Raw genomic sequence first — 60,948 nt, forward strand, 5'->3', positions numbered from 1 at the left:
AGATTAGGGTTTAAGAGGGGATTGGGGTTTGGGCGTTTGAGTGTGGAGAGGTGAAGATCGAGCACAGTCGCATGTGTGCAATGTGCTACCCTTTCCAATCATATTAAGCCACGTAAGCAATAACAGTTCGAGAATCCAATCTCTGATGGAGCATACGTACGGTCAGTGATAAATCGCGAATGCAACCCATCTCCCCTATGCATTTGGATTCCGAGTAATGATATACATCCCATTTTCCTCCCAAATTGATGTGGCTCTTAAAATTATCATTGAATCAAAATTTAATAGTGATATATTAAAAATTCAATGGTGATTTTAAGAACCACTTCAATTTTGGGGGACAAAAAAAGGACAAGAGGATAATGTGTAGCATTACTCTTTAGATCCCCTCCTGTCCAAGTGAACCGGAAAGGAGCCACTTAGGCTAAATAAAAGAGTAAAATTGTTAAAAAATATATATATAAAATGACAATTTTATCCATTTGTTTCTATGAATCGGCTCCTCTCCGATTCATTTGAACCGGAGAGAATCATTGTCCCTCCTCTCGTTCAGCATCGTTTTTAATTATTTGTTAGAAAATTCAAACAGATAATTATGAGAAACCACTTATAAGACTTACTTAACCAAATAAGTGGTTAGACAATTCAATTTTTATTTGATCAGGTAGGTCTTATAAGTTGTAACACTTCGATCTCATATTGGAAAGAAATAAATAGCTCACATAGAGTGAGTGGTTTATAAAGATACTCATAGGTTTTAAGTACTTAACTCTCACATTGCCTATGTACTAGATAAAATTAGGCTTTATAAGAGATTGTAGGAAAACTTTAAATTGATTATTTCTTTTGGAGTGAAAGCGCAGATATAGCGCTCAGGGGGGAGCCAGCTTTTAGGTTTTGGGGGGGGCAAATTGAAAAAAAATAATTTGGGGGGCCAAAACTATAAATTTTTTTAAAAAATAGGGGTAAAAATTAAATTTATTTTTTATTTTTTTAGGTTTTTTTTAATTTTTTTGGGGGGGGAGACCTTTGGCCCTCCCAAGCCAAAGTGTGGCTCCACCCCTGTAGCTAGCGTTTTTCTTTGAGTCGTTACATAGTGATCATTCACAATTACCAGTTAAAATTCTTTCAAATTCGGATAAATAATTGTAGACGATCATAATCATTTAGTCTATTAGGTAAAGAGTAATGCTATATAATATATACCATATTTTTATCCTATTTTTATCATCTCAAAGTTTAAAGTTAAAGTGGCTTTTAAAATTACTATTGGGTCAAAATCCAATAGTGATCCATCCCAAATTCAATGATGATTTTAAAATTCACATCAACTTTGAGAGAATAAAAAGATCATATGTAGCATTACTCGTAGGTAAAAACCACGGGCAACAATTTGGATTGATGTGTCAAGTTGATGTTATGTTTAGTTATAGGTATATAAATTATAGTGGTTAATCTAAAGTCAATTCATTTAATTAAACGAGTCAAATTCTCAATTTTGACATGACCTGTTTATTACAACACAACATGGACACACAGAATCCGTTTAATAAACATATTGTGTCACATTGAACAGAACACGACCCATTCCAACTCATTTGGCCCTGTTTTATATAAATGGTTTAAATTGACCTGAATAGTTGGTAGACCCGCTTAACGCAATTTCATACCTTATAAGCATAAATTATATAAATTATGCACATTCACAACTAGATTCATGACAGTCGATTTAATAATCGATATCCAATTATTCAATAATTATGACCTAACTTCTAAACACAATATCCAATCAAAATTATATAACATTACAATAAAGTTCATCTACACGAACAAACAGATAGTAATGAATAAAATAAGATTACATTTCAATAAATAACACGAGAAAAGCATCATCATTAAGCATAAGCATTAATTATTATCAAAATGAGATGTATTTAGAAAAATTATATTGATTATGCTGGTTAATTGGGTTGACCTGTCTATTAATTGTGTCTAATCGGGCCAAGCCGGTTTCATTATAATCTTATTACATTAAATCTTAACCCACCAATTTTGTGTTATGTTCGTATTGAATTTGTAAATCAGCCTACTAAAAGTAGTTTGAGATCCGTATACAAGTCCTTTTTTTAAAAATTTAAATATATTGCTTTGAAATGATATAATTACTAATCAAATGATAAAAAGAGTAAGATCGTTTAAGAAACTATATATATATATATATATATATATATATTATGAAACCTCCTTGTGCAAATCCAATCAATCATAAACTATTAACATTCATTCTTCCATGGGATCTCCTACAATATTCGTAAGGGATAATTGCATCATTGGTCTCTGGAGTTAGCTTAAATTACAAATCACTCCCTATGGTACAAAAAGTTTATGGAGGATTCATGTTGTAAACTACAATTACGAATCACTCTCTGAACCAGTTTTTCGTCCACCAAATTAATAGATTCCGTTAGTTTGTCACGTCATACCCAATAAGAAATCGACACATGTCCATTACAATAAAAATATATGAATAAATAAAACTTAAAAAAATATATTTATTTTTTTTAAAAAAAAAAAAAAGAAAATAGCAAAGGGGTGGCTACTAGGGGTGGCTTGACCACGTCTGGGGGTGACGCACAACCTCCTCTAGGCCTGGGGTAGCCACGTATCGATTTCCTATTAGGTATGACGTGGCAAACTAATGGAATATGTTAATTTGGTGAACAGAAAACGGGTTCAGAGAGTGATCCGTAATTATAGTTTACTACAAGGACCCTCCATGAACTTTTTGTACCACATGGAGTAATTTGTAATTTAAGCTAACCCCAAAGACCATTAGTGAAATTATCCTTATTTGTAATGGAAGAAGACCCTGCAAAAGTAATCACCAATGAGTGAAGATGAATTGTTGTAGGGGTCATCAGGGTCAGCTCTTCCACTAGGCGGCTTAGGCAGCCGCCTAAGGCCCCCAAGTGGAAGAAGGCCTCTAAAAAATAGGTTTGTAAGAAAAAATAAATAAATAAATAAAGCCTCTGTAACTTTCTTCACAAAAAAATTATATTTATATTTATATAAAAAATGCCCCGATTAAAATTATCGCCTAATATCATTAGTGTGATGTATTCAGATGGCTAAACTAGGACTATGCTTCCATTAATTAATGTTGTCTGCTCACAACATGGTTTCTTCATTGTTAAAATAGCCATATCCATTAAGAGCAACTAGTGGAATATATATGCTTTGTACCGATCGAGATGTTTCTGCAATTTCATTAGAGCAAAGATGGGTTATGTATTGAGAATCAATTGGAGCCTAGCTTGGAGGTCACAAAATATAGTGCGCAAGTCCAAGGCAGGGAAAGTGCTCTATTTGCAACATTAGGATATATATATATAATGGATCGAGCATCCAAATTTAGCTGCTTGTGATCCAAAAGGTAGTCTCGTAGATTTGAATGGATGTTAATCATCTCTCTTTTCTATAAGATCCCACATGGAAGAATGGATGTTAATAGTTTATGATTGATTGGATTTGCTCTTGGTGTACTTTTTGAGTTCTGAAGTAAAATGCAAACAGAAGGAAGTACTCTTGGACAATGATCATTATATAATTATCACCAAACCATAACCATTATTATTATATAGATTGCCACTAAACAAGCAAAGACAAAAACTATCTAAAACTCATAACAAAATTGTACGAATCAGATGACAGCTACATAACGGAGCTCTCTTTGTTGTACTGAGACAAAACCAGTTAACACCTTCCTAAAACGAGCACCGAAGAAAAGAAAAACGCAATGTGAGAACTCGATCCTACGATCAGCTCTCTTTATCGAATGAAAAAACTAGTAACATGACTCAAGGTAATTAAGCTGGATCGAGATGGGTCCATGGAGCTTAATTCATTTGTTCATTCCAACTGCATTCTTGACAGATTCAGCAGCTCCTTGTGTCTTGTCCTTCATCTGCTGACCAGCCTACACACAACACAACATGAAACATTTGAGAAACCATGATGTTGTCATAAAAATTAATTAAAATCCTTTATTATGACAAAACCCACGACTCAATTCAATGTTTTCACCTGTTGGGATGATTCCTTGGCAGATTGAGCAGCATTGCCAGCCTTGTCCATCATGCCGCTGGCCTTCTCCTGAGACAAACATACATATATAAACAAATAACACATCAATATCCATGCCATTTGCATAATGTGAAGTGGAAATTGAACACACCCAGAGAAAGTTTAGCTGACCTGAGTTTGGCCCTTGGCCTCCCCAGCCTGGTAGCTCATGTTCTGAGAGTTGTCTGCCATATCCTCTTGCTTTCTTGGAAATTGGAACACACAAAGATGAACTGATATATATATGCTCACAAACTGAACTGAACTGTGGTGGTGGTGCATCTGTCCTAGCACTTGTTAGGATTTATATAGTTTTTCAAACCAATCCATTTCATCACACGTGTCTGCCTCGTGGAAGCCAGTTAGAACGTGTCACACTGCTGTGTGTTCGATCGCGACACGTTCTGCATGCACTCTTTGGACCCGGGGGGCTGTTGAGAAAATAATTCATTGTTCCGTTCAAAGGATCTGTTGCTATTTTCAAGGCCTTATATTTTAGAGGGGTTCTGCGCCATTGATTCCTCATACTAGCTAGGATCATCAAATTGAACCCATTTTCTCTTTCTTTTATGAAATTTGAATTTTGTAAAGGCATTTAATTAGTTAATTAATGATTTTTCTATTTATTGTGATTAGGAATTATAAGAAGGTCAACAGTAATTACATAAACTCATCATGTTCACTTTTCAATAGGACCCCGGAGACAAACGCAGACCAAACAGATTATTTTCTTCTTCAGCTAGCCAAAGCATTGATGTGATCCACTGTAACATTCAACTCGATTCTAGGGAGGTCTGTCACTATAGCTCCCAACAACAACAAAAGTGTGGGGATGCTTGCCATTGCTAGACACTGTTGCATGCCTACATAGCTTCATAACAATTCAAGATTATATGCAAGGCCGTCTGAATTGGAGTAAATAAAAAATTCAAAATTAACCACACAATTGTAAGAGCATTTTTAGTAGACTCACCAAAATAACCTAAAATTTATGCTATTTTAGTAAGCCAATTTGTTAAAATGGTCCAAATTGAGTTCCCAACAGCCTCACCAATTTGATAAAAAAATTTGATGAGTGAACAATAGTTACCAACAATAGCGAGCACTATTCGCTCACCAAAACAATAAAAAACTATTAAAATTTTATTTGTTTCTTTATTTTTTTTTTTAATTTCTCTCTTATGCATCACATACAATCTCCATTTTAAAAAAAAAAAAAAATTATTTAAATGAAATAGAGATATTAGATAGCTAAAATGGTGATGTTGTTGAGGGTGCTTTTAAAAAAAATGGATGGCTAAAATAAAAAAATAAAAAAATAAAAAAAGTGATTTTTGGCTATTTTGGCAAATAAAATTTGACGAGACTACTAAAAATTTTCTAAGAGTGTTAGATTATCACAATTCAAATAATGTCTCAAAAGTTCATGTTATATATGTGAACGCTTTGGAATCTGTTGACAGCCTTTTTAGGGTTTCTCCTTCTTCTTGAATCCTTCTATAGGCTATCCTCTCCCTACACAAGTTCCATGAAACAAGGCTTATAAGAGGCCTGTCATGGTTGTTCCGACGAGGACTTCGATTCCTAAGTCAATAAGACTATATAGAGAAGAGGGCTTATGTTAACTACAGAGCCCTTAGTGATCGTGTTCAAGGGCGAAGCTAACATCTGCAACTTGGGGAGCCAAATTGAAGAAAAAAAAATTGGGGAGGTAAAACTAAAAAAATAAAAAAGGTTGCTTGTGGTTATTCAAAGGTTGCTTACTTGCTCGAGTCGAGGGGGTGTCCTTGCTCTTGACTTCTATGCTGAGTATTAGCCAGCATTCAATGATTGGCAGTCTTTTCCGATTAGGGAAGTGAGGGAGGCAGTTAATGCCTCACTTGTCCCGTCGATGATGGGAGTGAGGGGCACATTAAATGCAATGACTCCCAAATCCCGCTGATGTGACAATTGTTCGCCCCTTTTATGACGAAGGAAAGTGATCTGGTGGTACGTAGTAGGCTATCCATAGTAGGTTCAGCAGCAAGAATGGGTCAGAAAACCTAATTGGGCCTAGGTAAGTGATCCTTATAAGAGGGATTTCTTACCCACCCCAATGAATTTGGCCCGGACCCTTCAGTATGTACTTTCTTTGCTCACATCTGCATGCCTAAGGGTCCGTTTAGGTTTGCGATTTCAAAAAGTGCGATTTTAAAATAGCGATTTTAAAATGTGTCATTTAAAAAAGTGATTTTTAAAAACGCAGTTAAACGTTTAGCAAAATCGCAGTTTGGCTTTTAAAATCGCAGATTAGCCTTTTAAAATACAGCGTTTTCAAAAAAACACATCATTACCTGTGATTTGAATAAGCACTTTTTTGCGTTTTTAAATCGCAATTTTTTAAAAACGCAGTTTCCAAACGGTTCAGTTTCTGCGATTTGGTTTAAAATCGTACATTTTCTCTACGAAATCGCAATCTCAAACGCACCCTAAGCATTGTAGGGAAAAACCAATCAGACTTGTGGAGCAAAAGTACAGCATGTGTTTAAGACATGGCACACCCAATCTACAGCTTTTCTACAGGATACAGGCAATCATCCATATTAATATAACCCTTCATAGTCAATTAGAATTGGATTCTACTCAAATTTGCTCGCTAATCTCCATGAACTTTTTGAATAGAAGTGTTGTTCAACAGATAGGTACCTAAATTTGAAAGAAGAAAGAGTGGTCAGGCCCTGCCAACAAATTGAATTGAAGTGACCTTAGCCATTCATCATTCAGCAGCTAGCCCCCTTGTGAGGGCTGCCTCTCATATGGTGAGGGGAGGTGAGATTATCATAGGGCGGCAATTAACCTCCCGTCATTTGGTGAACCGCCGATAGCCGACTGGTGAGGGTGTTTGTGAGGGGCGACCCATTTTTTTCCTAAATTTTCTTATTTTATTTTTTGTTTAATTTGGGGATAAAATTGTAGTTTTACAATGACAACAAGTGACGCCAGTCTTCAACTATGCTATATGTCAATCACTCCAGCGATTGATAGTGACGTGGATTCACATGTGTATCTAATAGTTTCCATCAAACAACTAGACAACACAGACCATATCGAACAAATAGCTTACTTCATAAATCTTCAATATATTATTTTGGGAAAAATATATATTAGCCCCTCAAACTACCACCCTTTCTTCGGATGGCCTCCCGAACTACCAACACTTGCACTCCAACCCCCCAAACTACCACTTTCTGATTTTTTGGCCCCATCCGTCTATTTATACCGTTAATTCTAACAGAAATTGGCCAAAAACCTGAAAATACCCCTCCCTTAACCGTGAGAATTTCAAAGTGTAGAAGGGGTATTTTCGGAATTCTGTTTAGAATTGACGGCATAAATGGACGGATGGGGCCAAAAAATCAGAAAGTGGTAGTTTGGGGGGCCAGAATCTAAGCATTGGTAGTTTGGGGGGCCATCCGGACAAAGGGTGGTAGTTTGGGGGGCTAATATATATTTTTCCCTATTATTTTATAACCCAGGGATCAATTTGGTACTACTACAAATGCTTTAGGATCAAATAAGTATTTTTTTTCATTTTAAGAAACCTCTCTGTGAAGCATATGGCTAAATTTTGATATTTAAAAATTTATGAAAAATTACAGTTCAGCCTCCTAAACTAACAGTCATTCTATAGATAGCCCCCCAAACTATCAACGCTTGGACTCTGGCCCCCAAACTACCAAAAAGTTTCAAAAATGCCCAATTTGACGAAAAATGCGTATAATATCTCTGCCATGTGTCATTTTCCAATTAAAAAAAAAAAAATACCTTTAGGGTGGCTCGTGACCACACCCAAACACCAATTTTTTTTTTATTTTTTATTTTTTAATTTTTTGGACAGATCTTGGCCGTCCGCCTTCACAGTTCTTTGTTGTAGGTCGTTGGATTGATCATAAGGTTATAAATCATTATGAATTTATCTGTTAGTAAATCCAAAAAAAGTAATGCCCCATGTTTATGATATAATTTTTTCATAATCTGGTGTACTATATACCAAATATAATATGTAGTTTTTTTTCCCTACCATTTTAGATATATAAAAGCATAACTCTTTTAGTCTATTTTATAAAAACCTTGATTAAATCAAATGAAAAAGTAATTTGGCCGGATTGCAAATTTTGGACAAAGATTTTATTAAAATTAGTCTATAGATTTAGTATGAAATATTTATTAAATAAAATTTGTTTTAGAGGGTGATTTGTTGGCTAACTGATATGACAAAAATTCTATTAATATATATATATATATATATATATATATATATATAAATAACTTACAAAAATATTGATTTTTTAAAATGATTAAATCTAATTTTTTTTTTTTTTAAAAAAAAAAATGAGTTCATATTTTTATTTCAAGAAAAGATAAAAAGTAAAGTAAAATTTTTATCAACTGAGATTATTCTCAATTTAAAAAATAAAATTTTTCGTTTTTTTATTTTAAGTTTCTTAGTTTTAGTTTTTTTTATTTATTATTTTTTTAATTGAAAAATGACACGTGGTATGAGTATTATAGGCATTTTTCGTGAAATTTAATCTTTTTGAAACTTTTTGATAGTTTGAGGGATCAGAGTCCAAGCATTGGTAGCGGTAGCTTATATATGATTGATCTATATACTCTATGAGATCAACTACATGTATAGTAATATGTTTTGGTAATTCATTTTCCATGAAGATTGAGAAACTGTGTGCCTCCTCTATCTCAGATGCATGGCATCCAATTTGTTAGAATAATTTCTCTGTTTAGTCTGATTTAATTTCTTTGCAGGTTTGTTTGTCATCAAAATTCTACCTGGTCTACCTTGCCTTAATTTGTTTATCCACACACTCTAATTTCTCCACAAATAGTAGCCATAGTAATACAATTATATACAGTTCAATATGGTCATGATCTCGCCGGCACACCCAGCAAGGTCTTGGGGGCAGCATGCATGCCTTTTTGTCAGTCGCTGCATGCAATAGTACTGCACTGGTGATGGCCTTTATTTTGCAACATTTCCATAATAACTCTTGGACAATGATCGTTACTTATCAGTTTATCACCAAACCATAACCAATTATTAGATTGCCACTAAACAAGCAAAGACAAAATCTATCTAAAACTCATAACAAAATTTTATAAATCAGATGACAGCTACATAACAGATCGAGCTCTCTTCCTTTTACAGAGATAAACCAGTTAACACCTCCTAAAAGAAAAACAAACAATATTGTTTGTTTGTGAGAACTCGATCCCACGATCGAGCTCTCTTTATCGAATGAAAAACTAGTAACATGACTCAAGGTAATTAATTAAGCTGGATCGAGATGGGTCCATGGAGCTTCATTTGTTCATTCCAACTGCATTCTTGACAGATTCGGCAGCTCCTTGTGTCTTGTCCTTCATCTGCTGACCAGCCTACACACAACACAACTTGAAACATTTGAGAAACCATGATGTTGTCATAAAATCCTTTATTATGACAAAACCCACGACTTAATTCAATGTTTTCACCTGTTGGGATGATTCCTTGGCAGATTGAGCAGCATTGCCAGCCTTGTCCATCATGCCGCTGGCCTTCTCCTGAGACAAATTAACATATATATAAACAAATAACACATCAATATATATCCATGCCATTTGCATAATGTGAAATGGAAATTGAACACACCCAGAGAAAGTTTAGCTGACCTGAGTTTGGCCCTTGGCCTCCCCAGCCTGGTAGCTCATGTTCTGAGAGTTGTCTGCCATATCTTCTTGCTTTCTTGGAAATTGGAACACACAAAGATGAACTGATATATGCTCACAAACTGAACTGTACTGTGGTGGTGTACCTGTCTTACTTGTTAGGATTTATATAGTTTTTCAAACCCATCCATTTCATCACACGTGTTCTGCCACGTGGAAGCCAGTTAGAACGTGTCACACTGCAGTTTGTTCGGGCGCGACACGTGCTGCATGCACTCTTTTGAACCGGGGGCTGTTGAGAATGAGAAATGATTCCTACACTCATTTCTTACAACAGTCCCACAACAAGCTGACGTGGCTGGTAATATTTTATTACTTTTTTTGTTTTGTTTTCTTTTCTTTTTGTAAAAAAATAATAAAATACTACCAACCACGTCAGCTTGTTGTGGGGCTGTTGTGAGAAATGAGTGTAAGGATCATTTCTCGTTGAGAATATAATTCATTGTTCCTTTAAAACCTCAAAGGATGTTGCTATTTTCAAGGCTTTTGGTCATATTATTTTGGTTTGTTTTATGTTGTGGCCAACGTTATCCTTTTGATCAAACGAAATTGCTCGGGGGGGCTTTGAAGTAACTACACTAAGTATAAAGAAAAGGATAGCCGAGAAGGATTGGATCTTCAATGATTTACTCTTCAAATTGCTAATAATTTAGGTAGTAAATTATGAGATAGTCTGTATGTGATTTATTTATCCAAATAAATTTTGGACTATACAGCCACTTATATGAGCATGAGTTCCATGTGATCAGCTCTCTCACAATACACCGGCGAAATTACAAGCAATTTAGATAGTAAATTGTTGAAGATCCTTATTCAAGCCTAGACTATAGTGTGGATTGCAGTTGATATTATCCAATTAAAAAAGAGTAATGCTAGATATTATATTTTTATCTTATAATTGTCCAACAATATTGAGGTGGCACTTTAAATCAATCATTGTAATTTTTTTTTCTTTTTATTATTTAATGAAGATTAATTCAAAAATCAGTTAGGAGCGTCACGTCAACATTGTAGTACAATTATAAAATAAGAATATGTTATCTAGCCTTACTGATTAAAGAAATATTAAGGTTCTCGAGTGTCAATTAATGATTAAAATCAAGAAACGATGTTGTATTTTGTGCTCTTTTTTTTTTTTTTTTTTTTTTTTTTTTTTTTTTTTTTTTAAGCTCAAATGGATCCCTTTTATTTCTAACCTTAAAACCTTGCCTTGTCTGCATAATGTAACTCTCACATTAATATATATAGATAATAGCTTGGCCACATAACGTCTGTTGCTAAATGATTTTTCATATATAGGCATGATACCTCATACAAGGAACATCAAATTGAACCCATTTTCTTTTTCTTTTGAATTTTTCAAGTGGAAAAACTCTGCGTAGCCTTATATTTCTAGATATAAGTCTTGCATATTTGTTTGTTTGTTTGTTTTTTTTTTTTTTTTTTTTTTTCCAGTTATGAAATTTGGAGAGGCATTTAATTAATTAATAATTTTGGCAATAAATAATTTTCTATTTATCGTGATTAGAAATTATAAGAAGGTCAACAGTGATTACATAAATCCAACATGTGATATGGCCAATATGGGAAAGAAGCAGAGAAATTATGCACCTTATATGCATTCGCCAAATAAATCATCAAGAATTATACACGTGAGTATATGTGACCACAGTCTTATCATTTTTTTTCTTCTGGGAGCGTTAAAAAACAAAAAGAGAGAGAGAGAAAAGAAAAGAAAAGAAAAGAAAGGAAAAGAAAGAAAGAAAGAAGAAAGAAACAGACCAAAGATTAAGTGATATCAACATCTTAAATTAAACTTTCATCAGATCCATGGCCTGAACTATACAAGCCAAAGCCATCATTTTCATATTAGAACCAACTCCAATTAGAACTGATTCCTCAAAGTTTTAGCAACTTTCAGAGTATCAACAACTCATCGTGTTCACTTTTCTCATATCAATGCCATTCATCAGAATCATGCTTTAATAGAAAACCCTGGAGACAAAAACAGACCAAACAGATTATTTTTTCCTTCAGCCAAAGCCTTGATGTGATCCACTGTAACATTCAACTCAATTCCGGGGAGGTCTGTCACTATAGCTCCCAACAACAGCACGTCCAAACTTTCAGCAAAGGTGCAGTCAAAGTAAAAAATTAAACATTCCCATCCCTGGTGCTTGCCATTGCCAGACAGTGCTGCATCTGCCATAGCTTCATAATAATTCAAGATTATATGCAAGGCCGTTCGACTTGCATTCAAGGTATTCCTTTTCGTACCATTGGACTAATTCCAAAATTCAAAATCAACCACACAATCTGTAAGAATCTGTAAGAGTGTTAGATTATCACAATTCAGGTAATGTCTCAGAAGTCCATGCTATGTACTTTCTTTGCTCACATCCGTATGCCTGAGCATTCTAGAGAAAACCAATCAGACTTGTGAAGCAAAAATGCAAAATTATTGTGTTTAAGACATGGAAATAAGCTCCACTAGTCAGCCATTCTTTTAAGTTGTTCCATATCAACTTAGAGAATACTCAAATCAAGTCTTGCCTGGCCTTACCTGCATTGTTAACAGATAAGGCACTGCTTCCTTGCCCAATGAGCTCAAAATGACGGCAAAGAGAGGGGGCTGAAGATGGTTCTGTGATCATTAAGAAAACTACTGTCTGAGTTTGGAAATAAGCTCCACTAGTCAGCCATCCACGGTTGAGGATGCATAGACACGCTTGATAGCAAGAGTATTTGCACTCCTCAAAATGATAGCCTTCCGTCATACCAGATTCTCTACAATCAGATGTTTGGCTGACAAACACAATGTGGGACCAATTACCAGGGTGTCTAGCTAATAGATGTTATTATGGGCTGGAACCATGAGGCGTTTTTGTTGCCACATCCTTCTTGCACGAAAACAATTTGAGTCTCCAACTTCAGACCCATCTCCAAGGCTACTTTACGAAGGCATATTCATGTGCTGCATTTCCTTAATAATATTTTTGGACATTAAGCCTCTCTCAACCACATGATCCCAAAAGAGAGGTAAGATGCTGTTGTCACTAGCATAAGAAGCATTGAAAGATTTATAGATTTTTAGTGTTATCATCAACCTCCTCTTGTCCATTTCGTCTAACATCTTAGAAGCAACAGTTTCCTTCCCGGCTTTCAAGTAAGCATATGCTAGACTAGTGTATATAACACTGTCTCCTAATATACCCTTCCCTTGCATAAGAAAGAATATTTTTTCAGCACAATCAATTCTTTCTCTCTTACATAACCTTCTTATCAGTGCCCTGTACACTGAGACATCAACACAAAGACCTCTTTTCACCAGGTCCTCCAGGAGTCTTATAACTGCATCTTCATTGTCTTGGTTGCAATAACTGTCTATAATCCATGAGTAGGTGCAGTAACTTGGAGAAAACCCTGCATCAAGCATGTCAAACAACAGCCCTTTAGCACTGTCCATCTCCTGCGCTTTGCAGAATCCATGAATCAAAGCTTTGTAAGTAAATTGGTCCAGCTTCAATCCAGTCTCTAACATCTTGTTCTTAACTTTCAATGCAGACCTCATATCTCCTATTTTGCAGTAAGCATTAATCAGTGTGTTACATGTGACATTGTCAGGTTCAACTTTCCTCTCACTCATCTCATTCAAGAGCTTATTTGAATCCCTAATCCTGCCGTCTTCACACAACTTGCGGAGAATTGAATTATAAGTAACAACTCCAGGGTACAACCCCTTAGCCTCCATCACCTTGTGCAATCTTAGAGCTTCTTCAAGGTCATTTACTCTGAGATGCCCATCAATCAAAGTAGTGTATGTTACATGATTGGGAATAGCACCTTTAATTTCCTGGAAAAGCCTTAGAGCCTCTCTCATTCTACCTTCCCTAGAGAACCCATAAATAAGGGAATTAAAAGTTACAATATCAGGACTCACTCCTCCTCTTTCCATTCTATCTTGTACAGCCAAAGCCTCATAGTGCATACTCCTCTTGCAATATAATGAAATCAACGTATTATATGTAAAAAGATCAGGAAAAACACACTTCAATTCCATCTCACTCAACAACTCTTCAGCCTTCTCCACATCCCCAGACTTGCAACAAGCATGCACCAACACATTATAAACGTGTATGTTAGGAACAACCCCTAGCCGAACCATCTTCTTAAAAACTTTCCATACCATATCAGTCATCCTACCCTTAACCAAACAATTCAAAAGCACAGTACAAGCATGCAAATGAGGCTTTAACCTGTGCACCCTCATGTACTCAAACACCTGCATTGCATCCTGGGTCAACTTCGACTTCCCGTAAAATATCACAAGCCAGCTCAAAACATGCGAATTCACATCTGGGTCATCGTAATTCCTCACCAGCGCATTCAAAACAGAGGTTGACGAGAGAAAATCCTTGTGCGCAATTTTCTCAAGCAAGTCTTGTGCAGTTTTGAAGTGCTTGTGCTTAGCTAGGATGTGAACCATGGTCCATGAACATTGCAAAGAGTGCTTATAGTTAGCAACTGATTCAACCCACTTGAAAAATTCCCAAGAAAGAAGCCAAGGACCACGACTATAAAGCGAGAGCTGTAGGAGTACCTGGTGGATGGTGGTCGATGTGAGACTGGAACCAATCTTGGGTTTCAAGAGGTTGTTCCAATGACCCTTTACTACAATTGCACAAACACTTTGAATCAACTGGGTCTCACTAGTTAAACAAACAAAGGCAGCCATAAGTTTTGTCGTAAAATGTTGTCACATTCTTTTTGGTTCTAAAAGTATGTTCAGGTGTGGTTCATAGGTTTGACTGTTTGAGGATGTTGATTCTTTGGACTAAGGACGCTCAATAGAAGTTGCTATATCCCAATCCCCTATTCTACATATAAGATATGGTACACATACAATTTTATTTTTTAAAAAAATTAATTATTTGATCCGTAAATTTTACAGATTTAATGGTCAATTTTAAAAAAAATATATACAGAAGACGTATAAAAATGTAAAAATATCATTTCTTTTTATGTATATGCTAATGAGATATGATTCTGATACACCCCATACACCCAGTCCTACTAGGCGCCCTTTCTATTTTTTTTTTTTTTTTTTTTAAAAAAAAAAAAATCCCAAAACACGTTGGGTGTATGAGGGGTGTATCAGAATCATTTATCTATGCTAATTGAGTAATGCTAGCCATCTTTTTATCCTCTTAAAATTGATGTGACTTTTAAAATTATTATTAGATTTGAGTTAAATCACTATTGAATTTTGATTAAATTGTTATTTTAAAAGTCACACAAACTTTAAGAGGATAAAAATAAAATAAAAAGATGGTCTCTAACATTATTCTTAGTCTCCTATTAATTATCCTCTCGGCGTCACAATGGGCCTCCCCGCTGAGCTGAAATGTATAAGAAAAGACTATTTCTTTAATTACTTGACATTATAATTATTCCTACCATAATTCTAAAATTAATTGAAGAGATGTGACTATTTTAATTGAAATCATAGGTTTATGTGAGTTTCAGCTTCGATTGTTTAAAAAAAATTAAAAATTAAAAATTAAAAAAAAATTGTTTTTAATTTTTTATCCTCAAAACAAAAACATCGACAATCAACACAAAATACAAAGTATTTCAAACTATTTTTTTTTGTTATATCACATCAGAATATTTTTTAAAATAAAAAACAACTCATAAAATACATTAACAAACGTACCCGTGTTTTTTAAACTCAATTTAAATTCATAATTTAAAAAATGTAATTTTAGTTTTTTCATCAAACATGACATTATGTTAGAAAACATGTTTTAAAGAATGTTTTATTTTTTAAAAAGATTTTGAATATCATCTTTGAATTTGATATAAGCGTTAATTTAATGTTTTAGAATAATTTATTCTGAATATAAAATATGTGGCAAATCACTTTTTTATTGAAATTTATAAAGTCATATATATATATGCACATAATTTTAATCTTCACTATTTTTTTAATAGTCTTGAAAATTGCCATGTTTATTAGTATTTAGCAAATAAGTTATTAATTTTAATTTATTGGACAAAAACCCCAACCTATTGCCTATTGGTGGAACTTGCACCAAAAACAAGTCCTAAAACCTGCTCTGTGTTTCGCTCCTCTCTTTCTCAATAAACCTCCATAGTATACACTCTGAGAGAGCAAGAGAGAGAGAGGGAGATGGACTCGCAGAAGAAGCTGAAGAAGAAGCAAAAGACTAAGAAGCTACGGCAGAGCAGTCGCGAGCTGCCCGGAAAGGGTTCGTCGCTTTAATGCTCTTTTATTTCTTCTTAATTTACGTTTTGGGTTTGATTATAAATTGGCACTTCGCTTTGTGTTTCCATTCATTGAGATGGCATCTGGGGTCTGTATGTTTAGTCTCTTGATTGCAAAAGATGTGTTTTTTTTTTTTTTTTTAATATGGGTTGCAGCCTTTCATTGATTTTAATGTGTTTTCTCCTCATGGGTTTTATCTGTTTTGCTATACCAATGTACGGTTCTTTCGGCAGGATTTGATTTAGAAAACTTAACACAATGAAGATGTTTTGTGTTTTGCAATAAGTGTTTTGGTAGGAGCAATTTGTTATCTAAATCCTTCTGAATGGTAGGAGCAATAAGATTATTCGGTGAGTTATTATCCTTCTGAATGGGATGAGGTTGCTATATGGAGTATTACAACAATGAAGGGTAGTACCCTGGAGAGCAGTGTTCGGAAGCTATGTTTTGGGGCTGCTGTGTATCATTTATGGCTTCAAAGAAATGCTCTCATTCATGGAATAACTCCTAGAACTGAAGAGCAAATTATTTCCAGAATTCGTTGGGAAGTGAGGTCTAGAGTGATGGCCAAGTTCCCAGCTAGAATGGACGTTCATCGCTTTTAATCTGTTGGCAGTGGCTGTTACTCTGTTTTGTTTTTTCTTGTGTTGTGGAGCTGTGTGCTTCTTGTTTCTTTGGTTGTATTGTGTTGTGTGTTGTGGTGTTGCTCTGCTGTTGAGCTGGGTGTGTATTGGTTTAATGTTTTGAGCAGACATCCAGGTTTGTGTCTTGTTGAACTTCGAATCCAGTTTTGACTGGAGTGTAGTTTGCTGTGTTTGGTTATAAAGATTTTAGTTCATCAAAAAAAATTTAGGACAGTTTCGGCTGAAAAGCGCTTGAGAGAAGTATTAAGGTATCAAACGCGCTTTAGAAAACTTAACACAATGAAGATTTTTTGTGTTTTGCAATAAGTGTTTTGGTAGGAGCAATTTAGGACAGTTTCGGCTGAAACGCTCCTGAGAGAAGTATTAAGGTATAAAATCTGTGGGTATCCAAGTCACCAGGCTTACTTTATTTCTGTTTTTCCTTATCTTTTCCTGGGTGCATATGCTAAATTATGGGTTCGGTATTACCACACTAAAGCAAATGCGAGGCATTTTATTATACTACTTTCTAGTTTCTATAGACATTTAGCTGAAGGTTATGACAAAGAGTGGCGTAAATTCTAATGAAGATTTGTCTTAGCTAAGACTAATATTCATTTAAGTGTTCCCATTCAATGGTAGGAGTTAGGCATATGCAATTGTATGTGTAATACCATCGACTAAGTGGTGATGAGTCCAGTTTGTGAAGTATACTCATCCATACACTTTTATTGTTCATGTTTATTGTTTAAGAATCCTTTAATCTGATATGATGCATATGCATTCGTCATAAAAAAATGTTTTCTTCTTTTTAGTCTCCTAACTTGGAAGATGATATGAAGGATCGTGGAAGTGGAAGTGGAAGTCAAAATTGATTTGGAAACTTTATGATCATTTTCCAATTCGAGTCAACGATGTTAGAGAAAGAGTAAACATGGCCTAAACCAGAAGTGATTTGAAAGTATCTTTACATTCTTAGAATTATTAGGATGCATTTGCACTACCCTCTGCCACGTGCGCTTACAAGGTTCCTATTCATGTGATTCTTTCTTTCTTTTTTAACCAAATTCTTTGTATCACCAGGAAGTTGCCAAAGGTCAGTCAGTTTACACACAGACGTGCATATAAACCAAAAAGAAAAGACCATACACTTTTTTATTTTTAGACTGAGAAACATTTGGAATCTTGGCTTTTTATTCCCGTTGTTTAATTTGCAGTAAAAATAAATGGAAGATATTGGAATGTTTCTTCCTTTTTCTCTATTTGAATCACAAATAGAAAATGTAATTAGAATAAAAGTGGGAGGAGAGCTAATGTGTGAATTCTCAAAAGGTCATTTATCGGATCTTATGTATGAATCATAGACTTGATAGGATCTTAAAAAATGTTATTGGACTGATGATCATAATTCATCTGATGGATCCATTAGCAGATGGATACAACTCATCTGAAAACAGTGATGCTATTCCACTGCCTTTGTAGAAAAGTCGTCCTTACTAATTACTATGACCAGTGTAAAATCGCCCGCCCCACAGTGGGGAATTAGGGGCATGATATACATTATATGACCATATTGTTAATGTAGATTTCGTAGACTTTCGATATTTTCTACTTGCAAGACGCATTTGCCTGATATATATTGCTGGTGAAATATTTAGAGGCAGCTGTTTGTACTAAAGTTTATTTGCTATTACACTAGTGCCTACTTTCTTATTTCCAGATGAAATTTTGGATACGGAAGTGGATAGGGAAAAGAACAACCCTACCGGAAAGAAGAAGAGAAAAATGGAGAAGGGAAGTTATGTTGACATTGGCAAAGCTGTTGGGAGCAAAATTGAAGGTGAAGGTGGCTTTTACATGCCAATTGTGTGTCAGAAGAGCTTTACATCTGAAAGAATCTTTTCTTAATTCATATTAGTTTTTCTTTTTTTCTTTTTTTCAGATGGTCCTATCAATGAAATCAGAGCAAAGAAAATAAAAGAGTCATCAAGGAAGAAAAATAGAAACAATGACAAAAGAAATGCTGCTCTGATTGGAAAATGTGATGAGCTTAATACAGAGGCTCAAGTTGAATTTGACGACCAAGATGGTGTGTTCATGGATTTTCAACATTACATTATGATGTAATGTTCATGTCAAAATGAATCATAATTAATGTCAACATTAGATTATAAAGCTTTTTTTTTTTCTTTTTTTTTTTTTGTAATCTTAGTATATTCTTGCTGCCTAGAACCATCTGATACCCTTTTTTATCCTTCGTTCTTGGGTACATCAAAAGATCTGGTGGTTGTCGAAATTTTTTGAATTATCAATGCCATTGCTTGCAGTGTATTACTTTATTTTATTCTTTTGCAGTTCTGTTTTACATTAATCTGAGATCATTATTCTCCATTCCTTACTTTAGTCGTGAAGCAAACCGTTTTGATGCTGTATAGGTGGCATTCATACTATCTATTTTTAATGTCCATCGTAATTAAGTTGATTTTTTGGTCATTAGATGATGGAGTGGCAAATGGAAGCCATTTTCAATCTGAAAAAAAAAAATATTAAAAGTTCAGAAGGGCTCAGGGAGGCTGATGTTGAAACAGAGATAAAGAATCGTAAATGCATGATGGCTTTTGTTTGGTCTAGACCAAGTGTCACAAAATGACTTCAATTTAGGTTCAATTTCTCTTAACTTCACTGGGTTTCTCCTTTTTCTTGTAGGTAAGTCCAAGAAAACTAAGAGAAAGAGAAAGGAGGATCATGATTCATCAAAAAAGGGTAAGAAGTCACTGAAGAAGGAAGAAGCTGATCAGGACAAGGTTTATCATCTCTCTCCTGGCGATGAGGGCTGCTCCCAAGGGATGACAGGTATGAATTTTTGAATTTAGAACATTTGCTTTTGTGTGTTCAACTGCTCACAATCTAGTGTCAACATATACTTCATAGTAATCATATGTTGATAAATAGACGAATTTTTTTGTAATAGGTAATTCGAAGAAAGCTAGAATGAAGAGAAAGAAGGATCAAAATTCATCTAAGGAAGCTGAGAAATCACAGGAAAAGAGAGGAGAAGCTGATCAAGATGATGTTTATCAAATCTCTTCAGTGGACGAGGACTGCTCAAAAGGAATGCAAAGTATAAATTACTTAATCTGGGACATTTCTCTGTGTGCTTTTAATTTCTCATAATCTAGTGGCAAGAAATACTATTTAGTAAACATATGGCTTCTTTTTTTTGGTTTTTTTTTTTTTTTTTTTTGAAAAGAAGCCATTGTTAAAAAGATAACATCTATTGAAAGAGAAATGGTCAATGTTCCCCCCCCCCCCCCCCACCCAAAAAAAAAAAACCCATAGATACATTGAAAATGCTGAAACTTGCTTAAAACAATATTGACCAAGTTAACATGCGTAATCAGTTTTATTTTGAGGATGTTTCACATCATTTGCTGCTGGTAATTGATGGGCATGATTCATGAGATGATTTGCTTATAGAAAACCTCTTAATTGCAGAATGGATTATGGAATACCACCAAAGTAGACCAGGGTTGAAGGTATTGCAGCAAAAGATTGATGACTCTATAACTGCTTATGAAGCACAACTAGAACAGGTATTGTCATCCCCTATAACTCTGTCAGTGTTTCTTAATTTGATATTCAACTATAGTATCCTTTTAATTATCCTCTCCTACCACTGTTGTACCTGTGCCCTGAAGAACAGTTTCCTACTTGCTTCTCAAATCAGAGAAAAGTTATGGGCACATATGCAGAAATATATGTGTGAATAAAGCACAGTTGTTATAGTTGTTTGATCAAAAGGGCATTCAATGGTTGATATATGTGCTTCTACTACACTTGTGCACAATTTTCTTTGAGCGGGAATGCTTGTTTGCCAAGTATATGCCACATATAGTAGTATCTAGGAGTTTTGAAGATCGCGAGAGGATGATGGAAGAGCTTAAGCCTTTTTCTTCAATACTCTTTCTCTGTGAACAGCTGCTTATATTTCTCTTTTGGTCATAAGTTTTCATTATTTTCTTTTTCTTTTTTCTTCTTCTAGCTAGGTGTTTTTTCTTGTATATTTCCTGTGTACTCAGGGTGCCTTAACGCTTTTAATAATATCTCGATTAATTATCAAAACAAAAAAGCAGTATCTAACCTCCGTTCTGCAAGATTAGCATTTTCTCATGCGAAAAGGGAAATGTACATTTGTGTCTGTCACAATGTATCATGTTTGATGTTGCTCATGTCCATCACAATGACCAGGAATTCATGCATAAATCTTTCGTGGAAAATATTCTACTGGTCAATATGGTGGATGTGTCTATTCCTATAAAATCAGTATCTTGCACATTTAGAAAAAATTCATCTTTTTTTTCCAACTATTATCTATGAGGCTCACGCTTACTTCAGTCATTATTTATCTTGTTATGGCACATACAGGAAAGGAAAGAAAGAGAGGACCAAGCTGCCGAAGGGGGTTGGACAGTTGTTGCACATCATAAAGGAAGGAAAAAGACAACGGATGCTGAAAGTGGAATTACTATGGGCTCCGTAGCCCAGGCTGTTGTGGAGGATAAGATGGCCAACAAGAAGCGTAAAGAAGTTGGCTCAGATTTTTACCGCTTTCAAAGAAGAGAAGCCCAGAGGAATGGTAGGATGAATCTTATTTGGAAAGCTTATTTTCATTTTCTTTTCCTGAAAACTTGGTTTAATTTGCATATATGCTATATTATTGAGGATTTAATAAAGAGCTTAGAATTCAGAAGTCTGTATGTGGACACCTCTAAGTTTCTGATATTGAAGGAAAATTTTCCTCTTTATCATTTATGGTTATTTTGTTTCTGCTAAATTTTCCTTTTTCTGCTTTTGTAAACAATTTTTTATTTCTACAATGGCTAAGTATAAACATGACATGGGCTTGTAGAGTTTAGTTGGAGTTTCTGCATGCGCATGAAATGAATGTCATACTGCTCTTGGTAAAATAATTCTAGGGACAAAGATCTGTTGTTTGTAACAGCCGCATACATCTCCAAACTGCATATTGTGTTTCACTTGTCTTTGTTTCCTTGCAACATAGCTTGTCTCTATGCTGTTCTCTAGGATATACCAAGTCAAACATCTACATTAAGGTTTTTAATCCATTTTCAAGATGATTCTTGCATTTCTTAAAGAAGTATTTAAAGGTCTTGTCTGGGAACCTTTTAAATTTGGGCAACTTTACTACTTATCAAAAAAAAGAAAGGTTTGGGCAAGTTAAATGTATATGGACCAAGTACAAACATGCCTTCTGAATACATAATTATTGGCACATGGTTTCTGCTATGAATATGAGCTGTATATCAATATATTCGTCCTGTATCCTGGCCTAGTGGTAATGGCTGTCAGTATCATGTAGCAGATTCCTTGACTACTTGGTCCTTTCATACATGTATATGAATGTAGTGTGCATACAATCTAGTGTGTGAATAAGTTTAAGATAGGTGCATTAAACAAAGGGTTTTATCCTTGGCAAAATAACTTGGTCCTTTCATGGATGGTTCTTGGATAAGTTAGGACATATTTCTCCTTATTGTTTGGATGGTGCACATACTGATGCATGGCATTATTCCTTGCAGAGGTGATGATGTTGCAAAGCAAGTTTGAGCAGGATAAAAAGCGGATGCTGCAACAGCGAGCTGCTAGGAAGTTTCGACCGTACTGAACACTGCACGGTAGAAAGAGAGGCCAGGAGCTGAAGCATCAAAGTTTAACATCCGCCAAAGAAACAAGTGCATACCATTTCATGGTTGTGCTTTTGGTCAAAACGGTGGTGCTGGCCTTCCCAGGAAAGTTATGTCAGTTTTCACATCATTGACACTATGGACAAGCAATTATTCTACTTTTGGAGGAAACATCCCCCTTCCCCTTCCAAGCATCTTCCTTTACATTATTAAGGCGGCATCACCATCCGAGAGTTTTCCAAACTGCTCTTAAATGTGTTTATACTGTTTTTCTTAGGTATGGCCGACATCCCTTCTTTTTTGGTAACTCAACTGTCTCCTCACTTATCAAATTCATTTGCTTTCTTTCAAAATATGCTTTGTCGATCTTTTGGCTCTTATGCCTGGGTCCAGTTTGGCAGCTTGACGTTTTTTGCTCATTTCAAATGCTATTCCATGATACAAAGCATAACCTTCTTTTACTTTTTAACAACAATTGAGTAATCATCCCAAGTTTGTGGTTGTGGCATCATCTCGCATAAGTTTTCTTTAAAAAATAAAACTTATTTTAAAATGAAGGAAGAAAAGAAGGGCAAGAAAGGTAGCTTCTTGTGTTTGCCTGAAAGGGTATGGTAGCTGCATGAAATACGAGTTAAGATGCAGTTTGGGAGTTGGGCTCTCACACCTTTTATATTTTTAGGTTCTTAATCCTTAACCTCTATTTTGAAGACTCCACTGTTTGCAAATACAGAACTTGAAAACAAGTCATACAAGTTCAAATCATAAAAATTTGTGAAATAGTGGACGCACCATAACATAAAAAAGATTGTCAAAATAATTGGTTACTTCATAAACACAAAATCAACATCAATGAACCTTATCTTCTGGTGTAACATGGATGGTAGAAATTGCAGCACCTTCAATAGCAGCATTCATGGAGTACCCACAAGGATCAAACTCGAAGTCACATATTTTTTTCTTCAACAATAAAGCCCAAAAAATAAATACAATGCTAAGACAAAATACAAACAAATAACTAAAATAGGTCATTTTGTCCAATGTGTTTTTGGATAGAAATTCAGGAAAAGGGCCACCCTGAAAACAGTTGTAGATGCAAACCACGAGAGAGCCTACTTGTTACTGTTGTGGCGACAACGCAACTTAGAGACTGCATCTGGATTATTTTTACTTTAAAAATCAAAATTGGATCCGTTGAAGAAGAACTTCGAACCAAAATCCCACAAAAGGAGTGCCCGACCACTGCAGCTCAAAAGACTTCGGTTTATTATGCCTCCAAAGCAAAATAGAGGCACACGTATAGGAGAGACATAAGTCAACAGGAAAAGAAAAAAAAGAAAAGAAAAGAGCAAACAGTTTACAACTTCAGTAGAGAGGGAAAGTGAAAGGAAGGCGTGTGACCTCACACAAGGAATGAAAAATGAATAGTGCTGAGGGGAGGTTGTAGTTGTCAAGATGAGAGAGGAGGGCCGCGTTGAAGGTGTGGGGTGGATGGATGGCGTATCTAAGTTTCAGAGACAGGCTCATGGGCTTCACCGTTTGAGGGGGAAGGACAATGGAAAGAGGAGGAGGCTAGAGAGGAGCCGAGTGTCGGTGGCTGAGGTGGAAGAGTTGTAGAACTGACTTGCACAGAACAATAAGAAAGAGAAAAGACAAGAAAGTAAAAAGTTACTTTAAAAAATGAAAGGAAAAAACTGAAAAACGAAAATGAATACCAGAAAAAGGGACGAGGGGGGAGGAGGATGGAGACGAGAGCCATACCTCCTCCCCCAATACTCACGAAGAAGGTGGGGGGTGTCTCATTGGGAGATTAGGGATTATCTCTCAAGAGAGGCTGAGAGCTTCTCTGTCTAAAAGTAGAGCCTGCGTACTTCTGACACTAAAACTAAAGGCTGAGACCGTATTTTTACTTATCACAAAACGCCTTATGTTGTCTCCAAGATGCAAGATTTATACTTGCAGAATGAAACCAAAACGACCTTAAAGAGAGGGAATTTGAAGAATAAGCATGTTGAAATAAAAATCAGATTATTCATCCAACAAAAAAAAAAAAATCAGATTGCATAATGCTCGTCGTTCTATACAACAGGTTTTTGCAGTGTGTCAAACAACACCCTTGGACTCAAAATGGCATTCATACACCTACACAAGGAACATTATTACAAAGACACATGCACTAATAGTCAGGAATGGAAGTGAAACGATATCCATTGGCACCCCTCCATGCATAATATGCAACTCGAGTCTCGTAAAAGCCTGCAGCAACAAATCAAGATCAATATAAAGATGGTCAATTGATTAAGCTACTGAGAAATGTAATGGAGACTTTAGGCAAGATGCCGTGATTCCTTATCGTGTAAAATGTGAAAAAACAAAATAAACTTTAACCCTAAGATAATTTTGTAAAGGAAGACATGCGGAATGATCAAAACACAACTCAGTTGTACCATACCCTTCTCTGTCGCAGGATGCAAACCAAATTGTGCATAAAGAAGATGCAATATATTTCAATATAATTTATCAAACAAATAAAGGCTCCAGATTGTCAAAACTATGATACAAATATTCCACTTCTATGAGGCATTAAAGGCTAGGTAACTTGGTTAATTTGTTAATTTTAATTTTGTATTATAGTCATGCTGCATGATCTGCATAGAGCTTCCAAGTTCCCATTAGCCATTTTGTTGTCACAAAAACAAAGTAAAATGAAAACTGTTTTGACATGCCTGGGAGGAAGGAGAGAACTCCTAGTGCCAAAAGGCCATACGCTTGGGATCGGTCTCCTCCCATGTGACCAGTGAAGATGAAATACGAAAGAAAGAGAAGCAATGATCCAAGAAACAGGAGGAAAAGTGCAAGGGCAATGGACTTCCATGGGATTTTGTCAAAGGATTTGGGTGTATAGTCAAACCGAGGGTCATATTGTCTTCTTGCAATACCATCATAATCATCTTCATCAGCAGGAAGAGGGCTGTAATGAACATTGCGTCTAGATGCCATATCAATCAAAATCAACTCTTAATCAATCCTAGGGATGCGTAAACAAACACCTGAATCATTCAAGTTCAAGAATCAATTCAATATTATACAACAAAATGAAGTAATAGAATGGCATAATCAACATATGAATAATGAAAATAGGAAAGGCATAAAATCGGTAAAAAAGGTTAGCACAAACTAACACTTTCTTCCTCTCACAACTGCATAATAGTCAAAATCAGTCACCCACCCATTGACATCAGAAAGCAAAATAACCCTAGGAAAAAGTTTCTAATATTCATCTTTCAAATTCAATAAAAATTTTCCCTGGTAGACGTATTCTGCAACTGGTTGGCTAAATAAGAGAACTAATACCTTAAACTAGTGTTCTTTCACAAAATGATTGTATTTCACACCAATCAAAATCAGACTCTAGATGGGTGAATTCTTTGTCACTGTCCAAAAAACTTTTGTGCATTGCACCAGTCTGGAGAAAAGATTTAAAAAAAAAAACCACCCTTGACATTTTTCCAAGTCCCACACTATATTCATCTCCTTCATTCTGCGTATAACGAAGGGAATATTGGCTTCATGTCAGTGGAGTACAAATGGTTCGCTCTGATATATTCAGAAGAACTGGTACGATAACTTCCTAGACTGTATGTCTGTATACAATAGATTTCAAAGTTTTATATAAACAACTGTGCTTAGTTTCTTACATACGAGGAGAAATGATAATTATCTAGGAAGAATATCCAGATGTGACAAAGAAATTGCATAAAACAATTCTCATGCAAGGACAATATATAGAAACCTTCATGAGACTATTCTGGCATTACAGGCATCAACATGTTCTTGTCAAGTACTCCAAATAAACAACATGTATTGAGCCAGCCCTCATAATCCAGAGAACATGGATTCCAAGTTCTCAGTTTAGTCCTTCGATCATATTTTCCCAATTTGAATTAAAGAGCTAGGTTGAAGAACTACACAAGTTCAAACTAAGGGTCATAATTTAAATGTTTGAAATTCTGCGACCTCTGATTAATTGAGATGAATAGACCTGTGTTTCACCTAAAAAAAAAAAAATTAACTCCAACATAACCCATGAAATGATTAGCATATATCAAAGCCTGTTCAACTCAATGATATCATACACACTGCCACCACCCTGCTCTCAGTCCTTAAATTGGTCAATTGGGAACTACCTCTCCAATTCACATACCCAAAAATTTATACTGTAAATCCTAAGAGCTTCCAACATGGTTTTACCCATTCAGCTATATCTTTTCATAAAAGCTTTGAACTGACCAAGTTGGGGGACTAAAACTTAGATCACAATCATGCAAATAACGTAGGCAAACCAACTATACAGATCGACTTCACCACCTTATTGTCAAACATGTCATGCTAAAGGACCTAAACAACATTTTCATCCATACATACACAGATATGCATGTATTTTCATTCAGAAAACAGAACTTTAACAGATTTCCAAGGCCTCATGAGCTGCGAAAACACAGCTACATAATAGCTAACGAAAATTAATCAAAACCCATTAACCAAATCACCAAAAACACAAAAATGAATCATCTTTAGAAGACATAGTTGTTAAAATCTTATATATGTGTGTGTCTGTGTATATATGGAAAAAGATTTGGAGAGGGAAAATGGTAAAGACCCTTAGAGATGAGAGATTCACGGGAGTGATTGGGTACTCACCGTGAAGAGTAGACCGCAGAGGATGAGCTTTACCGGTGGGCCGGTGGCAGAGGAGGATCAGAGTTCGGAACCGCAAAGCTTGGCGCGCAGGGTTGGAACAAAGTCGATGGGCAAGTCGTCTGTGACTTTTTGGGGGTCACAGCGCTAATCCCAGCCGTTAATTTGGATGTTTGAGCACGGTCCCACCTGAAGGACACGTGGCGTCATAGCGGATTGGTCCAATATGATGAGTCACGACTCGTGGAACCACTGGAACCATCTTCTCTGTACAACGCAAGGCCTTCAACTCCTTTATTTATTTTATTTTTTTCCCGGTTAATTCTCGGGTGATATTTCGGCAAATATATCGCGGTAAATAAAAATAAAAAATAAAAATAATTAGATATTATAAAAGATGTGAATTAGAAATACTCGAAATCCGATGGATGTTAATGGAATAAGTAATACCAAATATTACACTCTATTTAATCCCTATTTTACTGGACTATTGTGGGTCATGTGGCAATTTCTATCCCTTTTTTAATTATTTTTTTCTAATAAGGACGGTTTAAGGGGTTAATGTAACATTGATTCAATGACTAATGGGCACCGTTACATCTTAAGAATAAAATGGAGGTGTACTACACAACATTACTCTAATAGAATTTGTAACGGTAAGAATGATATTGATGTCATGTATAAATTTTTGTGTATAGGACTAATTTTTATCATTATTTGTTAAAATAATGTAGGATAAAGTTTTCTTTTTTTCTTAAAAAAAATTAAAAAATAAAATAAAATTAATTGGGCCAGAAGAAATTCATTTAATTCAGTATATTAAACTGATATTTATCCTTATCCATTAATAATCAATTCTATTAGATTACCAAAAGTAAAATGAAACAAGAATAGAACATTTACCCCAAATACAAAGATCTTCACCAAAAACTAGATACCCCTCTGAAAATTCCTTTATTCTCTAAAAGCTCGATCAAACCCTAAGATTCAAAGCAATCTCCTAATCAAAAACCAGAACGAAACTACTAAAATCGAAGTCTGATAAGGCACACAAATGAAACAAAAAATCAAAGAGAAAACAAATAAAAATAAAAAATAAAAAAAACCACGTTCTCACCAATTGATAAATCAAAAAGCAGCCAAACAAACCCTAATTTCGATGCCTTAAAACGAGAACAAACCCTAGAATTCTAAGGTGATTGTGCCACATAAACAAGGGTAAGAACATAGTTCACTGCCTAAGACACATGGCGTGCTCGTAAGCGGTAAGGCGCTCCTCCTCTAGCCCTATATTACGACCCCACGCCATGGTCCCAAGCCTCTTGAAACTTCTAAAATGCTTTCTGTAAAATTTCTATGTTTTATTTATTATTAAAATTTTATTTAATAATTTTAAATTATGTGTTGACATATTTATCATGTGACTATATATATATATTTATATACACATATATAAAATTTCATTTAGAAAAAAAAATTAAATCAGTTTTATTTCACTTGAAATCTAATTATGTTGTTTATGAGAGACTATCTCAACTACTAGATTTTGATTTGAGATTGATCATTATTAGATTTTGATCCAATAATTATTTTAAAAATCACATTAACTTTAAAAATAAAAAAATTGTCCCTACCATTACTAAGGCTACGATACCACCCCTACCGAGTAATGGCATATCACATCTATTCATCCAGACGAATAGCAAATTCCCTTAGAATGTGTAGATACAGTTTTTTCTAAAGAAAATTTCTTTTCTTTTCTTTATTTTTCTTTATTTTTCTTTTTTTAAGATAGATGAATAAATTGGATGTAGCATGCAACGTGCTTCATTCCTGGCAAAAATTATTGTACGTTATTCTGGCATATATGGTATATGCCAGTAATTGCATCTTTTCAGACACTGCATTAGTGGAAATTAAAATTACCACTAATCAAATGTCAGGAACATGTTTTCTGGCATTTATTAATACATTCTAAGCATTTAAAAAATGCCAGGAATGGGCCTTTTTTTTTTTTTTTTTTTGTAATGATAAGATGGGATTTGTGGGTAGGATCTAGGGACAAAGATCTGTTGTTTGAAACAGCCGTATACATCTCCAAACTGCATATTGTGTTTCACTTGTCTTTGTGTCCTTGCAACATAGCTTGTCTCTATGCTGTTCTCTAGGATATACCAAGTATATGAATGTATGCACACTACATTCATATACTGTATACGGACCAAGTACAAGCATGCCTTCTGAATACATAATTATTGGCACAACATGGTTTCTGATATGAATATGAGCTGTATATCAATATATTCGTCCTGTATCCTGGCCTAGTGGTAATGGCTGTCAGTATCATGTAGCAGATTCCTTGACTACTTGGTCCTTTCATACATGTATATGAATGTAGTGTGCATACAATCTAGTGTGTGAAAGATAGGTGCATTAAACAAAGGGTTTTATCCCTGGCAAAATAACTTGGTCCCCCTTTCATGGATGGTTCTTGGATAAGTCAGGACATATTTCTCCTTATTGTTGGGATGGTGCAGATACTAATGCATGGCATTATTCCTTGCAGAGGTGATGATGTTGCAAAGCAAGTTTGAGCAGGATAAAAAGCGGATGCTGCAACAGCGAGCTGCTAGGAAGTTTCGACCGTACTGAACACTGCACGGTAAAAACTAGAAAGAGAGGCCAGGAGCTGAAGCATCAAAGTTTAACATTCGCCTAAGAAAGTAAGAAACAAGTGCATACCATTTCATGGTTGTGCTTACGGTCAAAATGGTGGCCGCGCTGGCCTTCCCAGGAAAGTTAAATCAGTTTTCACATCATTGACACCATGGACTGGCAATTATTCTACTTTTGGAGAAACATCCCCCTTCCCCTTCCCCTTCCAAGCATCTTCCTTTATATTATTAAGGCGGCATCACCATCCGAGAGTTTCTAAACTGCTTTTAAATGTGTTTATACATTTATAAAAAAAAAAAAAATGTGTTTATACTGTTTTTCTTAGGTATGGCCGACATCCCTTCTTTTTCCGTAACTCAACTGTCTCCTCAAATTCATTTGCTTTCTTTCAAAATATGCTTTGTCGACCTTTCGGCTCTTATGCCTCGGTCCAGTTTGGCAGCTTCACGTTTTTTGCTCATTTCAAATGCTATTTCCATGATACAAAAGCATAACCTATCCTAAGCCGATGTACTCGGTAGCCCTGAGTCCCTCTAAAAAAAAAGGAGCTGTCTGAAATAATATAATTATTAATAAAAAAAAAATTGAAAAAATGAAAATATTCTTTAAAATGTCTCTTGCTTTTAGTAGAGATGGAAAACACCCCAAAAAGAAAAAAGAAAAAAGAAAATATATATATATATATATATATAAATAGAGGAAATCTATAATAAATACCAAGTAGCAAGTACTAATCTGTTTTGTATACCATAGACGGTCCACATAATACATGTTACTAGAGAGCAAAATCAACATCAATGAACCTTGTAACCCCACGGCAGGCTCAAAATGGTCGAATCCAAAAATTAAAAATAAAACATCCAGAGAGGATCATGATAAAAATAGATATTATAATATAAAATGACATGTATCTGATCATTAGAATGCCGTTTTGAACACTTCTCCGGATCTGGGAATTAACATCAATTAACAATCTCAAGACAAACAATGCAGGAAAGCATAAACATACTTCATTGCCCCACTCGGACAACATAACCCCAACTTTTTTATTCAGGCGAAACAAACAAGTAAAATAGAACGAATTCAACTACAAAAACAGTAAAATAGAAGACTAATTCTTTTCTTCAACTTCATCATCCTTCTCGTCCTCGCTCCAAGAGCAGCACTTCAGAATAGATCTGGGAGATGCACAGCTTTCGGCCCTGACAAAGCTGTGATAGATGATAGACCCATCTAGCCCAAGCCCTTCATATCCCGTCTCCCCGCAATTGTAGCCCTTCAAGTACAGAGGGAACTTGGTTCGAAGTTCCTTTTCCGCAATGTCAGTATGCATAGCTACAGAGAACTCAGTAGGTTGGAAGCAAGCCAAAACCCTCTCAACTAGCTGCGTCAAATTCACATCTTCAAAGTCATAGCCAGCAGCTTCAAAACTTGAATAACTGAACCCATCTTCTGGTGTAACATGGATGGTAGAAATTGCAGCACCTTCAATAGCATTCATGGAGTACCCACAAGGATCAAACTCGAAGTCACATATCTCAGATTGAGGAAGAATCTTTCTAATACCAGAATCTTCAGTCATCAGGGCTGCTGAACTTCCATTAGTTTTATAGAAAACTGATGCCCTCTTTCTGTCCAAACCGGTCATGCACATTTCTAGAGTGTAAACAGGGCTCGACTGACTCACTGATTTGGCAGAAGCAGAGTAAACATGCCATCTTTTAGATTTGTCCGGGCCACCCATCACAAATGCCTTGCCGGCCAGACCACGCTTGCCAAAATAGCCATTAAGGACGGCTACTTCCTCTGAGAAGCTCCGATGTGGAAATGACTGCGCCCCAGGAAAAATAAAGCTTCCCCTAGTGTATCTCACAGATCTCACTGCAAGGGACAGGGCATCAGCCAATTTAAGGATTGCTGGGATGGAGAGAAGCAATTTTGTAGTCCCACAAGTTTTAATGATAACTTTGTAAGGATACACGAAAAGGCTAGATTCAGAAAGGACATAAGAGTCCACGTAATCATTCGACAATGAAGAAACAATGGTGCACTCAGCTGGTTCGAGGATCTCATCCAATTGAGATTTAGACAATGACCGGAGGCCCATGCCCCCAGGGTCAGAAAAGATGCCAGGTTCAAAGAATGATACCTCAAGCCTTTTTTCATACCCTTCAAATCCTATGGCAGAGACCGGCAAGGCCATCTTGACTAGAGGGAAACGAGCGAAGTTGTAATGAAGAGAGGACGAGAGAACAAGTGAAGTAGAAAAGAAAACAAACTACAGGTAATTTTAAAGTAAGAAAATCCTAAGGGGGGTTATGCCAAATTTGGGACAAGTCAGGATGGCTTCCGCGCACACTGCACATAGAGAACACAAGATAAAGTAAGATCAGCAAATAATTCATGTGCAAAAAACCAAGAATCATTAACATCAAGTAACATGAAACTTACGTTGGAGTAAGCAGCAGATCTGAACTTCTTGATTCCACCGGCAGGACGAATGTCTTCAATGCTGTAACCAAGGGGAGCTTCGTATAACAAGGACTTACTACTACTAGACTTCTTTTTGCCACCTTTGGACTCCATCAGTTCATTCAGTCTCACCTGAAAACCCACAGAAACAGATATTAGCAGCAGCCATATTGGCACAAAGAAGTCTGAACTAGTCCAGGACTAAAAATTAACAGGACACACCGATAAAGTGATACCCATCACCAAGTCAAGGAGAAATAACAACAATCCATACAAATTGGGGAGAAAATTGAAGATATAAGTGACTGCAAAAGTAATACCACATAACCAACCACGGCAAAACAACAAAACCATCAGCCAAAAAAAAATTCATATAAAGACACCCAAGACATTTGGCATGATTATTCAAGCTATAATACAAATTTCCTATACTAAAACAAGATTAACAACATACTGTATCAGTAAACAACACAGACAAATGCAATGGAAACATACAGTATCTAAGATGCGCAAAACTTCCATCCCAACATCACCCCCCAAAAAAAAAGAGGAAAAATGAACAGAATTAGAAGACAATCAAATTATAAAGACTGCATAAATGTTCTCAATACTAATATTAGAAAGTGGTGCTTCGAAACAGAAAAGGAAATCAAATAAAATCACTTCATTCTATTTACTTAAAAACTATTTGCAGGTCAAATTGCCGGAACAATTTTCTAAAAATATACATTCATTTCGGCCAGAGGATAAGTATTTCATTTGCTTAACAAATTCTAGAGGAAGTCATGCTTTTTTCCCAAAAACTCGCATCAAGGGGCACAAATAAACCAGATTCAGAATACCTGGAAATAAATTTTTGCCCACAAAAAAGATTAGAAAATGGGTGACAATTAACGAAATGCATAAAACACGTCCCAACAAGACTAACTGTTTCTAATTCTAACAAGCTCAAAGTTTTATTTATTCTTGTACTTTGTAATCAAAAGAAGAACGCACAATCTCAATTCTCATCTGTGACAACTAAATCACATACCATAAGACTCATATTCGTCTACAAGGTTACCAAAATAGAGGGGAAAAAGAAAGAAATTTCTTCCCACAAAAAAAAAAGACTAGAACCACAAAAGAAATAGGTAAAAACGTTATGAACAATTCGCACAGAACAGATATCAACAAGTAAACATTTTAACTCTAAACAGGTAAAGTTTTATTCTTTCACCGAACCCCTAAAACAATCAATCACATACACAACATACATATATTCGTCTATTAGATTACCGAAAATAAAACGAAACAAGAATAGAACACTTACCACAAACACAAAGATCTTCACCAAAAACTAGTTACCCCTGCGAAAACTCCCTTCTTCTTTAAAACCTCGATCAAACCCTAAGATTCAAAGCAATCCCCCAATCAAAAACCACAACGAAACCACTAAAATCGAGGTCAGATAAGGCACAGTAATGAATAAAAAAAAAAGAGAAAAAAATCCAAGTTCTCACCGATTGATAAATCAGAAAGGAACCAAACAAACCCTAATTTCGGCCCCTTAGAACAAGAACAAACCCTAGAGTTCTGAGGTGAAAGGTAGACCGCAGAATTTTTTACGGAAAGCGTTAGAGGAGCTTCGTGAGACTTGTGTGACCGTGGCGTGGGGTCGTTATATAGAGCTAGAGGACGAGCGCCTTACGAGCACGCCACGTGTCTTAGAAAAGTGAATTACGTTCTTACCCTTGTTTGCGTGGCACAGCTGGTTTAGGATTACCTCGAATATTTGGTGCCGTTGATAAATTTCGAAATGACGACAGTGCCCTTCCTTGTTTTAGTGCTCAACGTCGGACTCGGGGCGGAGGCGTGAATTTTAAGCGGTTCGCTTAATTAGCATCCGAAAAGGCAGGATCTTCAACGACAAGGATTTCAATTTTCAAGCATTTAATTATATAGAAATTGTTGGGCATATTCCGTGAAATTGCTATGTTTTATTTATTATTAAGATTTTATTTAACTCTACGCTATTTAAACATCTTAAATTATGTGTTGACATATTTATTATGTGACTATATATATATATATATAAAAAAAAAATCGTTTTTATTTCATTTGAAATTTAACTATGTTTTTCATGAGACACATGCTCGACTACTAGATTTTGATTTGGGATCGATGATTATTAAATTATGATATAATGATAATTTTAAAAGTTACATCAACTTAAATTTCTTTAGAAAAATTCTATTTTTTATTGTTTTTAGGTAGATGAATGAATGGGATGTTGCATTACTCTAGAAAACAAATCCTCTCCAGGGAATTTGACGCAGGAACAGAATAGCGATTATTCTGCAAGCTAATCAATAAGTAATTTGCAAGGAAGAAAGCAAAAAATTCACCCCAAAAACAGAGACAAACTCTGAATTCGATAAAATTATCAATAATCAACAACTATCGGAAAACGCCCACAAGCCGGGCTAATATAGTTGAAAAATTTACCAAAAATAACAAAATCCCGAAAAGCCTAATAAATCTCATAAGACTTGAAATAAATACAAATAAGCATATTATGGAAATACTTGGTGCCAAAGAATTACCATATTAGAGAAAATATAATAACTATAATATTACTTGACGACAACGTAAATATAAATATGAAAATTCTTTAAAAGATAAATCAAGAGATTTGTCGATAGTCTCTTCTTTCGTTCTTGATCTTTCTCTTGATGGATGTTGACAACTCTGTAGAAAATATCTTCTAAATCACAATTACCAAATGTCTCTTCTTTCCTTCTTGAGTAGTTGACCATTTCCTTTTTTGCATAAGCTAAATGAATCTCATCGCCACATCATAGACCAATTAATTCTATAATTGTATCTGATTTCCTCCTGCATCAGAATTGGAAAATATCAAGTCCTTTATAATGTATGAGCATTTTTGTATTTATTTTTTTTGACAAAAATATCCCTGCATTATAAGGACCGGATATTCTCCCGTTCCATTGAACCGGAGAGAATCCTAATACATTACTCCACGCATACCACATACACCAACTATTGTTTGAAAGGAACCAGATGAAAATAAATGGAATCAAGTCTTATCAAACAAGAAAGAACCAAATCATCTCACAATCCATCGTAATGACTTTCCTTTTTATGTCTGTCTTATCCAAACGTTGTAATCTTTAGTCTATATATGGACATGTATATGTAAAATGTTTAGTGTTGGAAATTATTGAATAAAATACCTTATTATTCATCGCCATCTTAATCATTTACTGTAACCAAAAAAATAAATAAATCCCTCAAAATTTATCTTCTTTTAAAAAGAATTTATTTTTTAATTTTATTTTATAAAGCTAAAATAACTATATATCAAAGCCCTACACGTGAATTGGCAAGAGTCTCAGAAGATTGGGTGGGTACGGTTGAGGATAAGATGGGATTTGGGATTTGGGTGTGGGTAGGATTATGACATGGATTGACTGATTGACAGGTGTGTGTGAGCTGGAATTTTTTTAATTTTTATTATTCTTTTTCTGTTCCTTTGCACGCTAATCCCGCCTTGGCTTGCGTTCCATGGCTGCCTGCTTCACACACACACCATCGCCCAGAAGTGACCCCATTTATGCTCTCCTTATCATTGCTAGGTCGACCAAGCCTTATTCGCTTTCCGGTTCGACTTGAGTAATACTATTTAATAGATTGTTATAAAAATTTTATATAATTAAAAAAAAGTGTAAATAAAAATTAATTTTTAAATTAATAAAGATTTGTAAAAGCAAAAAAAAAAAAAAAAAAAAATTATGTCATCAATTACAGACTGTCACGTCAAATTGATTTTACTATGATTTATTTCAAATTGATTTGATAATCTATAAATGGTAAAATAATTAAGAAAGTACGATTGACAAGTCATATTTTTTGCTTAATTATTTCATTAATTACAGACTGTCACGTCAGTTTATAAGAAACGACACGCCCACGCATTTGTTGTGATTAAATTTGTTTAGAGAATCATGAATGAATGGAACCAAGTGCCTACCAGTACCAGTACCAGTACGAGTACCAGCCACAAAGCATGAAAGCATGAAAGCATGGTAGAAAGGAAGACGATATTAATGGGACTCAAAATATAGGAAGTAACCAAGAAGCAACGTGCGAAAAAAGACAACAAATTATTCGATGTAGTCAGTTTGAGTGGGAATAATGGCATCCTATGCGCGTTTGGTCGGGCATGTTTTAGGGACTCAGCCCAACCCCTTTTACCAAAGCCAAGTTAAAGGTTGCCTCTTTGGATGCATCGACAACGTGAATAACCATCCAAATTGATTCTTAAAGGTAGGCTTCTTCTAGGACTCTTTGACCCTTTAGAGAGCCTCTAGAAAGTAGAAATTACATTTTTCTTTCTTTCTTTCTTTCTTTAAACGTGTTTATTAAGTGTCATTTTATCGCATTTTTTTTTTAAAAAAAAATCATATGAAGATGATAAAGAGAAGAAAATAAAACCAAACATTTATCTTTTCTATTTTAGCTACGTACTCTTTTTCAAACACTTACATCCGCCTAGCATTTTACCTATTCATTTTCACTATTTTATTTAAAATATTATTATTATTATTATTATTTTTTATCTATTTTCAGAGCAGTGATAAAATGGGACAAAAATTGTCATAAAAGTTTAGGGTTACGTTTGGTAGACTAGGGTTCACGAATAGAATAAACATTCATAGGAAAAACCCATTCCACACGAATAGTTATTCTCTATCTTGAGGAATAGTCATTCATAAATATATATATATATATATATATATATATATATATATATATATATATTTTATTATTATTTTTTTGAGAAAATAGCTATCATTGGAGGAATAAAATAGCCCTAATTTTTTTTCCCCTAAAAGACATTTTGTTTTATTTTTTCCTGTGCAAAAAATAGCATAGGGAAATCCCAACCACAAAAAAGCCCTCCACTGGTAAATGCTGTCTTAAAATGACCACCACTATCATATAATAAACCATGAAAAGCTGGAAAAAAGAATAACAACATAGAGATTTTCTCACTTTTTTTCTATTTAACCTCTAAAATAATCTCCAAGAGTTCCAACTTTATCAGAACATTGTAGATATCACCAGCCCCACCACCCAGTTTTTCAAAGGCAAGATTTTGGATATCAGAGACAGATAGGATCCATCAGCCATCCAAATATCAGAAGATGAGAGCTTCAATTTTGCTTGTGAAAGATTTCACATGTAAATTAAACTGTGGTTTCATAGATAGTTTAAGCAACGACTGGAGCAAGCAGAGTTATGAACAGTCGCATGATAACACTGTCTGTCTGATATATACACGTGTTTCCTCATACAATTACACCACTAAAACAAAGAACAAAAGAACAGGAATTTAAGGCTTAGCTCCTCTTGGATGAGAGAACCTTTCATTGTCACAATTTCTGCTTTCCGTTAAATTCTGCTGATTGAACTGGCTCTCCATTCTTCTTCTCATACTCCAGCTTCAGTTCCTCCAAACGCTTAGATACCTAAAAATAACACAAAACACATTTACATGAATCGCCGAAAGAAAAAAAAAAAAAAAAAAAAAAGGTAACGAAAGAAAATCCAACAGACTACCACTACGCATTTCAAGCACCGAAAGTCCAAGGCCTGATTGGCTATGTCACATTAACAAATGAGATAAAAGTGTGGGGTATGGACCTTCTAGTCTAATAATAGGAACATCTATTTCCTTCCTCTGCACAAATCAAGGTACAAATACAAATTTCTAATGGTAGCTGCATGGCAATTGGCAATCCTGTAATCCTACTCATCTTGCCCCCATTACACCTGTTTTTTTTGGATAAATTATTCTCTGTCTATTACACCTTCTGGCATTTCCATATGAAATAGCTAAAAAGTTGTTAAATAATTATGAATCAACATATTTAAAATGTAAATTATTACTAGAACGTAGAATATTCATTGATATTCATGTATGTATCATCATTAGTGGCAACGTTAAGGAGCAACTTCAAATGATACAAGAAATGTGTGTGCGTGTTTCAGAAATGCAAAAATAACTGAAAAAAAAAAATTAAAAAAAAAAAATCACCTCATTAGTCCATTGGAAACATAAAGTGCTAGCTATTTTGATACCAATCTATGTTTTCTTTGCAAAATACTTGCACAGGAATATAAATAAACACTGTTCTATACCCAAGTTGGTCTGAACGTTTACTAACTCTGAAGTCCAATCAACTTCAGCACCAACCCCCCCCCCCTTTTCCCCTCCCCAATATCTACACCATCCTGTCTCAAATTGATGGAGTACAGTTGATCGAAGAACAAAGTAAAGAATTCCGACTCCCAATCATGTGTTGTTCTAATAAAATTAACATTCCACTAAAGAGAGTCATTAGAGAATTGAAGATGATCTGCCGAAAGCATCCCTAAAGCAGGCAATGCAAAATAGCTCTGGATAGGATCCCTTAAGAAGCAACACCAAACACCATGCCAAAAACTAACCCTGAAGTCGTCCCCACCTCAAATCTCGTAAAACTAGAAAACTCCTCCCAACCCTTTCTAATGAATTTCTATAGCTCCATCCCATACGACCCATTGACTCCATTAGAGTACCACCCACCCTACTGACTCATATATTTAAAGTCCACAACCAATTCCCACATGGCCTCTCTCTCATGAGCATAACGCCATAACCACTTCCCCATAAGAATTCGGTTGAACATGAGCAAATTTCGGACTCCCAAACCGCCCTCAGAAATCGAAGAACACACCTTGAACCAGCTTACCAAGTGAAATTTGCCCTCCTCACCCATATCTCTCCACAATCCTACTATAATTTCCCAATTCAATTAGCTACGCTCGGTGAGATGGGAAACAAAGACATAAAGTAGGTAGGCAAATTAGACAATGTGCTATTGATCAAGCTAACCCTACCTCCTTTAGACACTAGGGTTCCTACACTAGATAAGACACGCTGAACTAGCTAAGTAACTGTGGCTTCATATCTATTAACCTAATACATGACCTATGAAGCTAAACATAGCTGAAGTTGTGCTTAAAATAATTCCAGAATCTCATACCTATGCTTAAAAATATATTCCTTATTTTCATACCAATTGAAATGGACAAAAAAAAAAGAAAGGCTCTAACAAATAGTCCCTTTAATCACTTTTTCGTATCTATCTGCAGTAACATTCCAGTAATGCCCTTTGATGTCATTTGTTTCTTTCTGTGATCATATCAAATATCTAGGTTTACCAAATAACACTAGGCCTCTTGTAGGTTTTGAACATTTCATGCTTTTGACCAAAATTTGAAAGTTTCCGCTGTGGCTGAGATGGATGAAGATTAATTAAGAATTATTTTAGTGCAAGTTACCTCAACTTGTGACCTTGTGCAAGAGATTCAGGAAAACAATTTAGGCATTAATTTCATACTGCATATGTGAAGAAAACAATTGTGGATTAAAGCAACTGGAAATATCAGATGCCAGCATTAATGAACACCATTTGAAGGTGTGTACGTGTGTGTGTGAGAGAGAGAGAGAGAACCTTAATTGAGTAGGCCATTGGTAATAACGTATCTGGATCCATTGCATCCTCAGGGAAGTTACGCAAAGCATGTATGAGTTTCTCGAAAGGTAATTTTATCTGAGAAACGAAACAAAAACCATTACAAGCAGGAATAACATCATTAATTCAAATATTGTGCAAACACAAGATCCTCTGCTACTCACCAAGTCATCAGCACAATATTTTAATAGGGCCAAACCAACCTTAAAAACAATTTTAACACCCTGGAAAACAAAAAGGATAGATACATATCAAGTTCCAAACCAAATAGCAATGCTTCTAAGAAAAAACATATAATGATGAATTACTAACCTCACTAAGAAAAACATCCCAAATTCGAAGAGCCAAATGGAATGGAAAAGAGTATGAGAAAACGGTTATGAACCACTGACTTGCATACATGCTAGGATTTATCATTTCTTGAGAAAAATGCTCCCCCAGCTTTGGTAAATGCTCTCTCATCAAGTGATCAAACTGAAAAAAGTACTGTTGTACCAAAGGCAGCCCCACCTGTGACAAGCATATAACAACAGACCTCAGAGTATCAAATATATATTTCACTGTAGTCAAAATAGTAGATGCAGCTTTAACATAATAATGACCAATAGACAATTCAATAGTCATTAAGTGTACCAATATTTATATGGAAATGCTAATATCCATATCTTTAACAGAGATTATTCATCATCCAATAATTTTCTTGGACCAAAAAGCACTTCAATCCCACTTCAAATTAAGGACAAAGAATATTTCATAAGAGTAAAACATGTGGACCTTTTTCCTCCTCTCCCATTTTACCTTTCTCTCTCTACCTACTTCTGCCATTTCCACCTAAAATTCAGCATCTATTATTTCTCAAAACAATTTTTTTTTTTTTTTTTTTTTTTTTTTTTTTTTTTTTTAATGAATCTATTTCTCAAACAATTTAAGTACAAGAAATAAATTTGAACTCCTAAAACAAAAACAGTTTGCTAGCAAAACAGTACTTCATAGCTTTGGGATTATTCCCACAAACTACCCTTTCCTCCGCCAAGCATATGATGAAATATTCGAAAATTCGAGTCATAAAATACCATAAATAGATATATAACTGGCATCTTAGGGTTGCCTTTGCAAATTAATTGAAGCAACTTCAAACTTGATTTATACTAAGCCACTCTCAAGCACTGTTTATCGCTGTAAAATGTGAAGTCCTGTTTCCTTAACAAGGACATAAACATCATGTAAAATAAACTGTAAAGCTCTACACCCATGCAGTCAAGTACAACTCTATAAGCTAACATTAAGCAAAAATGTCACAAGCAACCCCACCATACCTTGTTCATGATTTACTAAAGGAAGTTGATGGTGGGCAATCCTTCCTTTTGACATTCTTTGAGAAACATTAAACTCAAATGATAAATCAGAATAACCCTATTTAGTTGATTGACCTACCCATGCTCAATTTCATCATTTTTGCTAAATTAAAGCCGCCTCGTTTTGCTAAAAGAAAAAAAAATCTTATATTGATTGAAATCCCCTCAGACTGATTTTGCAGTCATTCTTATAAACTAGCTTCTTTCAGCTGCCAATCTAAGCTAAGCGCACCTCTAAGAGTGAGAACATGATGTTCTTGACACAGAAAAGCTTACCAGATATAATCCTTCCATTGGGGCATGGACAGCTCCTTTCAGTAATGCTACCAATAACCAAAACGCATCCTCTTCACTCATATAAAGAAGCAATAGACCAGCTAAAAAACCCATTCCCTGCATTTTAGTCCCTAATCATTCAGTATCATACAGAGAGTAAACAGAATAGTACTGGAACATTTATGAGTCAAACCTGAACATATCCAACATCTCTGTCAAAGACAGAGTATGCCTTCAAAACATTGTAAAGGGACCTTTGACCAGGTCCATGTCTCTGCTGGAAGAAAACATGTGAAGGAAATGTACGCGAAATGTCTCGTATTATATCTAGTTCTGAAGCTGATGTCTCATATATAACTAGTTGCTGCATAAACATAAAGTCCCATCAGTGTAATACTAATAGGTCTATATGTGTATGTTTGAGCATGTAGGGAGAAGAGCATTAAATCAAAGATAAACCCAGACAGGTTAAAGAATCATCCAAAGCCAAAGCCAAGAATATCGACATTCATAAAGTGTACATTTGGCCAGCGGCCCAATCCACCTACCATCAACCAGTCCAAATATTAATCCACTTCATCCACTCAAAAACTAGAGGTTTCCTGTCAGATCTTTATACAGATTTGAACTACTAAAAAAGGTGCACAAGACAATTTCATGTACCACACAGAGGCTAGTCTCAGACGCTTGATTGCACAATGGGCTGAGAATCACACAAGTTGAATGGTTACCTATTAAATCTAAAGCAGGATACACGGATGTAATCGGTAGGATTACTTTATTTGCCAACAAAAAATTCAGCTCAGCAATATACTAAAACAAAACAAAACTTAAATTTTTATAATATATATATATATATATATATATATATATATATATATATATATATATATATATATATAAAAGAAGAAAAAAAAAAAAAAAAAGGGACGTTTATGTCACTGTAAAGAAGAAAAATGTTTGGACATTACAAAGAACCAGCTTTTCTAGATCTAATAACGAGCAAAATCTCAAGGTATCCAGCAAAACATGAGAGAGAGAGAGATTAGTAAGGAAACAGACTGGACGATATTAGGGATGCTGAACAGGAAAAGAGCATTGCTAGTCCTTTGAAATTACAGAAGAATAAATTGGTTGGAACCCCATGTTGCATGACATAAAAAGCTATAAACAAAAAACTTATTGGAATGGCATGGGATTTTTACCCAAAAATATACATAATTATGGTGTATAGCACTAATCAGATGTCAAGTTGACGCCTCAAATCTATTTAAAGGTCTATGCAGGATATATTCCTGATGGTAAATATGTCCAACACAGAGTTTTTCATTTTTATGATAAAATGTTTCTTTGTGTGAAAGCATGTATCCAAACATGTTGTAGGACTATAAAAAAGAACAAAAGTCTAAGGTCTCCTTCTGATAACCTTGATAATTGCATATAACAACCCAGGATAAAGTGCTAGCCACATTTGCTTTATCACTTCAAAAGGACTAATCAATTTAGAGCTTCCTTAGAATTCCTTTTAAAACCCAATTTCACCTAGTAACTAGGCAATGTAGGACTTAACACTCATGACTACCTTTATAAACCACCCACTCTATGTGGGCTACTCCTCATTTTCTCATTGTGGGGCAAGGATGTTGCAAACTCTTCCCCTTAAACCCCAAACATCTTTGTTAGGGCCACGTCAGGTGGTGCTCCAATACCACATGGCATGGCGTTACTAGATGGCTTTGATATCATTTATAACGACCCAGGAAAAAAGCGCTAGTAACATCTACGCTATCACCCCAAAAGAACTAGTCAATTTCGAGCTTCCCTAAAATCTCTTATAGAGTTCAGTTTCACTTAATAACTAGGCAATGTAGGACTTAGCACTCATGACTATCTTTATAAACCACTTGCTCTATGTGGGCCACTCCTCATTTTTCGAATGTGGGACAATGGTGTTACATCGCACATGACTTTGCTATAGAATTCGGGACGCTCATAATAGATTATATATATGAGAACTTATGTTCCTTATATGAAACATGTTTGTTTTAACTTTTCTATTGTTACTTCTTCCAAAAAAATTCTTGCTTTTGCCATGCAATATCAATATATCCCAAAACATTACTTGACATACAATCTCATTCTAGAGTATACTTATCCTGCAACATTGACATTTACCTCAGTCATTTTTCACCCAAAGCAATTTGACAATTAACCTGGGTTGGTCATCATTAGCCTGCTTAGGCAAAGACTCAACCCAATTGAACTTTAAGTCATAAACCTTTTTGTCAAATCCGAACTTGGAGTAACAAGGGACGAACTTTCTTAGTAAACAACACACGCCTAATGTTTGAATTCTGCCTAGGGCATCAAATTTGATACTGGCAAAACAATCTTCCAAATATAGAGTTATACAAAACCAGGTCAAAACTGCCATCTAATGAAATATAATACAAAGCACATGTTAACTTGAAATTCTCAATAAAAATCACCATAATTGGGAACCATTATCAAGTTCTCTAACTAAAACAAAACCTTTGTCATTAGATTATGTATCTTTAATTTTAAACAGCATCCCTGCAGTCTCAGGATACTTCTAGTGCACCAAAGCAAATAAACCTCAGAACATCGACCAACCACAATTTTCAGAATAGTTTTGACTTTTTGATGTAGATAAGACCGTGTTTTACTTCGAGAAGAAAACAAGAGAAGACGTGTGCATTTGAACGAGAGCCCAGGCCCATTCGAACTAGCCCACTGGATGAGTTTGGGACGGATATCTAGGGAGTCTCGGTAGATGGCAAGTTGATACCCTTTTGACCAAGGTGACTTACCGAGAGGCTCAGTCGATGCCCGTTCGACAGAGTGTTGCATCTTGAAACAACCCTAAACGTTCAGTTGATAGCCGGTCAAAGCTTGTTCGACCGAGGACTTCATCGCAAAGTTCCGTTCAAACACGATTCAACAGTTTTGTTTTATTTCACTTTTCTTAGTAGGGTTTGGACTTGTTTTTCTATATAAACTCACTTAGGACAGCCTTAGCCGCAATTTATGATATTTTCTTCAGTTTTCAATAAGAAACACTCAAAGGTTGAGTTTTCTTATATTTTGCCTCAATTCCTTGATTTTGTTCTTGGTTTTGCGAAGAGCTGTGAGTTTTGTGTGTGTTAATTCTACGACCCACTACACCATGCTACATCATTTTCCAACCCAAGCTACCAAGCCCCACTTTGAAATCGAAAAAGGCTAAACCAAACCTTACCTAAAGTTCAGTTTGGCACTCATTTTCAAGAAGTATTCACCCAACAGGTGTCATAAACGAAAATGGCATTAACATGTTCCTATGCTTGGCATTGGTCTCATCCTTGCTTCACTGCATCATGGACCTAATTAGGCAGATTCAGATGTTAACTAGAGCAGTATTCCATATTTTCAGGCCCCATCATCAACAAATTGATCAAAAAATATACTTCATCATCCTGTAATTCTAAAAACTTTTTTTTCTTAATAAAGTATTTTAATATATTGATTCATCCACCCCAAATACCAAGTATCTTTCTCTTTGTCCACTAAGCAACCTTAGTTGAAGAAGTATGGCAAGTTAAAAAAACTCTATTAGTTGCAGAAGACTCGCAAAATCAGAAATCCTTTTGATTAATTTAATAGAAGCACGTGCTTCAATGTTAATATATACAAAACTTGATTTAATAGACGATTAATTTAGTAGAAGCATGTGCTTCAATGTTAATATACAAAACTTGATTTAATAAACATTAAGCCTGTCTCACATATACCCATACAAGATAACATCATGCATATCTCCACATAATTAATGCAGCTAATCTGGAATAGAACAATGCTTGCCAACTAAGTCTATGGCTCAGACCTAGTAACGTACAGATAACTTGAGAAGAAAAGCCATTAAGACAAATATATCATGAATCAGAGAAAGTTTAAGCCAATTCTTCAAGACACTGATGTAAACTTTGAAAATTTTGAATATTATTCAACTGATCCACCTGTTATTTCTATTACTTGCCCAATATTACTAAACCCTAAAACTTCAGCTACTGCCACTAGCAATCACTGTGCTTCAAAGTGTCACAAACCCATCCGGCAGAAGCAGCCTAGTTTAAATCAAATGTAAAAGCTGCCTCAGCAGTTCCATCTCACTGTCTAAGAGCCAGAATATGTTTCATCGCCCATTGTTTTATAAGAGGTAAGGAAAAATATGGCAAGGTCAATTTCTATTTGTCACTAAATCAACCAGCATCCAGTCACAAACTGTAAATCAACTCAAAGTCTATCACAATATTCTCCATGTAAGGAAAAATATGGCAAGGTCAATTTCTATTTGTCACTAAATCAACCAGCATCCAGTCATGAACTGAAAATGAACTCAAAGTCTATCACAATATTCTCCATGATTTTAGACGAAGATATTCATGCCTAATTCCAACTAGTCCAATGGGTGAGAAGTGGGGGATACTTATTGAAGAAAAGAACCATGATAAGTGGCAAAGAGGAAGAGGTTATTATTATTCTTATTTTTCTTTTTTTTTTGGGGGGGGGGGGGGGGGGTTGAGATTCCTTTTCGCATGATCATCTAAAGAATCAAGCCCAAACTCATGCAGTCCATGCAGATATATCAGGCAATGACCATGGCATACTGAAGAGATATATCTTTATTTATCAAGAACGATAGTAATCAAGGCTATTTATCAGGACAAAAAAGAAAAATGCATACCTCATAAACCCCAGGGTTCATCAGCAAAAGGTCCCGACTTCCAGAGATCAATTGCCAAACAAGACCTCTTAAACAATCAGGAATACCTTTCCTTATTCGCCTTTTAACAACATGAGGTTTTCTCCTGACATAATGCTTCCAATCACTCCCTCCAACCCCAATCATTTTCCTCCATTTTCTAACCCTTCTTTCTTCCCTAAAAGAAAGAATCAGTATCCGTATAAATGAACAAGATCGATGAATATTAAAATATGGACAAAATTGAGTAGCTGGTCAGACATAATCATTCAGCAGAAAAAGTTTTACGTGATTCAGTAAAAGAGAAGTATACCTCTCATATTCATAAGCTGGCCTGCCTTTTGTTAAACCATCAGGAGAATTATTAAGTTCCTGCTTTACAAACCCAAATCTGTCCAACGGTCTTGGCAAGGGAACTGGACCTGGCTCGTAGTCATCAATTTTTTTCTTTTCCATTCCACTATCTCGAACAAGGTCTCGCAGGCTAAAAGGATAGAGACATGAGGATCCGTTGACCAATTTCAGATCACATCCTCGAGCAAAATATGAAATGGCAGAGAAAGAAATTAATGCTAATGTTTGTAATCATGAATGAACCACAATTACTAAGAAACAAAACAGGTCAATTTAGACAAGAAAAAAAAATTGAAGTTCAATTTGTAGAGCCATCCAACCTATGCTAACATCTACTGGTTCAGTGAATATAAAGGTGCGATGACATTTGGCTGTTAAAAATGATTATTATGCTAAAACCCCATAGTTAATTACAAGAGTATTCCCAAAAAGTTTTAGCAGAATCTGTACAGGCGCATATGTTATGGCTTCTCCAAGTCGATGAATAAGACGACACGCACAAGCTGTTAGAAATGATAATCACAACAATAAGACACAACGGATGACAGGGTAATCACTGAGCAGAACAGCTACCTACAACTATAAAATCATTATCCAATTATCATTGAATCATATGGCCAACAAGATAAAGTAATTTCCGAGAAACAAAGAAGATACAAGGAGTAAATCTTTTTACTCACACGGAAGATGCTCAGGTCAGTGAGAGAGAGAGAGAGAGAGAGAGAGAGAGAGAGAGAGAGAGAGAGGATATTTGAAACTAATAATGAGAAAATGAAAACCCATGAATCTTTTCACATAAAGACCAAATGGGTCGATTACAAAATTACAAACTTGACAAGAGATTGACAGAAAAATATCAAAGCCCAGCATAAGAGATGAGAATACCAACCTGGGTTTTGGAGAATTGCAGGACTGGGAGTGATGACGGCCCTCTTTCTCCTTCCAGTGTAAATAATCGATTGTTTTGTAAATCTTACGTACGATTATTCAAGAAAATAATTGAAAAGAAACAAAAATATATATATCAAAATCCCATTTAATCTAGTCCATTTTCGATTATCTAATCTAGGAATGGTGGATTCCTTGTTGTCGCTCTCAAAACCAAACGGAGCTGTACGCGTGTCTTGGTGTGACAATGTGGCCGATCTGTTGGACGACAATGACCGAGATAATACATATTTCTTCTCTCTTTTGGCTGGGCAATCTGCGACAAATCGTAGAGGTCTTATCGTCTTGACTTTGGCAAGGCAAAAGTTTCTATCAAGTCTCGACGAAACTAATGGGACGATGTCGTTTGAGTGGTTGCAGAGTGTCGTTTTTCTTTTCTTTTATTTGTTTGGTGCTCCTAAAATTAGTTTTTTACTCTCTATTTTTTGTTGCAACGGGCTACACACTAAAACCCAATAATAGTAATCTAAACGGTAAATAAATAAATATATAAGTTAAGAACAAGAAGAAGAAAAAAGTTTATAGGACCCCACATATATAGTAGACCCTTTATGCCTTTCGATAAGAGATAAACACGTCAGCTTAGAACAACAAAAATGAGTTACATGAAAACATCGGATTTTTAACCATTCTCTTTCACCATATCAACAGACAAATTCTTATTTCACCATTCAAGAGAAAAGAAACGCCCACTGCCCTTTCTTTGCCGAACACCAAGTTCACCAACGGCAATTCTTTTGCCGCTTCTCCAACACCGATAAGTTTTGGGCATTCATTCTTTGGAGGATATTTTCAATTTTGGTTCATTTTACATTATTCTTCGATTTTTATGTCTAAGTATTGATTCTTTTGTGGATTATTTTTGTTGGGCATTTGATTCTCAGCAGTGAATTGCAATTTTTGGATCTATTTTTGTATCCAAAGAGTTCTTATTATAAGGGACAAAAGACAAGCCTATGAAGAGATTCTCCAATGAGCAATGGACAACTAACTTTAAAGATTTTATCCAGATTATGTCTAAAAAGCTTTTTACCCACAACAAAATTTCAGGAAAATGCTGGAGGCCTGTAATTAGACAGCTGAACAACCACCAAGAGGTTTTTATCAACTAATGAATACTCATGACTTATTGGTGTTGGAGCAGCGGCGAAGGACCCACCGATGCCGTTTGGCGGAGGAGAGAGTGGTGGTGGTGTGGACGTTTCTATTTAATTGAACGGGAAACTAGAATTTTGTCTATTGATATGGTGAAAGAAAATGGGTAGCAATCCGATGTTTTCATCTACCTAATTTTTGTTGTTTCATGCTAATGTGCGGTTTTATTATAGGGCACAAATGACCTAATTTATGTCCGGTCCCTTAAAAAGAACTTTCCAACACTTTACAAAAACACTTAAAGAAACATATCCATGTGTTTCCATCCATAAGAAAAATGTAGTGGCCATATTAATCCGACAACCCTAAGCAGTAAGCTCCATTTCTAATAGTTAGATTTAGACATTTTGTTCTTAGCGTTGTAAGTTCTACTCTTCATTTGCCACTCCCAATATTCGAATGAAAATTTTACGAAATTAGACAATGGTTCATATCTTTTGGGATTTGGATTTCAGAACTTCTCCAAGTTATTTACAAATATTGGATTAAAAAAAAGAAAAAACTTTGGATTATGCCTAACATCAAATCTTTCTTTTGTTTTTGTTTTGAGATGTGTTTGATGTCATTGATTTTAGAGATAACTTTACAAAAGGGTATCGACCGTTTAGAAAAAATGGTACTGAACTTTCAAACGTCTCAAATCAGGGTATCTAAGTTTTCAAACGTCTCAATAAAGGATAATCTGTTAGGATTTGCTGTTAAATCCTGCCAAAATTTTCAAAATACTCTTGTGTTTATTTTTTATAAAAAATTTCAAAGTATCAAACATAAATATTTTTGTAAATTCCGTTAAATTCTAACTAACACCTAAATCCTAGCATTTTTTTTTTCCTAAAAAAGAATAAGGGTATTTTGTGACATTTGACAGGATTTAACAACAAATCATAACGGATTATCCTTTATCGAGACATTTGGAAACTTGAATGTCTTAATTTGAGACATTTGAAAATTCAATATCATTTTTTTTTCTTCGAGGAAACTTCACAAAAAGGTATTAAACTATAGCGTTTTTTCAATTAAGGATACCGATATAGCAAAACGTTCAATTGAGTGTATGAATTTATCAAAACCGTTCAATGTAGGGTATTCCGTCACCCTCCGTCCTAAATCGATAACGGAACCCAAAACACGTGCCTTTCACGTGATATCTTAGCCTCGAACTACCACTTTTGCCCCTATGAGGAACGTGACCCGTTTTGCCTCTCACTTCACTCTCCCTGGTTCAATCTCCATTTCTCTTAGACTTCTTCTCTCTCTCTCTCTTTCTTTCTCACACACACACAAAAGAGGTGGAGGAAAAAGCAAAGAAGGTGAAGAAGGCTCTACCAGCGTCTTGGTTTCTCGGTCGTTCCTAGTGGTGTGGCTGTCGGCAAGTTCTGTGCTGCTTCTTGGTTTATTTTCGGCCGGTTCTGCGGTGGTGAACAGGAACAATTTCTGAAGTTTTTGGTTCCTTGTTCCGTTGCTTTGCTTTCTGGGTCGAGGGTATTAGCGTGGACGTGTTTTTGGTCGTGGCTTCATTTCATGGATGTTTTTTTTTTTTTTTTTTGAAATAAAATCATATAATAATGCGGAAAACAAGATCCATCTTTAAGGTTTCGTGCTTCTAAACCAAACTCATCAACACAAAAATTTGAAAAGTTCCCACAAAAGAGTTTTAATATTTGAATAATGTCTAGAAGTCTCAGGAGGAATTTCTCTAGGCCTTCGCCACTAGGTACTCAAACGCAACATCTTTGCCATAGAGTTTCCTGTAGACCGCATCAAAGGTCCCCAACTTGTACTCAGTGTTGTTTCGTTCCTTAGGGTCGAAGCGATCTACTGCTGCGAGAGAGTGAAAAGCCTTAAAGTTTGTCTCTAGTCATGGACGTGTTTGCATGGGGTGGACATGTGCTTCTATGCGAAGCACCACTGACGGCAAGGCAGTGACTTGCAATCCAACAGAGTTGACCTCATGCATATCGACGAAGAAAACAAAGGTGACTGCCGGTGGCAGAGAGTTAAGACCAGCTCTGGCAGCTCCCCAAAATCTCTCTTACGTCCCCTCAGAGGATGCTCCACCCAAAAATACAACAGATTTCTCTCTTTCCTTCGTATCATCACTGCCCTCTTCATCTGTATCATCACTATTACTTCCACCAAATTTTTGGAAACTTACAATGCTATAAGGGGCGTGTTTTATCACCACGTGGGAAACCATCACATATACTTTGTTTTACTCTGTTTATGGAAGTTAAAACAGAGGAAGCTCATTAACAGTTATCTCCTAGCTGCAAGTCAATCTCCTTCTTCTTGTCAGGGTTCTTAAATGTCTCATTTACAACATGATCAACATCTGAGCGCCAAAGCCCAATCCCAAGTTTCCAAATAAACTGCATTCGGCGACCCAGTACACGGTGGCAATGCACATGAGAAACTACGGGAAAAGAAAAACGGCACTCATTTTCTTCTTGTCAAAAGTTAAAGGGTCAAACCATCCTTGGCTTTTGGCAGAAAGAAAGCAGGGCTTGCTAAGTTGCAGCATGTTTGGAGATCTTTCATGTTTTCCTTGGGGTTTTTCAATCAAGGACCTACGCACGGGAAGGATACTCATGGAAGCTAGGACCAGTTAGAGATAATTTGTATCTTATACCAGTGCGGGAGCGGCAACCGGACTTCGCCGACGACAATCACTGAGGCAACAACAGAACCTACTGACAACCATAATGATGTCAAAGCCCAACAAAAAGAAACACCACAACAGCCACGAGGTGGTTCTGCTGTCAACCACGATACCAACGACGGTGATGGCAACGACATCCCAACTACCACGGTGAATCGGTGATGATAGCGAAGGACAGGCTTGGAGTGTTGGCAATGCTATGCTCAACAGGGATGGGTGGATCAAGTTGTGTGATGAACTGACTATCATCAGACCATGGTAGCGAGTTCGTACCTTTTGAGGGGCGAACAGGAAGAACTTGATTTGATGGGCGAACATGACCAAACAAAGGGGCGGGCATTTTATAAGTTTTGTCTTTTATGTATGTTTTAGCATTTTCTTAAGGGGTATAACAGGAAGAATGCCATTAAGATATCACGTGAAACACACATGTTTTTGGTTCTGTCATCAATTTAGAACGGAGGGTGACAGAATACCCTATATTGAACAGTTTTGATAAATTCATACACTCAATTGAATGTTTTGCTATAACGGTACCCTTAATTGAAAAAAACGCTATAGTTTGATACCCTTTTGCGGAGTTTCCTTTTTTTTTTTCAAAACGACCGATAATTCGATACCTTCTTATGAACTTATCTATTTTTTTTTTTATACAACATTTTTTTTTTACAAATTCACCTTTAAATTTGTGAAATCCGACTTGCCTGTAGAGACAGTTATTTCGAGTGAAATTTAATCCAAGATCTCTAAACGCATTTATCCTTCCCCAGATTTCTATCCAAATAAGCCATTGAATTAGAATTTGCTTAGCATACAGAGAAGAGATTGGAAATTGTGATCTTATAGCTAGTTGATAGTTCCCTTAGAGTTTGAGAGCATAAATAAGTGTCATCACAAGAATTCAGATATTTTTCCAAGCTTTGCGGGCACACGTGCAATTAAGGCGCAGCAAGCCCAATCCGCGGCTTAAAACATGTGGATATCTCTTACAAGTTACGAAGCTTTAAGATCTTCTAAAATGTGAGAGCCTGCACGTTTTCTTATCTTTAAGTCCCATTTCTCAGCTCCGTCTCCTTTCTCAGAAGCTAGAAGAACCAGAGGTAATACCCCAAAAGCTAATCTCTTTACTGGGTCTGTCACAGCTCTAGCAAGCGTTTCTCTCTTTTGCCGTTTATTGTTCTTCCAATATTCACCCTTTTGTCTGCTTTTTGGTTTTAATGGTGGAAGAATCTCGTATAATAAGTTCATACAGTTAGTGGGTGATGTTAGTTTTATAGATTGCCACTGCTGTGCAGCAGAAGTAGATGGCTTGTTTTTCTGTAATTTGCAACAACGGGTTTCGTATTTCTCTAGAGAAAGTGGGAGTTCGCGGTGGAAAAACCAAGTCTTTATCTAGATGTAGAGGTTTTTGTCGTAGTTCATCTGAGTTTCCCTCCCGGGGGTTCTATAAATGTTGCAAATCTCAACTTGGGTTGTCCTGGAACAATAAGCTTAGTTCCTTGATTAGGGGAAATAGTGGCTTGGGCTTTTACAATTGTTGCGATAAATCTAAACGTGCATTGTCTTGTAACAATGTAATTGAGCCACTGAGGAGTGGAAACACTGGAGATAAACAGACCCACTTGGGTAAAAGAGAGAATGGTTATGGGAGATTGAGAAAGAGGTTCTCATTAAGATTACGCCCGAGGTTTAGGTTATTAAGAATAAGACTGAAAATGGTTTCAATTAGGTCAATTTTAAATGATATTGGAATGTTTTTGCGGAAGAACATAAGACAACTGGCACTTGCAACTTCAATTTCTATTGCACTGGGGACATGCTATTTGTTTTTGAAATTATCAGCATTGCCAGCTCCAAGAGTTGTTCCTTACTCAGACTTGATATTGAGCCTTCAAGATGGGTCTGTTACTAAGGTTTTACTTGAAGAGGGATCTCGTCGAATATTTTATAATACAAACTTGCAGAGTACTGCAAATGCTGAAACATCACATGGGGAACCACCACTAATAAATGTTGAAACTGAGAATGGATCTGATAAGGTTGCAACAGATGATGGTTCAAGAACCAGCCAAGCACCGAATGTAAGTGTATTGAAAAGATTTTCAAGGACTAGAGCTTCTAACCCGGAGTGGCAGTATTTGGCGAGAAAAATCGATCATGATGAAAAATTTCTCCTTAGTTTGATGAGAGAGAAGGGAATTACATATAGTTCGGCCCCTCAATCAATGTTGACTTCGATGAGGAGTACTTTGATAACTGTGATAGCTCTTTGGATTCCTCTGATTCCTTTGATGTGGCTTCTTTATCGGCAACTTTCTGCTGCTAATAGCCCAGCAAGAAAGCGGCAACCTAATAATCAGATGATTGGGTTTGATGATGTGGAGGGTGTTGATAGTGCTAAGGTGGAGCTTATGGAGGTAAGATTTATTCGTTGAAGTTACATCAAATGCATAAATCCTGTCCTTAATTCATACTGTTGAGACTGTAGATTTCTTATTTGATAAGACATAGTTGCATTGGTAACTTATTGCAAAGTTGATGGTTAGGAGGTATGACAGAGTTTTTTTCCCCTTATCTTAGAGATTTTTGTGCCTGATTAAAACTGTCAGATACTCCAAAATGGCTAGCAAGCCCCCCAGCATATAGGCTCTTACTCATGATTCACTTTTAGGACCTCTAGAATTTTTGAGTCTATTGAATATGTACTTATATGTGTGTGCCACTTTTGAGATTATTTAGTATGCATTATTTAATGTCAAAAAAAAAAAAAAAATGAAGTACAAAGAATTATGCAAGGTGCTACTAAAGTACTGATACTCTACTTTATTTGGCATTGTTCATATAAAATATTTAAGTTGTTGTGGAAACTAGAATGGGAATATCTTAATATTCTTTGATTTTGAGTCTGGATGAGCAACTTCTTCAGATTCAGTTAATCCTGTATGTCCAAACACAAAAGACGCAGAATTGGAGAGTTGTCTATATTGGCTCATCTTTTAATTTCAGGTATCGACTCCTAGAGTAGGTTTAAGAACCTATTGGCCGTTAATGAAGTCCCTCTGAGTAGTTACACTAGGTTACCAACATTTGCCTCCTTGGAACAGGGTTGGTAGTTCTTAAATTGTAAAATCTGACAGATCATTGAATCATAAACTAACATTCATAGCACGTACATATAGGATTAGCTTCTAATAGAAAATTAGTCTTTGCAAAAGAAATCACTTTTTAAATATCTGTGGATAACAGGGACTTAGTTGATTATCTTCTTATGCATTGTGCTGCATTGAAACTGATTTTACAAGCAGTTTGTGCAATGCTGACATTTAAAATTTTTCTCTCAGTTCTGTGATGGCTGCCAATTTCATTATCCTCCAGTCATGATACTATCTGCAAAATAAAATATATTTTCTCAAGTGAAATAATATAAAACAATTTCTAGTGATCATCATCTTGAATTGTGTCATGTCCTTCTAATGTCCATACATGCCTGTAACAACCACCTTTTCAAATTCTAGATTCTTATTCAAACTTCAGCCTGACTTTGGACTGCCTGCAAGAAAATAATCTAAACTGAAAAATGCTGTTACCGGTCTGTAATGTTTCAGGAGAGAGGGAAAGAAAGGGGGGGGGGTGGGGGCACGACTGGTTAAACTATTGTTTTGGTGATTTAGTTTGAAATACATTTCTTGTTCTCATTATATTAAATTTTATTTTTCTTTTCTGCAACTTTGTTTTTATGTGTACCAAGCATAGTTAATTATTCAATGCGGTGATTTCCTGTGTTCTAAAACAATTGACATTTCCCAGGTTAATTTAAATTCCTTTGGTGTAATGGTACAATGCTCCTAATTGTTTTTCATTGTTTTTATTTATTTTATTTGTTTTCTTTCTCCCCATCTAAAAAGTAAGAAGATGAAACATGAAAAATGATATGTTAAGGTAAAAAATGGTCAACTTCAAAATTTCACTTGAAACATAGTAACTTGGATTCAGTTAAAATCCGTAGGACAGATTGGAGTGAAAATGACTGGAGCTTGAGTTTTGAGATCTTTTCCTTTTCTCTTTATAATCTTCAGAGGATATAGGCTTAGGATTTGAATTGTTTGAGTGAAAATCTAATTAAATTGCTGGATTCAGAGATCCCATGATAGGATCTACCAAATTGAAGTATAAAATCTAAAACTGAACTCTTAACTACTTTAAATTCTGTGTAGTGCACCAGAGGAAACCCCAATTCAGAAACTTATAGGTTTAAGAGACACCTCGAATATATGGAGTACAAATTCAAGGGGATTCAGCATTTAAAAAAGAGTTAAAAAGTTTGAGTTGAAATTTACTCGCCTTTTATTGCTTCTAGATCATTGTTAATTTTTCTTCTGAGAATGGTGTTGGGGATCATGCGCTAATCAAAGTATGCGCAGCGGAATACCGATCCCAAAAAAAATTTCTTCAAGATAAACAAGGTTAGATTAATTAAACTAACATGTTCAGGGTACTTACAATCGAAATCGGCCTCTCCTAGGCTACTAGGGCCAGTTGATTTTAGTTGATTTGCCCCTTGCATGTTGAATGGTGAAGAACGTGTTCTTCGATGACTGAATATGATCGTGCGTGTGGACTCACAACTTAAAGTAGTAAATTAGTAAATAATGCTCTACTATATTCCTCTATTTATAGACTTGGATTTACACTCATGATAGGGTTATGAGATAAGAAAGAGTAGTAGCATAAATAGGATTGGAGTCATAGGAGAACTACAATTCCAATCCCTATTATTTAGGTTGCATAGATAGGATATGAGTCATTGGAGGAATGAAATTCCTCCTCCTTCCTAGTAGGGTGCACGGCCAAGTGGGAATGAAACACTCCCCTTGGTCATGCACCACACGTCCGTCCCATGCATATAAGACTAGGATTTTAATCCTAGCTTAATTGCTACTAATTTTTCAGCATGGACTTGGGTTTTATCCCTTAGGTCCAATGCTCCTTAATCTCTTTCTTAAGCCTTTTGGAATTAATTCCAATAGCCCATAGCTCTTAAATACTTAAGCCCGAAAATTAATTCTTATTGACCAGCAATTTGATCTCATTTTTGTACATCAAAGTGTCCTACATTTTACATCTGAGTTCGCAATTTTCTCAGAATTTAGAGTAACTATTATAAGTCGTCATGCACGTACATCATTCTTAATCACAGTGTTAAAAGAATGATGTCTCACGTAGTTCGTTCGGTGCATGGTACTACCTTGTTCTTACACCAACAATCAACCCGAAGCCCTTCCTGGTTCTCCTAATCAAGTTAGATCGTTAAGGTTGACATGTTATAGTCTAGATAGATTTCCTAGTTTCATTTATGACTACAAACAATCTTTTATAAATTACAAGGGCCTATGACTATGATCTTATGTATGATAATCTTATTACTCACACCTTAGTCAAATACAATGTAACTTAGAGACCTTACATGTATATCATATGAAATATTCAAACATATATGTACATGTAAATCAATAATATATATATATGTTCAATATTATACAATTTATAGAAAAGCAACATTAATGCAATTGGAGTTTTGGAAACCAGTTCCAACACATTGAAAGGAATGAAGTTCACTTTTTATCTCTTCCATCAACCCTTCTAGTTTTCAACATTTTTTTTATGAAAAAAATATTGTAGAGGTCCTTGAGGTTTAATCTTTTTATAATTTCACCCCCTAAGGTTTCAAATTGATCAAATCGCACCCTCTATATACTTGTCGTTAGGGTTTTTAACAGAAATTGTGACACGTAGGCGTAAGACCACGTCAAACTCAATAAAATAGCTCCACGTGTATTGAAGTGCCACCGCAACTTGACACAACTAAAAAAAAAAAAAAAAAAAAAAAGAATAAGAAGACGAAGAAAGAAAGAAAGAAAAAAGAAGAAGAAGAAAGGAAAAACAGGAAAAAGGGGGAAAAAAACCAGGGGGGTGGTGGGGTGCCCACCTGCCACGGCCACGTCCACAGGCAGCATGCATGGGTTGCCCCACCCCACCCACCCACGCCAACTGGCGGCATGCGTGGGTAGGTTTCAAGTCACGCCCTCCGCCAGTGGACAGAGTGGGTGGTAGGGCGACCTACCCATCCACGAAGGTCCATCCACACCCATTGGCAAAGGGTGTGGGATGTGACCTACCTACGGCCCCTCTTCCAGTGGGATTTGGATCCTCTCCAGTTGAAACCAACTGGAGAGGAGCCGGTCCTTTATATGTGGAGGGCAAAATTGTCTTTTCATATTTTATTGGATAATTTTACCCCCCACTTATAAAGGATCCGTCTCCCCTCCAGTGTGGGCATGGGTGACCCCAATAATCCCCTTGTTATTTTTTCTCTCTTTTTTTTTTCCCCCATTTTTCCCCTTTTTCTTTTTGCCATGTGTCAAGCTGAAGTAGCAAATTTGTGCACGTGGAGCTATTTCATTGGGTTTGACGTTGTCTTATGCTTACTTGTCACAATTTCTGTTAAAACCCCTAATGACAGATGTATGGAGAGAGTGATTTTAATAACAGAGCATATCTTGAGAAGTGATTTAGGAAAGATTTTAACTCATGACAATTTACGTAGGCGTGGTATTGTGGTGGTAGAGTGGTGTGTTATGTGTAAGAAGCATGGGGAATCCGTTGATCACCTTCTTCTTCATTGTGACGTGGCACGGGTTGTTTGGAGTTCTTTTTATAGCTTGTTCGGGGTGGAGTGGGTTATGCCTAGTAGTGTCTTGAATTTATTGAGTGGTTGGGGCACTTTGATGGGTCGTGGTCCTGTGTTCCGTATTTGGAAGCAAGTTCCTTTTTGTGTTTTGTGGGGCTTGTGGCGTGAGAGAAATTCTAGGCTTTTTGAGGATGTGGAGGTACCAGTTGGGGCTCTTTGTAGAAATGTGCTTAATATGTTATTATCTTTGGGTGTCGGCGCAGAGCCTGGGTAGTATGTCGTTCGCTGATTGTTTACTTTCTTGTTCGTTTCTTTCCTCTGATTAGGGGCACTTTTGTATACTTCATGTGTATTAGGGTTGCGCCCCTCTGCGCTTTCTATTGAATTTTTACTTATAAAAAAAAAAATTTGTTCAATTTTAAACATTAGGGACTGTTTTGGAGGGATTGATAACGGAGCATATCTTAAGGGCATTATGGCAAGAATTGGAGGCATTGTTGACCACCTGTTATGATTGTAATGGGTCATCAAATCCACACCTATTGCCCAAGGCGTGCAACAATCTTCTGCATCCCCCCCCCCCCCCTTCCCCCTCTCTTTTTTTTTTCCACCCTTCTATGGACTGCTAAAACCAGTTTGCTTGAAGACTATTGTTTATTGTCTAAAAACATTATGTGAACTAAGTTCCCTGGATTGGTCTTGTACTTGTGACTAGAAATATCTAACTTTCTTCCTTTGATATTTATGGACACAATTTATAGGTAGTTTCATGCCTGCAAGGAGATGTTAACTATCAAAAGCTAGGAGCAAAGTTGCCTAGAGGTGTATTACTGGTGGGCCCTCCAGGAACAGGAAAAACATTACTGGCCCGTGCAGTGGCTGGAGAAGCAGGAGTGCCATTCTTCACTGTTTCTGCCAGTGAATTTGTGGAGTTGTTTGTTGGAAGAGGAGCAGCTCGTATTCGAGACCTTTTCAATGTGGCAAGGAAGTGTGCTCCTTCAATCATATTCATTGATGAGCTTGATGCAGTTGGAGGGAAGCGTGGTAGAAGCTTCAACGATGAACGTGACCAAACCTTAAACCAGGTAAGAATACCAATATACTAGCAACTCTTGCACTCTTCTTGTCTATTTGTTTTAAATTCAGTATTTTTCAAAGGACTTCTTAGTTCAAGTGGCCTTTTGCATTATTAGTATGGAATTCCATTTTATATAGAATGATTTGATGTTATAAAAAAAAGTTGTATCATTGTCAAACCTACTGAATTATCAAAAAAAACAAAAAACGAATTTCTTTTTCTGAAAAAAAAAAAATCTGATTTTTTTTTTTTTTTTTTTGTTGAGAAACATATGCATCCCCTTTGGAAGTCTTGACCCTTTTTTTAAGACTACTGCTATTTTTAGTATATACTTTATCTATATCAGTATCATTGGATTGTTTCTTTTTATGATCGTAAATCTCAATTTTCTATGTGGTTGCATTGAAGTTCTATGTTTCAATTGGCTTTTAATACTGTTTCTGCTTTTGTAGTTGCTCACAGAAATGGATGGATTTGAGTCGGACATGAAAGTGGTTGTTATTGCAGCAACTAATAGGCCCGAGGCATTGGATCCAGCTCTCTGTAGGCCTGGTCGCTTCTCAAGAAAAGTACTCGTAGGAGAACCAGATGCTGAAGGAAGGAAAAAGATATTGGCTGTACATTTGAGAGGAGTTCCACTAGAGGAAGACAAACTTTTTATTTGCGATCTAGTTGCTTCCCTGACTCCAGGTTTTGTAGGTGCTGATCTTGCGAACATTATTAATGAAGCTGCTTTACTTGCTGCTCGTAGAGGTGAGGTGGAAGTAAAAACCTACAATATTGTTTAAGCAGCCCATCCCTACCCCTTTTTCTTTCCTTCCTCTGTCTCATTGTTGTTGTTTTCTTTGTCCTCTTAGTGAATAATGGACCAGTAAATGTAAATATAAATTCTTCTGGGTTTTGCAGGCAGTGAAATTGTGACAATGGAAGATATAATGGATGCTATTGAAAGAGCGAAATTTGGGATCAATGATAAGCATCTGAGGCCTAGTACACTAAGCAAGGAGCTTGGGAAACTGTTTCCCTGGATTCCCTCTCTGGTGGGAAGGAATGACACCAGACAGGATGGAGTGCAAGGTCCATTAGGCTATCAAACTCTCAGCTGACAAGTATGTTTGCTTGATGTTTTTACTGTGACGTATCTACATAATATTTGTAATCTTATGTAATTTTTGAATGTCAAATAAATTTTGATTTCTATTTATAATCTTCTACACAAGAGAAATATCTATTATAATAAATGCAAATGGCTTTGAGCTATTCCCCATACCATTGGTGAATGCTTATAACACTGTCATCTGTAGCCTAAGAATCGTGCCACTACAGTCATCTTGACTAAAAGGTCATCAAAGTTTTAGTTATTAAAGTGACAAGTTGGTGTAGCTAACACATTATTGAAGTAGTTCATTTAGAACTTTTTCTCGCACTCAAAATTTATTGATGAATAGGAAACGGACATCCTCTCCATTTCAACACCTAAGGTCACATTCAAAACGACTCCATAGCTCCTAGCATCAGGGCAATTGCACAATAGTCTGCTATTGTTATTTTCCAGTTGACTGACTGAATATTTATCCCTTTGTGCCTGTTGAGATGTCATCCATATCATGGCTTTTGGAGGCACAAGACTGCCAGTTAAGTTGTAGTGGTTTTGGAATTTGGATAATGGCTCTATCAAGTCCTCCACGTTACCACCATTAATGCAGGAACTACCTCCACACTGCCAGAGGTGCTGCCACTGC

General features: G+C 35.9%; 9 protein-coding genes across 11 annotated transcripts in view; 2 read left to right on the plus strand and 7 right to left on the minus strand.

The window, feature by feature from the left end:
* The window catches only part of LOC133859151 (pentatricopeptide repeat-containing protein At3g02490, mitochondrial), a 2,231-nt gene extending 2,210 nt beyond the window's left edge, over positions 1–21 (minus strand). Inside the window, exon 1 of the mRNA XM_062294472.1 lies at positions 1–21. This exon is cut by the window's left edge and continues 151 nt beyond it. The gene's annotated coding sequence lies outside the window, so the exon portion shown is untranslated.
* Positions 22–3,705: 3,684 nt separating this feature from the next.
* On the minus strand, positions 3,706–4,385 carry LOC133861905 (stress-induced protein KIN2-like). The gene is made up of 3 exons (XM_062297730.1): positions 4,255–4,385; positions 4,084–4,152; positions 3,706–3,976 (listed from the first exon to the last, which is right to left on the minus strand). Exons 1-3 carry the CDS (start codon positions 4,312–4,314, stop codon positions 3,902–3,904), a joined length of 204 nt encoding a protein of 67 aa, XP_062153714.1. The 5' UTR covers positions 4,315–4,385; the 3' UTR covers positions 3,706–3,901.
* A 4,880-nt stretch (positions 4,386–9,265) lies between these two features.
* On the minus strand, positions 9,266–9,953 carry LOC133861721 (stress-induced protein KIN2-like). Its single transcript, XM_062297515.1, has 3 exons — positions 9,829–9,953; positions 9,652–9,720; positions 9,266–9,555 (listed from the first exon to the last, which is right to left on the minus strand). The coding sequence occupies exons 1-3, from the start codon at positions 9,886–9,888 to the stop codon at positions 9,481–9,483; spliced, it is 204 nt and encodes a 67-aa protein (XP_062153499.1). The 5' UTR covers positions 9,889–9,953; the 3' UTR covers positions 9,266–9,480.
* Positions 9,954–11,522: 1,569 nt separating this feature from the next.
* LOC133861298 (pentatricopeptide repeat-containing protein At5g38730) lies at positions 11,523–14,697 on the minus strand. Its single transcript, XM_062297051.1, has one exon. The coding sequence runs from the start codon at positions 14,618–14,620 to the stop codon at positions 12,839–12,841; it is 1,782 nt and encodes a 593-aa protein (XP_062153035.1). The 5' UTR covers positions 14,621–14,697; the 3' UTR covers positions 11,523–12,838.
* A 1,270-nt stretch (positions 14,698–15,967) lies between these two features.
* On the plus strand, positions 15,968–22,855 carry LOC133859372 (uncharacterized). The gene is made up of 8 exons (XM_062294766.1): positions 15,968–16,157; positions 18,518–18,637; positions 18,740–18,886; positions 19,504–19,650; positions 19,769–19,918; positions 20,293–20,390; positions 21,223–21,433; positions 22,398–22,855. Exons 1-8 carry the CDS (start codon positions 16,079–16,081, stop codon positions 22,481–22,483), a joined length of 1,038 nt encoding a protein of 345 aa, XP_062150750.1. The 5' UTR covers positions 15,968–16,078; the 3' UTR covers positions 22,484–22,855.
* Positions 22,856–24,540: 1,685 nt separating this feature from the next.
* LOC133861158 (uncharacterized) lies at positions 24,541–27,352 on the minus strand. Its single transcript, XM_062296879.1, has 3 exons — positions 27,201–27,352; positions 25,226–25,549; positions 24,541–24,755 (listed from the first exon to the last, which is right to left on the minus strand). Exons 2-3 carry the CDS (start codon positions 25,497–25,499, stop codon positions 24,676–24,678), a joined length of 354 nt encoding a protein of 117 aa, XP_062152863.1. The 5' UTR covers positions 25,500–25,549; positions 27,201–27,352; the 3' UTR covers positions 24,541–24,675.
* Positions 27,353–30,879: 3,527 nt separating this feature from the next.
* On the minus strand, positions 30,880–32,214 carry LOC133859153 (S-adenosylmethionine decarboxylase proenzyme-like). Its single transcript, XM_062294474.1, has one exon. The coding sequence runs from the start codon at positions 32,074–32,076 to the stop codon at positions 30,985–30,987; it is 1,092 nt and encodes a 363-aa protein (XP_062150458.1). The 5' UTR covers positions 32,077–32,214; the 3' UTR covers positions 30,880–30,984.
* A 5,379-nt stretch (positions 32,215–37,593) lies between these two features.
* LOC133859156 (uncharacterized) lies at positions 37,594–47,757 on the minus strand. Of its 3 annotated transcripts, none has more exons than XM_062294481.1 (9): positions 47,568–47,757; positions 46,638–46,808; positions 46,307–46,502; positions 41,756–41,926; positions 41,563–41,679; positions 40,244–40,441; positions 40,096–40,155; positions 39,911–40,009; positions 37,594–37,879 (listed from the first exon to the last, which is right to left on the minus strand). In XM_062294481.1, the coding sequence occupies exons 2-9, from the start codon at positions 46,778–46,780 to the stop codon at positions 37,784–37,786; spliced, it is 1,080 nt and encodes a 359-aa protein (XP_062150465.1). In that variant the 5' UTR covers positions 46,781–46,808; positions 47,568–47,757; the 3' UTR covers positions 37,594–37,783. The 3 variants fall into 3 exon arrangements, with proteins under 3 accessions (XP_062150465.1, XP_062150464.1, XP_062150463.1); XM_062294480.1 differs by having other exon boundaries at positions 46,638–46,857; XM_062294479.1 differs by having other exon boundaries at positions 46,638–46,869.
* Positions 47,758–52,251: 4,494 nt separating this feature from the next.
* LOC133859157 (probable inactive ATP-dependent zinc metalloprotease FTSHI 3, chloroplastic) lies at positions 52,252–60,475 on the plus strand. The gene is made up of 4 exons (XM_062294482.1): positions 52,252–53,857; positions 58,890–59,213; positions 59,659–59,959; positions 60,113–60,475. Exons 1-4 carry the CDS (start codon positions 52,745–52,747, stop codon positions 60,310–60,312), a joined length of 1,938 nt encoding a protein of 645 aa, XP_062150466.1. The 5' UTR covers positions 52,252–52,744; the 3' UTR covers positions 60,313–60,475.
* Positions 60,476–60,948: the final 473 nt, after the last annotated feature.

Source organism: Alnus glutinosa, chromosome 2 (genome assembly GCF_958979055.1).
Source record: "Alnus glutinosa chromosome 2, dhAlnGlut1.1, whole genome shotgun sequence".
NCBI classification, from domain to species: Eukaryota; Viridiplantae; Streptophyta; class Magnoliopsida; order Fagales; family Betulaceae; genus Alnus; species Alnus glutinosa.

Bases quoted from the DNA above. Each gene is read 5' to 3' on its own strand.
- LOC133861905 (XM_062297730.1), bottom strand. From the start codon at position 4,314: ATGGCAGACAACTCTCAGAACATGAGCTACCAGGCTGGGGAGGCCAAG. The intron at 4,153-4,254 runs GTCAGCTAAACT...TGTTTGTCTCAG, and splicing joins AGGCCAAGGGCCAAACTCAG to GAGAAGGCCAGCGGCATGAT. The intron at 3,977-4,083 runs GTGAAAACATTG...TGTTGTGTGTAG, and splicing joins CCAAGGAATCATCCCAACAG to GCTGGTCAGCAGATGAAGGA.
- LOC133861721 (XM_062297515.1), bottom strand. From the start codon at position 9,888: ATGGCAGACAACTCTCAGAACATGAGCTACCAGGCTGGGGAGGCCAAG. The intron at 9,721-9,828 runs GTCAGCTAAACT...AATTTGTCTCAG, and splicing joins AGGCCAAGGGCCAAACTCAG to GAGAAGGCCAGCGGCATGAT. The intron at 9,556-9,651 runs GTGAAAACATTG...TGTTGTGTGTAG, and splicing joins CCAAGGAATCATCCCAACAG to GCTGGTCAGCAGATGAAGGA.
- LOC133861298 (XM_062297051.1), bottom strand. From the start codon at position 14,620: ATGGCTGCCTTTGTTTGTTTAACTAGTGAGACCCAGTTGATTCAAAGT.
- LOC133859372 (XM_062294766.1), top strand. From the start codon at position 16,079: ATGGACTCGCAGAAGAAGCTGAAGAAGAAGCAAAAGACTAAGAAGCTA. The intron at 18,887-19,503 runs GTGTGTTCATGG...TTTTTCTTGTAG, and splicing joins TGAATTTGACGACCAAGATG to GTAAGTCCAAGAAAACTAAG. The intron at 19,651-19,768 runs GTATGAATTTTT...TTTTTGTAATAG, and splicing joins CTGCTCCCAAGGGATGACAG to GTAATTCGAAGAAAGCTAGA.
- LOC133861158 (XM_062296879.1), bottom strand. From the start codon at position 25,499: ATGGCATCTAGACGCAATGTTCATTACAGCCCTCTTCCTGCTGATGAA. The intron at 24,756-25,225 runs GCATGTCAAAAC...TTGTTGCTGCAG, and splicing joins AGTTCTCTCCTTCCTCCCAG to GCTTTTACGAGACTCGAGTT.
- LOC133859153 (XM_062294474.1), bottom strand. From the start codon at position 32,076: ATGGCCTTGCCGGTCTCTGCCATAGGATTTGAAGGGTATGAAAAAAGG.
- LOC133859156 (XM_062294481.1), bottom strand. From the start codon at position 46,780: ATGGAAAAGAAAAAAATTGATGACTACGAGCCAGGTCCAGTTCCCTTG. The intron at 40,156-40,243 runs GTTAGTAATTCA...TTTGTTTTCCAG, and splicing joins GGGATGTTTTTCTTAGTGAG to GGTGTTAAAATTGTTTTTAA. The intron at 40,010-40,095 runs GTGAGTAGCAGA...TTCGTTTCTCAG, and splicing joins AATATTGTGCTGATGACTTG to ATAAAATTACCTTTCGAGAA.
- LOC133859157 (XM_062294482.1), top strand. From the start codon at position 52,745: ATGGCTTGTTTTTCTGTAATTTGCAACAACGGGTTTCGTATTTCTCTA. The intron at 53,858-58,889 runs GTAAGATTTATT...CACAATTTATAG, and splicing joins CTAAGGTGGAGCTTATGGAG to GTAGTTTCATGCCTGCAAGG. The intron at 59,960-60,112 runs GTGAGGTGGAAG...TGGGTTTTGCAG, and splicing joins TTTACTTGCTGCTCGTAGAG to GCAGTGAAATTGTGACAATG.